The sequence below is a fragment of the Xenopus laevis genome, chromosome 4L (assembly GCF_017654675.1).
Source record: "Xenopus laevis strain J_2021 chromosome 4L, Xenopus_laevis_v10.1, whole genome shotgun sequence".
NCBI lineage: Eukaryota > Metazoa > Chordata > Amphibia > Anura > Pipidae > Xenopus > Xenopus laevis.
The window spans coordinates 109,724,455-109,796,543 of record NC_054377.1 but is presented as its reverse complement, the minus strand read 5'-3'; positions in this window follow the sequence as shown (position 1 = coordinate 109,796,543).

The window sequence follows — 72,089 nt, the reverse complement described above, 5'->3', positions numbered from 1 at the left end:
TATCTGAATAACTACCTCCCAATAGTTCCACAATGCTTGCAAGACCCTTCAATAAGAAAGAAATTGTAGAAATTGCAAAAAAGTGTACTATGCACTTTGTATACAGTGGAGATATGGTGCAGATCTCTATGCTCTGCTACGGAGCAGAGAAAGCAGTTACCCCCCCCCCCATGAATACAATGTGCCTGGGTTTGTTAGCAGTGTAATTATCATTGGTGTGCGGTGGGAAGACATCTAGGCATCCCCTAACTTGGGTGTCATTCAGATGCACGAGTGCAGAACCAGCAGAGGACACAGGCCCTGTCCTTATAGGTTTGCCGATAAACCAGGAAAGCAAGTACTGGGGCAGTATTTGCTGTTACCACATTGATAAGGATTATGTTTGTGATGCAAACACTGAAACCTAATGAAGATCTGCTAAGCTACGTAAATAATCTCTTAAATCAATAAATATGTGCTATTTCCCTAAATATTCAAAAGAAAAACCACACGAAGACTGTGTCTGGTTTTCTACTGAATCTCTGTTAATGACTTATAGAGACAGCTTTATTGATAACTGCATTAAAATAACAGCAATAAAGATAAAAAGAAGATTAAAACTCCAGAAACATACAGTATGTTGTACTGAGCCCAATAAACTAAATAAATGGAATGTTAACACAAGCAGAATGGGCACATTGTGGCAAAGTGAGTGTACAGAACAAAGGGGACAATGTGACGAAATAAACAAGTGGGATACAAGACCCTCACAAAGCAATAGAGCAACCACACAAATTGATTTTAGATCAACTGCATAATAAATGAAACATATGTAGAAATACCCGGAAAAAACTGTTATATATAAATCACCTTCTGAAACTAATAGATAGTGATCAGTGAATCTGTCCCGTTTGCGAAATGGCGAAAAATTTATGAAATGCATTGAAGTCTATGGGTGTCAAAAAAATTTGACTTGCAACAATTTTTGATGCAAGCAACAATTTTTATACAGTACATGTGACTATTTTGTCTAAATGCATTAAAGTCAATGGGCATCCGAATAATTTTGACGCTGCCAATTTTGACGAGCGACAATTTATTTTTGTCGAGGCGGATTTTTCGCCAGGTGAATTTATGAATTTTGCGAAAACATTCACGGGCGGCAAAACGTGGAAATTCACCGCAAATCCATGCCTGCCGAATTTATTCGCTCATCACTACTAATAGACAGCTTTATTAATGATTGATATTTTTGGAGAGATAACTGCAAATAAAGTACAGATCCTTTCTGATTTATCAAGATCTTTTCCACACAGGAATGATTTGTACCAGTGCAAAAAAAGAGATTTTGGGAATGATTACCCTCCCATTAACTAACAATTGATTTGAATGCAAAACTTAGGGAATAACCATTTCTGATTAGATTTTATTTATTCACATAGGGTACAATTTAGATCAAGTAAATGGCAAATGAATATTAAAGACAGATGAGCATTAATACTTAATTTGATACTGTGGAATGGGGTACTGTGCCACCTCTCATGGCTAGCTTCCCTAAACAGTACGTTTCAGATCATATTCTCCCCACAATTAAGTTACTGATCCCTTTGCTGAGCCACCTTCTCTTCTTTACCCAAGTAATACACGGAGCACCATGTGAATGGTTTTTTTTCACTGACAATGTTCACATTCCAAGATTTATAAAAAGTGCAGTACAATGTTGAGGGTGTAGAAGAGTAAATGTCATGGTCGGCACCCAACACCAGAACAAACACCAGGCACCCTGGTCTAGGCTCGTGCTTCACGAGTAGTGTGACCTCCTTTGGACCTCGGGAGGAGCCCTCGGCTTACTTGGATGCCACCTGGACTTAAACGAGAGGTGCAAGATGAGGGTTCTGGATAGGCAGAGGGGCACGACTGTAGATAGAGTCTTAAAGGCCAAAGGTCACGGTACAAGCAGGAATAGGCGAATTTGTGGTCAGACAGGCAGGATCGAGGCAGGTAGATAGCAGGATTGTTAGGCAGGCAAGGGTCAAAACCGGGTAATCAATCAGATGGGGTGAGGCAGAATCGGAATCAAACAACAGGCAGAAGTCAAACCAGGAAGTCAATCAGGAGGGACAGACGGAATCAGAGTTGGTTTCAGGCAAGGGTCAGGTTACGGAGGTCAGAGAAGTCAAAAGCCAGGCCGGGTCAAAACACAGAAGTTCAAAACAGAATTCAGGCAAAACAGGTACTAGCACGAGGCTCAGGAACCACCAGGAAACTAATCCTATCACGGGCAAAGAATATAGTGTAATGGCCCTTTAAATACCCATAAGGCCTCACGCCATTGCACACTGACGTTACGTAAGTAGATTTACTTCTACTAGATATACAATGACCTGTTCACTTCCATATCCAATTCCTTTACTCAAACTCTCTCAAGATTTTATTTTTGCGTGTAAACCAAATGATACAGTATGTTATCCCTGAAGTGCTTTTTCTTTACTTTTTTTTTACTGATCAGGGGATGTGAATCCAGTCCTACTGATTGCACACAGGAGAGAGGGGAAAGGAAAGGACAGTGCCTATATATAGCATTTTTTCAATGATACACAAAGTACTTTAAGTTTTTACAGCAATTAAACTAGATATCACTGTTGTACCAGTTACACTAGGACACAAGGAGATTCGAGGACTTTGGGTCCATGGTTAAAATAAATTGCCACAGGGATTCAAACAAAGGGTCTGTAGTAGTCTAAAGCAAAATATCTACTGCCAAACACAAACTTGATCAGGACATGCTTTTTATTTATTTGTTTGACCTGTCAATAAGGCAGCCATTGTTTGGTTACATAATTTGCATGCAATAGTAATTGAAGAAAACCCAAAACAGTAAAAATTTGCCACATTAATATACTCTATTAAAGAGGTTAAATGTCCATTTGAAATCAAACTCCAGCTGTACAGAGCAATGCACTAGAAACAGTGTTAACATACTGTATCAAACAGAATAGAATGCAACCGAATATTATAAGATCAACTAGAAAGATAAAGAACCAAGTATTACTTTCATAAACTTAAGTTTTACAGGTTTTTTTATTAAGCTATTATGAATGTAATAAACCATGAAGCTGTTTTATTAGCTTGAATTTTCTTCAAGCAGTTGGGGGTAAAGTTTTATGTTCTCTCCTGATATAATTGGATTCACATTGAGTTCCAAGTTTTGAACTCTCCAAATTTGTGCTGTTAATAAGTGTTTTTATTTCTTGGTTTATTTAGAAAAACATTGGCACTTGCATATCGACCTGCTCTGTAAAATATATTGAACAACTGTTCTATAACAAATTTCAGAACAATAACACAGAAGTCATTTCAAATATCCCAAAGGACATTTTAAAGTACTGTCACAATTATGGGAAAGGCTGCCAAACATTTAGTAATTGTATTGAAACATATTGATCTTCATTATACAAGGGATGACATACAGAAAAATACAAATTATTTACACAGAGCAATGTCATAAACTGTCCTACAATGTGAGTGACCTTCTGCGAGTATTATGATCAGAGCAGTATTTAGATGTTACTATAACTGTAACACAATTCCACAGTACTGTATGATAAATTGAGGAGAACAAAGGCAGTGTGATATAAGCCACACACTTATGAAGGGTGGAAGAAGCATAAATAAAGTAGTCCCTGCCCATGAGAAGATGAAATCCAGGGACAATCTGGCTCATTGTTGTCACAATTCAGTTGACTGCTCTTGAAATAACCCCCACTTACTGAATCTTCTGCCTCAAATCCTCTTTAAGGCACTACTCCTAATGGAGTCAAATTAATATTTAAAAAACTATTGAATATACTGGGAGTTAATTAGTATCCCATAATGGTTAATTGTTGTCACAGATTTTTCATTATGGCTCATTGTTGTCACAGATTTTTCCACATACTTAGGAAATGCTAACTTTTTTGCTGCTTAATTCCTGCCAAAGTCCTGTGCTTTTCTACTGATCTGTTCCCATTCCTGTTCCAATACCCACCTAAGCTTCCTGCTCCAGCCTCCAGGTTGCTTCCTTTCCAGCACCTTTCTCTACAATTTTAGTTTCTGGCTTGCCCTGCTGCCTGTTTGACATTGTTTGAATGATGTCTATCCTTACACTTGTCTTCTCATGACTTCTATTGATTTTAATTGGATGATTTGTTGCTTTTTCCTGCTCAGACTTTCTTGACATTCTGACATTTTTTTCTTGACATTCTGTTTTTGACTTACAATCATGCTTGCCTTTTTGGAGGTCCAGAGAACCATACATATTAAGTACTAGTTGCAGTTATGTATCTAAGGGCTCTTTCAAAAGGGTCAGCGGATATTTGTAGACAGAATAATGTGCTTTCACTTGGTTCTCTGGATTATCTTCTTTTGGGTTATAGGTCTTGACAATTGTATCTTTACAAATGATGTTTTAACTTGTGGTTGCTTTCTCAAAACAATATAACCTTTTATCCCGACTGTCTAGGTCACCTCTTGCAATATTATACTTTACCATAAAACAACTGACAAATTACAGGTATTGGATCTGATATGCAGAATGCCTGGGACCTGGTGCTTTCCAAATAAGGGATCTTTCTGTAATTTGGATCACTATACTTTGTCTACTATAAAATCATTTAAACATAAATTACACTCCGTAGGCTTGTTTTGCCTCCATTAAGGATTAATTATTTCTCAGTTGGGATCAAATACAGGGTATGTTTTTATTACTACAGAGAAAAAGGAAATCATTTTAAATAAATTGAATTACTAATAGGGATGGGCACATTTTTTTGCCGCAAAAATGACGCCCATAAACTTGTATGGCGTTGTGTGTCAAAAAAAAAAGGCGCACGTCAACAAGATTTTTAGATGCCCATAGACTTGAATGGGCATCAGCGACATTTCGCCGGCGGCAGATTTTTGGCGAAACGAGACAGGTCGAATTCGCCCATCCGTGATTACCAACAGCAGTAAAAGTATTTACCAACCAACCACAACATTTTCTGTAGTAGATCTGCTGCTCTCATGGATTTTTAAAGCTGTTTACATTTTATGCAGTAACAACGAGAACAATGAGCAAGGTTATTCTGCTAACCATTATTCCCAATCTTATGATCTCTCTTTCCTTATTCTGTACATGTGCTCTATGAGTTTCTTTCCTAATTTGAAATTCACTACCATCTTAAACAAGAGCATGCTTTATTACATTATTTGTATAATTAATTAATATGCATTAAAATTAATTCCAGTCATAAATAAATGATGTGCTTGTGCTCCACATCAGCTAGATGAGATAATTCATTCTGCTCTTCCCTGTGCTCCATCCATATCAGTCTATCAAAGCTAAAGCTACTGTATAGACCTCAGTGAACTGATGTAAAACTTGAAATTTACCAAACTACACATTCCGGTTGAGCAGGCTTTTAGCTAAGTTCAGCAAAATTTAACATTAATGTCATCTCAAAAGTTTTCTTTGGTTCCAGAATATAAATTTATTTTCTCATAAAATCTATAAAATGGTCAACCTTCATCTCTTCTATTAAGAAAAAGCATAGCACTCTATACCTATTTCATCTGTTTGAATTTGTATGTACAGAGGCATTACTAGAGTATCATTGAACCCAACCTAAAAAAAATGGGTGCAGGGCCCTTTAATATTTACAAATATGTATGTCCTACAAATATTTATGTCCCAAAAGACCACTAGTATGTTTACCCTACTAACTTTGGCCAACTATATCTCTCTTTTCTCATGTATAAAACATACTTTTTCAACTGCTTTATTTTTCCTTTCCCTGAAAGCCAACTGTGCCTCTTTAGTTCTACTGTGTAGTTGGGGTTGCAGTTTCTGTAACAATGTTCCAACATGTATAAACCCTACTTTTGTTGTATACTAAGTAGTTTTTTTTACAATGACACAATGCTATATGTGAGCACAATTCTGGTAGAAAAGTAACATAAGTAGTTCCATATTGGTAAATTAGTCCAGTCACTATACTTTCCAGCAAAAGAGCTAAAAGTGTGGTAACCATATGATTGGGGTTAAACAGAACACATTTAATCACTATAGTACAAGGCACATAAAAAAAACTGTAGGAAAACATGGAGCATGCTGAGTACACTAGATTGTAACATCCTTTTTTTTGCAAAGAATACATACAAAAGAATATAAGGAGCTCCAACATTTAAGCAAATGTAAAATATATATGTACAGTATCTATACATGTATCCATATACATATATTACAAAGAACAACATTTAGAACATGTGCTTTTTCTTACAGCATTAATGTAAGAATACTGTGGTCCAATTCCCTTGATAAGCAGTAGTAATATAAAGATTTAACTTCTTGTCTGAAATAAACATAAACTTTAAAAAATAAAATAAAGAAAATCAAAGTCAGTTTACAAGAATACAGTGTAGCAGTGACTATAATTATGGAAAGCCTGTATTACATGTAGGTAAAGGGAGTTCACTTTTTCCATGTTATTATTTAAATAAAGACAATTGCAATTTTTCTCTGGGGTTGTTAGCATGTTTTTGTCACAAACCATTTTCGATGTAACAGTTCAAACAAAATTGTTGTGAGGAAAGCAATGGTTATCATAGTTTCAACAAAGTGTAGTAAGTGCTATTACAATATTTTATTGCCAACTTGTAAGGAGCCAGATTGTACATAAGCTCTTCCAGCAGGCAACCAGAATGTTGAGGGCTTTTGCAGATTCTGACAAAGGAACATATTCCTTTTCACATGTGAGCACAGATGATGTCTGGAAATGAAAAGTACTTAATCGGAACCAATAACTTAAACTTTACTTTGCAAACATTTTGTATAGCTTGTACAGTACTATTTAAATGTGTATTAAACAGAAAAAAACTGGTACGTCTGCTAAAAGGCTTACAAGAGATAAGGACTACACATTTTTTAAAAAGGTTTTGTAACATATTTTCAGTTTATCATCACATTCCTGTATGGTAAAATTTAACAACTATGTGAATATGTTCTTCAAAATGTATTAATATAAACCTTGATATTTTCTTGGTAAAATGCTAAACTGTGAAAAGCTTTAAGTTCCACACAGGATACTGCCACTTTGCAGAAACCTTTGACTATGCTGGAGAACCGGGCAACAAACTGGCATCATTTGTTCATTGTTGGTACAGTAGGGGGCACATTTACTAAGGGTCGAAGTGAATTCAAAGTGATTATTCGAATTGGAAAACTTCGAATTAATTTTTGGGTACTTCGATCATCGAATAGGCCATCTTCGATTCAAGGTGAAAATACTTTGACTATTTGACCATTCGATGATCGAAGTACTGTCTCTTTAAAAAACTTCGACACTTTGCCACCTTAAACCTGCTGAATTGCTATGTTAGCCTAGGGGGACCTCCTAGAACATATAGCCAAGATTTGGCTAAGTTTTGAGAAGTCGAAGTGAAATCTTACGACTGTACGATTAAATCGTTCGAATCGTTCGATTCAATGTCCGATCGTAGTACGATCATGGTACGATCGTAGTACGATTGTACAATCTTAAAAATCCTATGAATTCGACTTCGAATGTCGAACTAGCCTATTCGATGGTCCAATTTCGAAGTTTTTTGCACTTCGAAATTCGACCCTTGATAAATCTGCCCTCAGATGCAAGGTTATGCACTTTGGTAGAAAAAACATAAATGTTAGTGATACACTAAGGGGCAGAATTATTAAGGGTCGAATAGTAAATTTGAATTTGAACGTGTTTTTGGTGCTAAAATTCATACATTCGAATTTTAATCCACCAATTCGAATGCAAATTTGAATGTGAGATTTATCACACTGCAAAACAGTTCTGATTCGAATATTCACCACTTAAACCTTTTCATTTACAAGTCAATTACAAAGGACCGTTGAACCATTTGAAAATGTTAATTGCCTTCTTGAAATTCAAGTTTTTTGGAGGCAAAACTATATTTGATTTCAATTAAAATTTTTGGGTCGGGACTATTCGATACAATATTAGACATTCATTTTTTTTCTTAAATAACCTCCCATTCGAATTGTGAGTATATTCGAATTTATTACAGTAAAAAAAAAAAATTTGAAATTCAACCATTGATAAATATGCCCATTAGTTGTAGTGTGTTAGGCCCTACTTAACTCTAAAGGATTCGGGAATTTTGTGGATAACAAGCTGTGTAACTGTAGGCAGTATCCGTATGTGGCTTCTAAAAAAGATACAGTTCTATCTTGCATAAAAAGGTCATCAACTCAAGGGATGAAAACAGAATTGTGCCTCTTTAAAGATCCCTAGTAAGGCTTTTCCATAAGTATGCAGTGCAGTTTTGGGTCCCACTCCTTAAAAATGATATTAACAAGCTGGAGTTGTTTTAATAAATATTTCTGGCATTGAAAATGCCCTTTTGAAACTTAAATTGTTTATTGAACTTTAATAAATACAATAGATTCCCTAGATGCTCCAAAGAGGAAGATGTTGTACTGTTGTCAACATTTGCTGTGTATGATTAAGAAAGTAGCTGCCACATTTTTTATGTGATTTATGACATCAGTAAAGTCATGGGCAAAAAAATGGAACAATTGAATTGTGAATATTCACCATCACAGGATAGTATACAACAAACAGGTGGATTTAAAGAAAATGTGTATTTGCCAGTGGTTTTGTCAGGTTTAAATGACAAGCTTTAAAGATATCTGTCAGATAGTCTGTGTAATGGCTCTCCAGGGTATCTGAAACCTTATCATTGTCATTCTGCCATGTCCTTTTTAAATTATTCCAATATATCAGAGAAATGATGCCGTCCACCTGTTCTTTTTTATTTAAATAAAACAACATCAACTCCTTTCTTTACCCTGATGGCAGCCTGTTTGTGTGCTAAGAACTGTAATCTACTTCATAGATCCATTGTCTACTTCCTTCCAGTATGCCAAAAGACTGGTGCAGGTGGAAATCCATCTGTTCTTGTCCCTTGTGGAATAACCGTTTTGGTCTCTGCTGTTTCTGATGAGATTTCACAGAACTAGAACGGTACATCTTTCACGTATTTAATTGCTTAACTTTGTTACTGCTAGAAGCTCATGTGTGCCAGGGTGCTGCCTGAATTCTTACAATATGCTGTATATATTTTAGGTATATCACAGCAAGGAGGTGAAAGAAGTTCCAGAATGTAAAATAGTCTGCTTTGCACATATTGAAGTATTTCAATAACATTAGCAAACAGATTTATATAATACTGAACCTTTGCTTTCATGTACTAATCATGTTTAAAAACTGAATTTGTAGTGTTCTTACAATTGAACCTGATATAACAGAGCATAGATTGTTTTAAATTAACAAAAGCCTTTTAGTCAAAGCATTAAAGAAAAGAAATAGACTATTTCAAATAGTCATTGTTTATTATCAGGACATAGTCTGCCATAGAAAGCTATGAAAAAATAATGATTTAACTCTTTGAATAAGCAATGTCAATAGGTTAAATCTAATAATCCTAACACAGTAATTTCCACAGTTTGGTCTGGGAATTTGCTCATGTACCATGCCTTTGAAAGAACCTATTGAGTGTTTTTTATTTAAATATTATGCAACTTTAATCCCCTTCCAGTGTATTTATAACATAACCAGATTTTTTGAAGCACTTTTAATATATAGTAATAAGCAGGAGTTAGTTAAATTATTTTTTATTTTTAACCATATTGCTAGTTATTATTGGGACATAATAATAATTGATAATGCATGCATATCAAATAGAGCACTGCATATTTTTCCTAATCTAATTATTGCAAACTGCACACTTTATCATATATCCATAAACATCTTGCTTACAATGCAATACTTGGAATGTGCTGCTTGTGTGAAAAAGACACAGCGTACTGCACTCATTATATCACTTTTGTGCTCTATTCATAAATAAAAACCCTTTTTAATTGCTAAGAATGGCTTCAGAATTTTTCTTCCCTGGCGATTTTGTTTACCCTTTTGGAACAATTTTAAAAATGTTCATTGCTTAGACATATTTCAATAGGAATTCACCCTTCATTTCAGCTACCTATACTTGCAAGAATTTGTAACTTGGCAGTGTACTCCAAGAACAATTTTCAAAAGAGAACAAGCCGACGAGATAGTGAATCTCCACCATGCATTTAAATTCCTAAAGAGAGAGTACCACCATGACGACTATATTGGTTGAAAGTCCAGGGGAAAATAGAGTGACAATATACAGTAGGGGGCACATTTACTTAGCTCCAGTTAAGGGATAGTTTGAATTTCAAAGTATTTTTTTGGCTACTTCAACCATCAAATTGGCTACTTTGACCTTTGACTACGACTTCGAATTGAACGATTCGAACTAAAAATCGCTCGACTATTCGACCATTCGATAGTCGAAGAACTGTCTCTTTGATAAAAACTTCGACCCCCTACTTCGCCATCTAAAACCTACTGAGCATCAATGTTAGCCTATGGGGAAGGTTTTTCACATATATATATAATATATAAAGCTCTGTAATGATTTAATTATTTGTAAATTATTATATATGTTACTGTGTTCAAAAACAAATTTGGTAAGGTTTTGGTTCTGGCTGTAACATTTTTCTGTGGAGGCATTTTTTGGGGGGTACTAGCTAAGGCCTGACTGTTGACTGGCATAAGAAACCCCTGCACTATACATTCTAGCTTGTAGCTCCTAGCACTTCACTATTTGTGCTGTTATTTTTTTTTTTATATATATATATATTTCTTTTTATATTTTAATTTTTTTTATATTTTAAATGTTTTATACAATCTTCACTTACTGTCACTTCTGTAAATAACATGGTTCATCTTGCACTACATTGGCTCTGCTGCTATACTTAATTTAACAATTTTTTTAGGATTCTTTCTTTTTTTGGTAATCCTTTTGTACTTAGTTGTAGTATTTAACTAGTATGTTTAATTTTGCAGTTTAAAAAGTGGATCAGGATGCATTTCACTGCATGTTGTACCTGTATAACTATTCATGTGATAAATAAAGAATCTTATCTTAATCTTATCTTATTTTTATAACTAGATTGAACAAACTTTTAGAGGCCAATTAATCCAAAATCATATAAATTTGATTTTGCAGTGAAATAATATTCTACAAATCATTTTCACCAGCTTAAGTTTAAAAATAGCTTAAATTTTGCTAATGCAACTCCTATTTACTTCTACATGAACTCACTAGCTTTTAGATATATTTTTTATATTTGAATGTAATGTGCTTGATAAATCGCTTCTAAAAAAAACGAAGCCTGTTGTGTAGGGCAACATTTTTCATACAAAATACTTTGGGGGTCTGTGGATATTTTGTCTCTATGTTTCTTTGTGGTGAAATTTCGCAGTGGTGTTTTGCCACAAAGCCAGACCAGCCGAAAAATTCCACTAATCACTATTCATAATTATGAGAGTTCTGCGATTTATTTAAAATGATTTTATAGAAAGACTGATAATGTCGCAGAAGTAAAAGAACAAATTAAAGGCATAATATATACACTAATTAATAAGCCATCTTCGTTTTATTTATAGCAAATATCCAAATCGGTTGATTAATATATAATAACAATTATAACTAAAAACCATAACTAATTTAAAAATTAGCAAATTCTGGTTACCCTTTGTACAAACGTTTCATTAAAATGGTTTAAAGGTTAATATCTCCTCCAATAATAAAATAGAGGTTACACTGCATATGTTGTATTTCAGTTGTGTGCACCGAGTAATAAAGCTATGGCAAACAAAGTATTTTATAAATCTGTACAGATGGTTCGTGGGTTAAGAATATTTTCACTCCATCTGGTGCTTTATGTTAGAAGGGAAGAGAGCTTGATATCTGTAATTGGTCTGAACTAAACAGTGTAATGCAATAACACTTCTATAATGAGAACCTTCGTGTCATGGACTGTTTATGGCAAAGCCACATTAAATGTATACAAATAATCAGTGTGAATTGATTTGAGTGTTTTTCTAAAGTGAAAAAATGTTATAACCAAATGTTAAAGGTAAACCCCTGAACCAGCCCTTAAGCAAAGCATTCTGTAACATTACCAACCCATGACTTTGAAGTTATCTCTATGAGACAGATTTGCAACTAGCAACTTTTCACCAGTATTGCCACCCGCTAGGACAACGCCAATTCACTAAGAGGCACAGGCGCTAATTCGCAAACGAATAGGACTGTCTCTAGCGTTCATTAGCCCTCTGTCACCAGGAGACTTTTCGTTCTGGCCAATGGTCGTTACTCCGGAAATTCACTAAAGTGCGGACTTTACTGAACGTTACCTCTTTCGCCAAAGCTGACTTCGTCACCACAGACCAGACGAAGTGCTATAAAACAGCTAGATCTTTCTCAAACTTCGGTCACTTACATCATATCCTGTGTGCTAAAAATGCATTAAAGTTCCAAAAACACTGGTGACTTCTCCTTTTTTGAAGTGGGCTTGCCTGCAAAAGTCCTGACAAACTTTTTTGGCTGACTTGAAATTTTTTTGGGTAAATGTTTTTTTTCCCACACATTTCATAACATATGGAACATTCATTTTACAGTGGCCTCATGTGTAGGGCATTATATTAACTCTCTTGGATATGTATAAGAAAAAGTGGTAACTTCAAGCATTTGCACCAACATTTATAATAAAGACCTCCATACAACTTTAAAGGAATAGTTCAGTATGAAAATAAAAATTGTGTAAATAGATAGCCTGTGCAAAATAAAAAATGTTTCTAATATAGTTAGCCAAAAATGTAATGTATAAAGGCTGGAGTGAACAGATGTCTAATAAAACAACCAGAATCCAACTTCCTGCTTTTCAGCTCTATAACTCTGAGTTAGTCAGCGACTTGAAGGGGGGCCACATGGTACATTTCTGTTCAGTGAGTTTGTAATTGATCCTCAGCATTCAGCTCAGATTCAAAAGCAACAGATATGATTCATGTGGCCCCCCTCAAGTCTCTGATTGGTTACTGCCTGGTAACCAGGGTAACCAGTCAGTGTAAACCAAGAGAAAAGCAGGAAGTAGTGCTCTGACTGACATGTTATACATCAAATCACTCCAGCATTTATACATTATATTTTTGGCTAACTAACTATATTAGAAACATTTTTTATTTTTACCCAGTTTTTATTTTTACACTGAACAATTCCTTTAAATTACCCGCCATATGCAAATTGACCTAAGCACAAGATCACTAGCAATTTTCGCAAATGAACGCTAGCACATCTTCGTTATGAAATGCTCACACTGCCAAAGTAACGCTAGCGAAAAGACGCCAGCGCCAGGGCACAACTGTGCATATTAGTGAATTAGAGTAGTGATAGTAAATTTGCGACTGGCAAAGTAGTGTGATGTGTACGAAGTGGTCACAACAACTTGCTTTACGTGTTTTGATGCCTGAAGCAGCCAACATGCTGTATCTAATATAATCACTGGGAACATTATACAACATTGACAGAAATTTTGAAAATATCTGCCAAATAAATGTCCCATATACTGTATAAACTAAAAATGTTAAAACCTGATCCTCATCAAAACATTTTGATGCATACTGGAGAAATTATTGCATTCTGTGCAGCCAGATTATTCTTTTAAACCTGCACTCTCTAAGGTACTGTACTATGTATGTATACTTGCTGTGTGGATGATTATACAAACATCAGTTCAATGCTATTCTGCATAATTGAATAGAAACATAAAAACTTGTTAGCAAACAGAAAAAAAGAATTTGAGTTTCATGTTTCATTTGATAAGGACTTTTATTATTAAGCTATTTATGTCAGGGTGACAGGTCCCCTTCAAGGCCATGCAATACAAGCTGCTTCCATCTCCATTTAGAAGGCTAAGGACTATTATAGGACTTTTTGCAGTGGATCATATGTTCCATTGCAAGGAACTGCATGAAAAAATGCAGCCTAATTTCTTCAATGCGTTTGTAATCACTCTTCCACAGAAAAGTGATGAAGACAAGTGGAATGCACATTAATGCATTCCACCTACATCAGAGAGAGTACATACCTGATGTACAAAACTGCATCTCGTATATCAGGTATAATTTAGCAGATCCCTATGCATCCTTGGTTAAAGGCATGTGCTGTCTAAGAAGGATTAGTTACTGTAGGTATATAAAACAGCTGGGATGTAAAAGCCTGTATTTTAGCATTCTACTTCACACCTTATAAAACAAATCTTTAAAACAATCTGGCAATATTTAAATAGGGCAAAAGTGATATGAATACATCCCTAGAACAGTTTTTTTTGTAGACACGTGCATAATAGACAAAAAAGCGGGGTCGAATGCTCAAAAGTACAACAAATTGAAGCTGCAGTAAAAAATTGTGTTTTAGTTAAATTGGAGTTGAGAGAAAGTCAGATTTACAAAAGTCTTACTTAGTTTTGTGAATAAGGCATGTGTGTACAATTTGGAATTAAATTGTTGTCCCAAACTGCCACTATAGTGAATTTGGATAGACAAATTTCTTTATACAGTTCCGGAGAAGAAATTAGTTTGAAGTTGGTGAGAGTTTTTTGGAGTTCTCATCACCATGTTGCTGGAGTTAATAACAGTAATAAGGATGGAGTTAAACTGGTAAAACTACTTTAGTCTAACTTTTTGCCCTAAAAATGTAGTAGAGAATAAAAAATGTCTGTTTTAATGATTTTCTGGCATAAATAAATATTTCACTTCAATCTAACTTCAAGTTCATCTTAATTAAACAAATTCATCTTAAGTAACAATGCATAAAAATAGACATACTGTCATTACTATCCTACAAAAGGAAATTACTACAGGTCAATATTCATGGGTACAAGTGCAAATGCCCTATGCATAACATGTGGCTTGTGTCCCCTATGCTCCTGCTGTATGGATCCTGAATATCATGCAAGGTAGGGCATTTCCAGGGGATGCTTATATAATGCCCATGCTATGCCCTCTAGCATGCAGATGCCAGTGCTGCCAACATAAATTGGTGCAACTTTTGGTACTAATTCTACAATTATAACCAGTTGTTCCTATGGGAGCAAAATGCAACACCAGGGGCAAGGTGTAAAGTGCAACAGACATCCTGCTTTAAAAACTTAAAATTCAGCATACATAGCAGTTACTCTGTTGCATGCCATATTAATTATACATTATATGTGCTCCATTATAAATCTGATTGCTATAGTTTTAATTACTGGTATGAATACTTTATAGGAATCGATGGATGCATAGAAATCAGTGCATTCAGCAAAATGCAGTATAGTTGTGTGACTTGTCCTGACCGTAGACCTGTAACAAGGTACAATACCGATTTTTTTTTTTTTAAATATTTGAGCTCTAAGAAGAGATTGCAACTGTTTGATCTATCTTCTTGCAGTTGGTCAACTCTGCAACTTTAAGTATATGAATTGCTGGATATATTAAGTTGTGTTTCCTCTAAATGTGACCCTAAATTATGCAGTGTTTAATAACTTCTCTGTCTTTCCAATCAGACATCCTTTGGTAAAAGATAAATGTAACATGCTTAACTGAATATTATTTATTGTATATTGTTGCAGGTCGGTTACATAGTTACATAGTTAAATTGGGTTGAAAAAAGACAAAGTCCATCAAGTTCAACCCCTCCAAATGAAAACCCAGCATCCATACATACACCCATCCCTACTTTTATTAAATTCTATATACCCATATCTATACTAACTATAGAGCTTAGTATCACAATAGCCTTTGATATTCTGTCTGTCCAAAAAATCATCCAAGCCATTCTTAAAGGCATTAACTGAATCAGCCATCACAACATCTACCGGCAGTGCATTCCACAACCTCTCTGTCCTGACTGTGAAGAACCCCCTACGTTGCTTCAAATGAAAGTTCTTTTCTTCTAGTCTAAAGGGGTGGCCTCTGGTACGGTGATCCACTTTATGGGTAAAAAGGTCCCCTGCCATTTGTCTATAATGTCCTCTAATGTACTTGTAAAGTGTAATCATGTCCCCTCGCAAGTGCCTTTTTTCCAGAGAAAACAACCCCAACCTTGACAGTCTACCCTCATAATTTAAGTCTTCCATCCCTCTAACCAGTTTAGTTGCACTTAGTCTCTGCACTCTCTCCAGCTCATTTATATCCCTCTTAAGGACTGGAGTCCAAAACTGAACTGCATACTCCAGATGATTATAAATGCATTGCAGCATTTAGCGCTCCAACAGGCTAGTGACTCATGTATAATGAGGGGGCTTGACATAGCATAGGAATTTATGGTTTGGCAAAATATGCTACTAACGCCTCATTCCCAGTATTAAATTCATCCATTTCAAGAGGTGCTACTCTTGAGTTTCCTGCGTGCAGATAAAGGTCAAATGCAGTAAAACAGCCAGTTCCGCCATGGCCTTATATGTGGCCTAGATCAAGGCTAACCTGTTAATAAGCCCTATGCTGTGTTTAAAATTCCTAACACTGCCATCTGTCAGCTGTTACAAATGTGCATATGGTTTTAGAGTGTAACTACCAGATTGTGCCTTTGTAATAATAACTTTTCTCATAGGAAATCACATTTGCTTGTATCTCAGAGAAAGCATTTCTTCAAGGCATTTAAAGAACAGGTCCAAGGATTAAAAAGTAAATAAACCATATTTATAAACAAAAATAATCAGTACAGTACATCTTAATCAGTACAGTACAGTACATCTTATTGTTTGTACCTACATTTACTGTAGACAAGTCTTTGCCTATGATTGCCTTTGCAAGGGTATTTTACTGAACAGAACTATAAATATGTAGGACACACCCCTTCTAGGACTTGCCAATGTTAAAGGGGCAGATGTATGAAGGGTTGAATATCGAGGGTTATTTAACCCTCGATATTCGACTAGGAACTAAAATCGTTCGACTTCGAATATCGAAGTCGAACGATTTAGCCCAAATCCTGCGATCGAACGATCGAAGGATTATTCGTTCGATCGAACGATTAAATCCTTCAAATCGAACGATTCGAAGGATTTTAATACAACGATCGAAGGAATATCCTTCGATCAAAAAATCTCAGGCAAGCCTATGGGGACCTTCCCCATAGGCTAACATTGACTTTGGTAGCTTTTAGCTGCCGAAGTAGGGGGTCGAAGTTTTTCTTAAAGAGACAGTACTTCGACTATCGAATGGTCGAATAGTCGAACGATTTTTAGTTTGAATCGTTCGATTCGAAGTCGAAGTAGTAGTCGAAGGTCGAAGTAGCCCATTCGATGGTCGAAGTAGCCCAAAAAACACTTCGAAATTCGAAGTTTTTTTAATTTGAATCCTTCACTCGAGCTTTGTAAATGTGCCCCATAGTGTTTTTCTGATCTCATTTTGATTTTGTAGTGTAGGCTATTATCTTCAAAAAACACATAAACAATGGTGTATGGCTCTGTTCTTTAAACAAAAAAATCATAACTAAAAATAAAGAAGAAAAAAGTTATAAAGTGGTCTCTCCCACTGGAAAGGGTTACCAATTGTTTTTTGAATATATGGAAGAGACCCACTACTAGTGAAGCAGTAGCCCAAGTATTTATAAAATTAAAAAGACTTTATTAGGACACAATCCCGGGAATGTAAAGGAAAAAATAAAAAAAGTTATGCCTTTGCGCAAAAAGATATTGCTTTGTGCGAATTTAATATAGCTTTTGCGAACACGGAAACTGTTTAGCGACCACTTCTGACAATTTTATAGTTTGCGCCAATGCGCAGTAAATGTAATAAAACTTCTTGCTGAAAAAGTTGTTATGTTTGCTTCAAAAGATTACGACACCTTCAAGCACTTAAGAGTGCACAATTACAATTTGCAATGCACAATTACAATTTGCAATGCAATACCAGTTTAAGGAACAATATTACATTGCAAGACGTGGGTTTTTATTCTTATTGGTGTGAATTGCTTTGCTCTTTGCAACTTTAATTACATCCCCCCCCAATGTATGTCCTAATACGTAAGCAAAAATTGAAATTTAGAAACCCTTGTTTATATATTAAGGACTTTTTTAAGCAGCTGTTGGCTAGGGTCTGACTACGTCAGATACAATAACAAAATTAAGAAAAAGAAACCCCGCCAATAGCTGTTACTAATAAATTACCAGTTTACAAAGACTAAAGGTCTCGTTCAATGCCTAATAAAATGCAAAATTAAAGTGCTGTGCAGATTCAATACGTGCTATGCCAACTATTGTTTTAATTCATTAATACCGAGTTCTATAAATTAATCCACCAATTCAGGATAATTCAATTAATTACATATATGAGTTCATTTATATATCCCAACTGAAAAAAATAGAAAAAAACTCAATTGATATTTCAACACTTAGGGGCAGATTTATCAAGGGTCGAATTTCGAACCCTCGATATTCGACCCTCTAAGTAAAATCCTTTGAATTCAAAATCGAATTCGAAGGATTTTAGCGCAAAACGTTAGATCGAACGATCGAATAAAAATCGTTCGATTGGATGATAAAATCCTTCTAATCGAACGATTCAAACGATTTTAATAGATCGATCGAATGATTTTTATTCAATCAAAAAAAACTTACAAAAGTGCTCTGGAAGGTCCCCATAGGCTAACATTGTACTTCAGTAGCTTTAATGTGGCGAAGTATGAAGTCAAAGTTTTTTTTAAAGAGACAGTATTTAGTTTATCGAATGGTCGATTAGTCGAACGATTTTTACTTCGAATCGTTCAAATCATTCAATTTGATTGAATTCGAGTGAATTTGACCAATTCAATGGTCAAAGTACCCAAAAAATACTTCGAAATTCGAATATTTTTGCATTCAAACTATTCACTCGAGCTTAGTAAATCTGCCCCTTATTATACAGTTAATATGCCATAAAGTGCATTGCAATAAATTAATGTGATTAAAACTAGGTAATTTGTTGACTAATTAAAAAGGAGTATAAGAATAAATAAATGGCCCAGGTTACTAGAGGTTTAAAAGGTCATGCAGTCATAATCCATAAAAAAGTTAGGAGAAATTGGAAAGAATAGATGGTGGAGTAGTCCCATAAACTAACTACCTGTTATTTTCTAAAGCCTGGGACACCACAAAGTTAAGGCAGGACAGGGTATTAATGAATTAAAATAATAGTTGCAATAGCACGTATTGAATCTGCACAGTACTTTCATTTTGCACTTTATTAGGCATTGAACAAGACCTTTAGTCTTTGTAAACTGGTAATTTATTAGTAACAGCTATTGGCGGGTTTCTTTTTCTTAATTTTTTTTTTTGAAACAAGATATACTCTTATTAAAGTCAATTACAGAGATGTCTATGAAGAGTGATGTAATATGAGATTGAACAGAAGGCTAAAAGCTTTAATGTGCCTTCATGGGGTAGACATGTTCTAGGCATCGCTGTGAGGCATTGCTCAAACAATTGCCGAGCCAAGCAACTTAAAGCAGTACTGGCCCATTCCTATGAAAATCAGCAGGAACATGCTAATAGTATTCAAAAGACTGAGCATGATATTTTTCTTTTTAAAAATCCCTTCCATACAACTCTAAGCCTACACGCAGAGAGCCTACTACAGACGAAATACAGAGAGCCAGCTGTGCCAGTCAAGCTGGACTGGAGGCAGTATGATCCTTCAGCAGACCAAAGAACTGTTTTTTTTGTAAACATTGAAAGGAAAAGCAACTCAGCAGATTGACTGCAGAACATTTATTCCAGGTAGTGGCAACGCAACATGTTTCGAGTCAGAGCCCTTTATCAAGGGTTTATAAAGGGTTCCCACCCAAATCATGTTGTGTTGCCACTACCTGGAATAAATGTTTTGCAGTCAATCTGCTGGAGTTCCTTTTCCTCTTTTCAATCTTTGATATTTTGTTTATTCAACCGAGCTGCTGCACAGAGCAACTAGAAAGAATTGGACATACACCTTTCATTGTTTTGTACAGACCACCAACCCCATTTTTTTGCTTTACTTTTTTTCTTGTATTATAGCCTATGAACTGAACACTGTGTCCCTAGCCCATCTTGACAGAAGGCAGAATGCCTGCTGCTTTCTGAGCTGATCATTTCAAAAATACCACTTTTGCGCATTGATGGACCTTTGAGGGAAAAATGTAGTGAATACATTTTCTAGTAGTATTAGCACATTGTTTAAAAGTAAATGTTCTGATGCAAGCCCAATGTTATGGTGAACTATTTCAAAGAATAAGAAAAGGGTAGGGCCTTCTGACATATAGAAGATACTAACCCACTACTCAGTATTTCATATTTATACTTATTTAAAATGCAAATATACAGATTCAGTACAGAAACAATTATCTCATTAATATGATCTTTGCACCTATGGATAGCAGTACAAAATGATCATAGAGTTTTACTGTCATGTTCTCTGTGCCCAGCAATTACCTTATATTCCACTTTGCCTGCTCCGCGTTTATACCATTATAATGACAAAAGCTTTGTATGGTGCAAATCCCTCTTGAATATAAGCTGTCTTAAAAGGTTTGCTGATGGTTTCTTACTGTATATCAGAAAGGCTGCATAACAGAATTGAAAGGAAGTAATTACTGCAGAAACCACAAAGCCACACTGAAACAGAACCTACGCCTTAAGAATAAATGAAATTCTTAGGAAATCAAATCAATTATACCTATACGCCTGTTCGCTACAATATTTCTTTATGGTCCTGATTAGTCTCATATTTACATAACATGATAGTCATTCTTCTTCTACAACTTACTTTTTCAGTTCTTCCTACCTTCTTCTGATCCTTAACCCTTTGTGTACCAAACACATAAGGGCATCTAATTTATATCCATATTTTGTATGACATACTGACATCATTTTTGTCAAATGCCTAACACTTCTTACTAACTGTTAAAACTATGTAGATTGTACTGGAAATGGGAAGTTAAGTGCAATACTTAAGGAACCCCACAGAACCAATGACCCTGTACAGAAGAGATTACGCTTTTTCCTTATAAAATATTTCATTAAATGGAGGCATACCTTAGGTTAATGTAGTACAAATACATACTTTATTTATAACAATTGTACAAATTTTGCAGACAATAACATTTATACCTGTTAGTAAATTGGTGATATCCCTGCGGAAGGGATATCTGGCGAATTTTAACTAGTGGCGGCTATGTTGCCTTTTAGTAAATCTGCCCTATTGACTTCTACAAGCTATTATATGATGAGATTTTACATTCAAGCTTTTAAAATATCAAACATTCAAATTTTTCAAAACATGAGCTTTAGAGCAAAAAAAATAAAAAAATATTGCAGCAAAATTTCGAATTCATGTGTTGATAAATCACCCCGGATACTCATGTAATTTAAAATATTACCAACATGGTAACCTGCATCAAATAGCATATTGATAAGCCCCATGTAATTGAATGACACTTGCCTGCTATATAAATATGTGTATGTGTAGGAGTCAGCTGATTTGCTAGGTCATGAAAAAGCCAATGTGATGCTGTAACCAAATGTGCTTCTTTGTGGGTCTGGTGATGAACAGTGTTGGCTTTCTAAAACAGTTAAAATCTGTGCAAAGGACAAGATGCACAAAATGTACAGTCAGGTCAGAAATTGTTTGCTCATTGCATAGTGTGTCTCCCACAAGCCCTTTAGCAAACTCCAAATGGGTGTTTAGGTTGTGGATTTCCTTCAGAGTTACCCAGGCCCGGATTTGCAGCGAGGAAACAAAAACGCGGGCAAAAGGATGCACATGATGCTAAAGGAGGGAGGGGCACCAGAGGATGCTGGCATCTGGGCGCCCTCAGCAGAAATCCGCACCTTTTGGCGGTGTTGCTAATTATTGTCCTCTTTACCCAGTCTCTGAACTTTGGTGTATGGCATTCTCTAGACTGAGTTGTTGCTGTCATATATTTTCCATTAATGATGGATTTATTGATGTACCTGGGGACTTTAGAATTTTTTTTTAACCCAACTCTGATTGGCTCTGCTCCAGAACATTATCCTTGTTTTGATAGCTCCTTGATCTATACAGTACTTTCTGTTTAGCTGTATTCTACAATAAATTTTGGGCCTCCCAGACACAGGTACATTTTTATAATTTTGAGATTGTGTGACACTTTAATTGCACACACGTTAACTTAATTCAACTAATATTATTACTTATCTAAAGGCGGTGGGTTGCACCAAAACTTATTTAGGGGTTTTGCCCTTAAAGGAGATGAATACTTTTATTCCCAAGGTAATTCAGTCTTAAATATTTTGAAAAATATTTAGATTTCTCCAATTTGACATTACAAAGTATTTTGCTTGGATTAGTGATACCAAAGTCCAATGAAATGCATTTCATTCGAGGTTGTAACACAACATAATGTGGAAAAATCCAAGGGGGGTATGCAAAATACTGTCTATCACAATCTTTAATGTTAGAAATGCATGTGAAAAAAACTGGTATGCCAAGCTCTTATTATGTTTCAATAAAATTCAAATGTAATTAATAAGAAATCATTCCATTACAATATAAGTTGATGGCAAACATGTCAAGGGAAATATTATTAATCATCCAACCTTTCTTATTCAATGAAACATCTCAAAGCAAAACTGAAAGATCAATAATCGTTTTTACCTTTTGTAGCATCACTACATAATAGTTATTCCACCAAAGCTTTTTTTCGCATAAAATTCAATATGCTGATTTATGTAAAACTGTCTGACATATTTAAAGCAAATTGAAATTGTTAAAAGGAAAAAGTCTTTAATCTATCTAGCTACATAAAAAAGCAAATCTGCCATGAAATTGGGTTACTCTGTGTGAAATTACATTATTGCATACAAAAGTTTGTCTTTAGAGAAGAATATTAAATAGCCACAGTAAAGAAATATGAGAATTTAACTTCCTTGCCTTTATTATGGCTTGTAATTATTCTATGCAGTAGAATATTAAGTATCCTCAATGGATAGGTCACTTTTGTGTGCTTAGATATGATTTGAAATATTACTACTTGTATACCAAGTATAAACATCCTTCCAAATAAAACAATGTGTTCTATAATTCTTACCAGAGACATGAATAAAGGAAAGCTGCAGACCTGTGGTGAATCAGTACAGTGGAGAAGACTAGAAAGTGGTTTACAGAAAAGAAAAAGTAGACAGAAGACACCAGCTACTCAATGAATGAGCTGTAGTAATGCATCAACATTTACAATCAGTAGTTTAGTACTGAAAGACATTTTCGGTCACATATTTGGCTTTAATGTATCAATCCAAGATGCAGCCTAATCAGAAACTGAACAAACATATGGTGGTCAAAATTTATGTTTAAAATACTATACAATATTCTAGCAACTTGCAATCTGATGTATGGAGTGGTTACTAACAGAATTTAATCACAGTGCATTGGCAGGAAAAAGTCAAGGACTGTTTTAGTACTACTACTACATCTTTGTAGGCACCAATCTTCACTGCTGTGGTTGGGCTGTGCTTGCAATAGCTTACTAAAGAATCATTTGGGGTCATTTACCAAGTGCTGCCACAGTTGGCTGCAGTAGTAGTGTGAAAAAATGCCATTCATTAAAGAGTATTTAGATGTTCCTTGCACCTCTACAAAGTTGCCCTTTGCATTGCGTGTTGCTCTTGAAAATCACATGCAGTGCACCTGTTGAAGGCTTTGAAGGTGGTGGTAGCTCCTATGTTTCCATAGTGGCGTATGTCAAAGTTGCACCTTAAGAACTGGGCACAGTTGTCATTTTGACACCAAGCCTGGAAGTCGTGACACTGAAGACTGAAAATTTTAATCATAATTGCATTGAATACTTGATTGGGCACATTGTCACCTCACCTGCAATTACATTAGAATTGTAGGTAAGAACACTGCATTGTGGGTAAAGAAATGGCGTATTGCATAGCAAATTACACGGCACACTGCTCTTGTACTTGTACACAAGCCCTTAAATTTTTAGTGTTCAGCCTACTCATTTGTTAAGCTTTAGTTCATCATGATGAACACAAGCAAGTCCCGCAGTTAACTCTTACACGGCAAACATTTTCATTTGTTTTTTTAAATGTAATGTTATAATAGTAAATGAAGAAACCACATCATAAACAGCCTCCTAAATAAAATACATTTATGAAATAAGATAAAAGATTGGTAAGTAATGTGTATAAATAATGCAAAATAGCTAAAAAATTAGTTTTGGCTACATTCATATGCACATGATAGGATGGAGCTGGCATCATGGAAACCTATTAGGGCAGAAGCTGTGTGAAATTGCTTTGGAGCTTTATTTAGTATGAAAAGATGCCAGTAGTCAAAGGAACTGGCATGTTGCTGGATTTTGCAAGGCTAGGAACTTTGGATACATGTCATGCCAGTAAAAAATGAATATAAGAGATCTGTAGCCATTCTCCTGCTCAGGAAAATGTCTATAAAGTACTATATACAATAAAAATGCTGAAAGGGGATTTTACTTACATTTGAGATACTGATAATGTAAATGTTAACTTGGTTCTTGTAAAGTGTAGAATTGTATTGCATATATTGACATAGATAGAAAAGTGTAATATTAGATGAATGTAGATTAATCAAATGCAAATAATTTACCAGATTCGTTATAATGAAATGATGGTCACATTCTTATATTGATGTCGAAATCTAGAAACGCCATTTCTTGTCCTTTCCTACCTCATGAGTGGGGGAGGTAATGATCTGTAAGGTAATTCACTCTCACATAATTACTGCCAGCTGCTCCCGTTAATTAAATGTTGATCTGATGATTTGGAAATTGGTTGTCAAGGCAAACGCAGCAGCATCAGAAATGACTTGCTTACACTTTCAGTTGGTCTATCTCATCGATATGTTTATAGTAATGGGTTCAAAGGAATATACTTATGCAACATATAGAATTGCTGAAGTTATTTTTTCTGGCGTTCTCTGTGACAGAAACAACTACAAACTCCCGAGATTCTCAATTATTTATTTAATTTTTTTGAAAGGGTCAGCAAACCCTTGCAACTAGGTAACTTTTTGCAGACAGGACAAATTTAGAGAAAATGGTAGCAAAGAGTTAAAATAAATTCAGGAAACACAGAAATTATCTGTAAATTGTATAAACTACTATTCTCTACACATGGTAAAAGATCATTTTAAGGTAAACTTAGACATTTTAGTCACATAAGGAAAGGTGTTCTATAAATTGAAACTACTGCACAATACCCTCATCTGTAAATATTGCTTGTCCCTATATTACAATATATTTAAGCTGCCCGATGATACCAGAGCCACTAAAGCAAATAAAAACAACAGGCAGTGTTTTTAATATGTTGTGAATTACACAACAATTTTTAATTCAGTTCAGCTTGGAAATGGAACTACTAGCTGATAGTTAGGGGCCAATTTACCTTAAATTAAGAATTAATGTTTATAGACACAAGCAATCAGATAGCATTTTGAAAATCTATTCTCCAAAACATGCTAATAAAACAGTTAACATGCATTCCCTCTTTAATGCATTAGATAGACTCCTTTATTAATTTGTTCATTGTATTAATATACATTTATACTGGCACAATAGATGGGTAAATTATAATTGAGAGGTGTATCTCTCCCAATATACTCTATAAGAAAGAATACATCTGTAGAAAAGCAGGGGCTGTGTTCACTTAGGCTGAAAAATCCAGTACAGGAGTTGGGATTGATGAGTAATTACCTGTGAAAAAGGAGATGGGTTGAGAGTGAGCTCTTTCCAGGAAGCCAGAAAATGTTAAGTGGATGCAGCAGAGAGAGAGGAGAAGAACTAAAAGACTGAGTTAAAAATTGATAATTGGTCATAATTAATTTTTCTCTAACATAACTGTGGCACTATTTAAGTGCAGGTTTCTTATATATTCAGACTGGACTAGAATGCTCTGGTTTCAGGAGAATTCTATTCAATTTGTTTGTTGCATATGCTGTGTAAAATTTAAATGTGCCTTATTTTCTGGAAAAATCCTCTGTGAATAATACCTAGGTAAATATCTACTTGAAGTCACCCTCTGTTTTGCAGTCTTGTATTTTTTATTTTTTTTATACAGTATATATATTCTTTATTTTTCGTACAACAAACATTTCACATATGTACGACCAGCATGATTCCTAAATAGGCAATGTTTATCTAGTCTACCATATGCAAATTAAGAGGGAAAAAAGTTAATATTGCTTCATCATACTAAAATAAGACATTTTCTAAATATAATCAATTAGAAATGCTGACCTGTTTCTGAAATAATCAAGTTACTCTTTACACTCCTCCTCTCAGCATCGGTTTCTTTTCTGCCTTCATTCAGGAGTTGGAAGTCTGGTTTTGTATGAATTAATGAAGTTAAATCTAATACAGCCTTTGGGGGGCTCATTTTGCCTAGAAGATGTATTAGAACTCACTCTTTTAAAATCACCATAAATTGTATTTCCCCACATGCAGCTTTTGTGCAGTTAATTAGTTAAATTTTGTTTGTTCTAGCATTGGTTATTTGAGTGAGCTCCAATATATCTGCTAGAAAAAGGAGCCCCCTAAAATATATATTGGATGTAGCTGTCAATGAAAATCTGATACCCAACTCCTGCATAAATACAGAATGAAGAGAAACAGATGCCAAGAGAGGGATTTTGAAGATAAACTTGATTATTTCAGAAACGGTACATCATTTTTAATTGGTTATATTTAGAAAGTATCTTATTTCAGTGTTATGAAGCTTTTATTACATTTTCATTTCTTTAACTGGCATAAAATCCATTTATAACTTTAGGCCGGCAATGTTTCACCCATTAGAGATGTGTATATCGATGGTAACAAATATGAACATCTTGCATTGTCCACAGTTTCAGATCCTCGTCACATTTTATACAACATACAGTATGTGGGGTGGAAGATAATATTTTTTTAATTTTAAAAAGATGTGGATTTCTTTTCAGTGTTGCTTAATCTTTTGCTATTCACCTAAATCATGTTTGACCATGAGGCCCCTTTGGGGCAGGTCAAAAATGTAATGTAAACAGCTCCTCAGCCTATCTTTACCATGTTCCCAAGAATGTAGCAGCGATACTGTAGCTAATGAGCTATTGCTAGCTCACACATGTAAGTGGCAGAAGGACTGACAGGAGGCAAGGTTTTTTAACACATGACATGATTTAACAGAAAGGCAATCATTTAGTTTGGTAAAAAAAAATGTTAATATAACGCTTTCAAGTTGGCTAAGACAGCTGAAACTTTTATTAGGTAAAAAAAGGCCTGTAAAGCATGCAAAAACAAAGATATACAAGCTAAAATAGAGACTGAAAAGGCATTGTAGCAGTGTAGAGAGGTAAATTGTTGGATGAGACCAGGGAAAAAGCAGAAACTGTTTTTGTTTGTTCACACAAATGAGGAAACAATTAATGGAATGTTTTATAAAACCAGTTCTATTTATGTAACTGCTTGGTTGACTCTGAAAAGTTCAAAAGAGACTAGAGCATGTGAAATTAAACAAAAATCCAAGATTGGATGGTATTCATCCCATGACATAAAAAGAGCTCTTTGTGATTCACTTAGATTTTGCTTACACCTTTGATACAGTACCGCACAAAACAATGCTGATCAAATTTAGAAATATTGTCCTTTAACAGAATATTTGTACTTGGAAAGATAACTGGCTAAAGGATAGATTATAATGTTATGTTGGGTTACAATGCAGGTTGGTAAATTGGTAATTTTTTTTGTTTTGTTCTGTTATGTTGGGTATATTTTGTAATAGTATTGTTAGTGCATGTGTTTTGCACAAAATTTTTTGCAGCACAAATTCACTCCACTACAAATGAGGTTCAATGTTCATAAAGGAAAGTTTATACATTTCAATAGAAATTACATAAATGTTAGTTAGAAATGAACTGATGGGTAGAAGGATTTGGAGACTATTGTGGATAACTACCGTATATACTCGAGTATAAGCCGAGTTTTTCAGCAGCCAAAATAAGCTGAAAAAGTCTACCTCGGCTTATACTAGAGTCATTATGGTACCTAGTTGATCAACGCAACGTTCCCCCGGCAGCTCGCACACTTCATGATTATGCCCATCTCCTAGCACAGCAGCCTCCTATAGCACCGCCCTCTACTCGAAGAGCCGCTCCTTAGCGACCCGTGATTGACTGCCTAGCAGCTACGACCATGAGGGTGACGACGTCTGTCATCACTCAGTCCCACCGTCAGCCGCACATCAGGGAAGGGTGGATTGTTTCGCTTGTGCGATTGCGCTGTGTTTTGGCTCGTACCCCTGCAGGGCGAATAATAACAGCAAGCCCCATCATGTTGCTGTGCAGTGTCAATGCAGCTGCAAGGAACACTTTATGCTGCGCAATGAGGGAGCTGCCTTATTAGAAAGGGAATGACAGGCAACAAAAGTGTATCTACTAAGGAACGTATAAGCCAATGATTTTCTGCTGGATTCATTGCAGTCATCTCCTGGAAAGCCTACACCGTGCCCTCACCTCCCTCCCTTTCCTCTACTGCATGGATGTAAGTTATTCACCTACTGTATTCTCCCTTGCTGTGAACTGCTGGAGCAGGCATCCTCATCCTATGGCCTACTGTATATGTACTACAACTCCCAGCAATAGTCTATTTTCAATCAAAATTAACTTTGGTCAAGGGCTCAGTCTCAAACATGTAGTGTGCTATCACTGCTAAAATAAATTCACATGGCAGTTGAAAAATACTGCTTTATGCTGTCTGATTACTTCCTTTTTCAATGTATTAAAGGGCGGCAGGAATCAGCAACCTGAATTCTAAGGATTCAATTTTTTTTTTGCACCCTTTCTAAAATTTCTTATTGCAACATGCCACATGATGATAGCTAATAACCTGCAATGCTGTAGATTGTAACATGGGGCAATAAAGTAAACTTGTGTCACTAACACATCTGACTACATCATTCTCTAATGTTTTAGATATGATTGCAAAATGAATTTGGAGGTCTCTAAATAAAACAAATAGCCATAACACAACACTTTTATTACTGATTAAATTTAGTAAAATAATAAAAGTGTACTAAAACAACAGTTTGGAGAAAATAAGTTAATTACCCTGTAAATAGCCCAGGCGGACTTCTTGCAGATGGATGCCTTTAATTATCATCATTTACTGCCTGTAATAATTACAACAGTTTTATGTTTTTGTTTCTATGAATATCGAAAGCTAATTTTGATGTTCATTAGACAGTTATCCTCTCAGTGGCTTCAGAACTCACTGGATGATGTTTTGTGCTACTGGAGTTGCCAGAAGCAACATTAACTGAATGAGAATTCATCAGTGCGAGAATCAGTTTCACATGATTGGTGGATGCCGATTAATGAAATTACTGAACACGCTGTTGTTGTTGGTGTATGTTTTTATATCTGGTGATAATGAAAGTGCAGTGATTCATGGAAGTGAGATTCTGCTCTTACTAAGCACAGCATATTGTATCAAAATAAAACAGGGCTTTATTACTTTTTTAAGACATCTAGCAGGAGGCTTGCCAGACTAATCTGAATTTGAGTCAGTATCAAAAATTTTTAATCTTAATGGTGTCAAAATAAAACTAATTCATTGGTGTACAGTGTTGCAGTTGTTCTGGTTTGTATCATACCTTCCTAGGATTGCTCTCAACTGCAGTTAATGAGAGATTGTAATGATTTTTATGTGGTAAGGCTTTACAATTTTCAGCTCTGCGTATGAGTGATAGAATGCCACAGTTTGTGCTTATAATTGTATGTATGGGCATTGTACTGTATATGTGCTTTATTTTATGCGAGAGCCAGTATGCCTGCTAATTTTGTGTGTATGTAAGCAACAGTGCACTAAAAGCTGGTGAATTAAATGTGTTTATTCATCCAAGTGCCACATGCTGGCAATAGGTTGCATTAAGTCAAGTGCCATGGCTCATTCTGGAGCACTCTGTAGTTGTTCACCAAGATGACTGTACCATGAACAGCAGCAGGTATCCTGGCTATTCTAGTTAAAAATACCTGCAATGGACTTTTAATAGATGAAACAAAAATAGCTAAAAGTCTCCAAACTTTTTACCTTCTGTCTTTTAAGTAAAAAAAGTCTGACAAAACTAGAATCCCACGGTTTGACCTTATTGACCTTATGGTGAATTAAATGTGTTTATTCATCCAAGTGCCACATGCTGGCAATAGGTTGCATTAAAGTGGACCTGTCACCCAGACACAAAAATCTGTGTAATAAAAGTCCTTTTCAAATTAAACATGAAATCCAATTTCTATTTTTTATTAAAGCATTCATAGCTGTTGTAAGCTCATTTAAAAATCTCAGCTGTCAATCAAATATTGTCTGCCCCTCCTCTATGCCCTGGGCATAGAGGCAGGGCAGACAATTACTTTCACTTTCCATTCAGCACTTCCTAGATGTCACTGCTCTCCCCACATTCCCCCGTTCTCTTCACCATTTAATTGTGTAACCAGGGCATGGGGATGGACATCAGGTCCCCCATTCTGGTGCACAAACAAGATTCTGAGATGATGCAAGGCTTTCCTTAAAAGCAGTGTCCACAAAATGGCTGCTGCCTGCTTGCTATCATTTTGAATTCCCAGACTGAAGGAAACAAGATTCAAATAATTTATATACTGTAATTAAAGGTAATTTTGCTTGACTAATGTGATAAAATAGGATTTGGAATAATTTTTTTGGGTGACGGGTCCACTTTAAGTCAATTGCCATGGCTCATTCTGGAGCACTCTGTAGTTGTTCACTAAGATGACTGTACCATGAACAGCAGCAGGTATCCTGGCTATTCTAGTTAAAAATACCTGCAATGGACTTTTAATAGATGAAACAAAAATAGCTAAAAGTCTCCAAACTTTTTACCTTCTGTCTTTTAAGTAAAAAAAGTCTGACAAAACTAGAATCCCACGGTTTGACCTTATTTATCAATGAATAAACTTGATGAAATTGGTTTGGAAAAAAACTCGAAAGATTTGAGTTTATGTGAAAAAACAGATTTTTTTTGGGGGGATTATGCCCAAAATGCTAGAATTTTTTTCCTGAAATCGCTCTAAACTCCTGATTTTTTCAGGTGCAGACCAAGATATCTAGGAGACAGCTGGAAGATGGAGTATTTTCAGATTCAGACTGAAAATTCTGATTAATGACCCTGACATTCAAAGCCCTTCATAACTCTGCCCCCCTACATCTCTGAACTCATCTCTATATACTCACCCAACCACTTACTATGCTCCTCTACTGACCTGCTCCTCAACTCTTCTCTCATTAATGCCTCACATTCTCTCATTCAAGACTTTGTAAGGGCTGCACCCCTCCTCTGGAATTCTCTTTCTCCCAACCTTTCTGCCTTCAAAAGATCTCTTAAAACCTACTTATTTAGAGAAGCCTACCCTCACTCTGCTTAACTACCAAATGCAATACCACATACAGTAATACATTTTTCACCCACTTAAATTCTGACCTTGCCCACTTCCACCCCTTGTGTCTTATTCCCTTCCCTTAAGATTGTAAGCTCCTTTTGCACAGGGCCTTCCTTAACTTTTATACCAGTATTGGTTGTGATGTATGTAACTCCATGTTCTATGTATGTAATTCATATGACTTATAAACACATTTACTTTACAGCGCTACAAAATATGCTGGTGCTATATAAATACATGTTAATAATAATAAAATATAAAGTAGGAGTCCAGCTGCACAGACTGAATATCTGGAAGTACAGTGTGGGGCATGCCATAGTATTGTGGCTTTTTAGTAAATATTCTGCCTGAAGTTTCTTTCCTTTATATTGTATGTAATCTGTTTAATTGTATAACCTAAGCATTGCCACACCTGCTAATCAAACAACAAGTATAATAAAGCAAAATTGTTTTTAGAATATGCTGAATTTTTCCCATACTCCTACGTCCGTTATATATTGCAGTGGACTATATTTCTTGTGTGATTTGAAAGTCAGATTACATTTTCACAATAAAAGACTTTGACATTTACATGGAAATTTGCACATAAATCCATTTCCAAATTACATTTCTATCCTTAGCATTTAAAACAGGTCTGAAAACAGATGTCTGTGTCGCTCTCAAAGACCTAATAATACTGATGGGATAATGCTTGTAATATTTTACTTATTCAAATGGGTTTCATTATAAGACCATTGCATTATTATACAGGGCTCTTTGCTATGTTTTTAGAAATCCAATAACAATGATGAAAAATGTAAGCCTTTAAAAAAAAAATCATTGTTTATAATGCATTTTGAAAGAATGCCCTCACATGTGGGAAGCCAATGTCATGCCTTCTTCACAGCCTAAAGGCCAAATGGGCACCCAAGCTGGCAACATGCACACTATGGGTGGATTCCTTACAAGTAGCACAAATAAATATAAATATTAAAAGAGATTAAAAAAGAAATAATAATTGAAAATGGGTCCTTATCACACTGGGTTATAGCTTAGGGTAGCCTGTGCATTAATCTGCCCCTGCTCTTAAGAACCAATCCTCTGACATGTGGGGTGAGACAAGATTCTGTTTTGTCTCCTAAACAGTTCCTAATCTACATTACCACTGGTTGATATGGTCTTTTTTTTCGATCTCAGAATATACAGTAGCCAGAATTGACCATCTTACTCAGCCTTACAAATCTTGATGCATTCTTTTATGCCAGACATGCATTAATTACAAGCAATACAAAGTTCTGTCATTAAGATTGTTCAGCACTGCACATTATATCCGATCTGGTCTCTACTGACTCCAGTTGCTCCCTGTAAATTATTTAATTTATTACAAAATTGACCCTTTAACATCTTGACATAAACAATGGCAACTTATTTAGGTAACATACCCCCCTTGAAACCCGCATGCTCTTGATGCTCCTAGCACAATTTGTAGATATGCTAAAGAGGGGAACCTAACAGTGCCCCAGCAGCAGAAATCTTCTTATATCATGTGCCAAACCCCTGCATCTCTTTTTCTTATTTTGATGTGTAGCATTAATGAAATATTAACAAATGTTTTAGGAGTGTAAGCAAAACTCTCATTTGGTATTGAGACGTATGTTGTATAAAGTGGGACATCCGCCTGTTGCCATTGTCTTGGGCTTTTAGAGATTAGTTGTATGCTGTTGTAATTTGCCTTACCTTAACCTCCTTGACTTGCTTCTACATTTCCACTACTCCAAGTTGACAATCTCCTGGTAATCTCCTCTGATAAGACAATTCATTTTCTCTGCCCTAGTGCTGTCCTACTTATGTGGTACCGAGGACTGGAATTGTTCTAGGCTACGTGGTGGAGGGCCGATTATGGAAGCCATTGTTGACCACTTTTTAAAACCCACACCCACTTTAAACTACACCCATGTTATCACAAGAAATGTTAAGACCATATTAATGGTTGTAGCACACCAAAAAAACAAATGGTTGGTGCTCACTGCAGGGATATCAACCATCACTCTTGTGAATAACATTTGTCATACTGAGACATACCCTTAAATGCAGCTCATTATAGGTGTTAACAATACAGGTCCTTACAGGTGTGAACAATGCAGGGCTTTTATAGTCTGAATCTGAAATGTGAACAATGCAAGGACCAGTTCATTTCAGGTCCAAAAGCTTTTAAATCCTACACAAAGGTAAACAGTCACCACAGCCAGACTTTAATGAAGGGCTGCACAAGGGGAAGCCACGGGATGGATGCTCTATCCCTATTCCGCTGGTTAAAAAAAGAGATACATCCACGTTTATTTCAGACTTAATTTCTTCCTTTTTGTCAGAAAGCATTGTTTCTGTTCATTGAAGAGAATTTGGGGCACAAAGATCTTGATATGTAGCAGTCATTTTACAAACCACCAGCAGATATCTAGGAACTCTACTACTAAACTGGCTGGAGTTGAACATTCAGCCCTACAGAATGGCTGCAGCTATACTTTAATACCTTAACACAAACAAGTTCAGGCATTTCACCACATTTTATCATACAGACTCTTTTTTGTCCTTGATGTATTTCAAATGATGGTCAGCTCCCAAGAGGAGTAGCCACTCACTTCAATGGTATAACTACCAGCAGATCAGGGGGTGCAACTGCACAGTGGCCTCCAAATCAATTGAGCCTAAAAGGATGCCAGCAGTGTAGTAGTGGGTAACCAATTGTAATCAGCTAAATTTTGCCAGAATCACTAGCTTACCGAAAAAAGTCATGTAATCTATGTTTGGTCCTTTCTACTCATTTATTTTCTATAGGTATGATTATAATACTCCTTTGACTGGTTAACACCCCTACAAAAATCATTGATTATTATTTTAGCCCTAATATTTTAGTAGAAAATCTGCAAATTAAAATGTATTATAATTCAGCACCCAACCCTTGCTTTATTAATAGGGGAATTTAGACGACCTCTTAATGGCACAAGGCAAGAAAAGGCAGCATACAAACAGAACCTGATAGTTGGACAGTTCAAAATTATCTGTAGAAAATACTTTCAGCCTTTTAATAAACATTTCTTTTGACATAGCTGGGTGACTTATATAGTATCAGTTACTTATATAGTAACAGTATCAACAGTAACAGTTTCAAAATCAAACACAAAAGCGCAAAAAAAAATTGTGGTAAAAATGTATTTCAAAAGTTGATAAATCAACCCCATAGGCTCTTAACTTGGCACTCAATGCAGCATATTGATGCAGAGAACCTATGAGCTGCTTTCTGTCTCCATGGAAACCTCTAATTTTGAGTTTCTGGTCCCACCTTTCCTCCATTATTAGCATTGCATCAACTCATCATTTTGTATAGAAGCTCACTGGCTTCTTCATCACACACTGATTATACTATAAATACTACACAATCATTTGCTCTATTATTATATTTATACTATTTGGTTCTCTTCTTGTATATGCACGCATGCATGATAATCATATTTGGACTTACCTTGTTTTGCAGGAAATATACGGGTTTATTTAGACAATACGTTGGAGTCTTTGCTGAAAACATTCACTGCAAACACAGCAAAATTCATCCCTGTATTTATACACTTGTAGGGATGTGAAAATTTAGACACCCTTACACTTTATTGACAGGCACATCCCTATTGATATGGGCGCCTAAGTGGGTCCTTATGGGGACCTTGTGTTTATGTAACCCCTGTAGTTCTCACAGTGTACACCAGATGGCACTGTGTCAGAGTATAAAGGTCTTGGAAACCATGGGGTCTAGGTCCATTGCTTTAGCCCATCCAAACAGGCTGGAAGGGAATGGGTATTGTGACCCTAGGCGCATTGGCCCTAGTAAAGTGATAGCATATAGATCACTCTAGGAGTGATAGAGGGTTATATAGTTGAGCAGCTCAAGGCTCCGATGAGGATATTAGAGGGATTAAGATACCAGGGTATTACTGACCCAGAGTAGGGACTAAAGTGTTGAGAATTCCCCTAGACTGCCACTCAAAGAGATCCTGAAAACTGGGCAATACCCCTCACAAGCTGCAACTCTGCAGGGATTCAGCCTATACTGGTACTGTGAGTATATGGTACCTTTATGCTCTCTGATTGTTTGAAGCTCCATTGTGGATATGTGTTATTGTTAAATAAAGAATGTTCGTTTGGTTAAGCATTAAAGAACTACCGGCGCCCATCATTTGTACTATTCCACCTGGTTACAGTTGCACTACACCCTGCACCCATCCCGCTGCGAGGGCTTACCCCTGGGAGAGAGGGTCTCATTTGTGGTATTATTCCCACACAGAAAGTAGCTAGAACTGACTAAAGCAAAGTCAGTTTAGTGTAGCGCTACACACTATATGCACTGTTATTAACCCTTTAAATACCATAGATTATGCAATCAGATGCTGACACACAAGTACAAGAGAAAGCACTGTAGATTTTGTTTCTTCATTCATCTGTGATGTGGTTAAAAACCTTGTTGCTAGGCAACACAAGATAACATTACAAGGGCTAAAATACATTTACACAAATGATGCTTTAATAAATAATTATTTTCAATTCCACTTGTCATTGTAACCACCTTGACTGTGCAGTGCAGTTTTATGCCTTAGCCCATAGGTTTTAAAAAAAAATTGTGCATTTATTTTAGAATATTACAGCATTATTGCTAACATTATTATATTTAATTAAGCATGGCATTTTATGATTACTCTAATGCTACTTTGCTTTGCAATCTAAAGGGGATTCAATTGTGCGTTCATCTATAAAACACCAATATCCATATTATTCCCATTACAAATAACTGAAGAGAATGTTTTCACCGACTTAAACTACAGTAAAATATATTGAATTGTGTATAGTTCCATTGCAGAATACCAAATATGTTTGTATCAAATGAAACTTGATATGGCGGTTGCGGACTTGTGGATGTGATGTGAATCAAAGGGAAGATATATCAAACATAATGCAGTAGGAAACAGACTCTTTACTCAACAAATTGTGTGTAATAGAGTGAAACAGGCTTGTCACAAAAAGGCATGTTTCTTTCCATTATATGTAATCTAGGAGAATTGTGAATGTGCAGCATTCAGGGGAAGTACCATTTTCTATATACACTAAGGGGCCGATTCACCTAGGGTCGAATATCGAGGGTTAATTAACCCTCGATATTCGACTGGGAATTAAAATCCTTTGACTTCGAATATCAAAGTCGAAGGATTTTAGCGCAAATAGTGCGATCAAATGATCGAAGGATTATTCCTTCGATCGAACGATAAAATCCTTCGAATCGAACGATTCGAAGGATTTAAATCCAACGATCGAAGGAATATCCAAAAAAATTTAGGCAAGCCTATGGGGACCTTCCCCATAGGCTAACATTGAATTCGGTAGCTTTTAGATGGCGAACTAGGGGGTCGAAGTTTTTTCTTAAAGAGACAGTACTTCGACTATCGAATGGTCGAATAGTCGAACGATTTTTAGAAGTCGAAGTCATAGTCGAAGGTCGTAGTAGCCCATTCGATGGTCGAAGTAGCCCAAAAAACACTTCGAAATTCGAAGTATTTTTACTTCGAATCCTTCACTCGAAGTTAGTGAATTGGCCCCCTAATGTACCTTGATATTAGAGGACTAGAGGAAAAATGAAGGGAAACACGGCACAGAAAAATATAAAGATGTACTATGTGAGGAATTTTTATGCATGATGCAGGCTGTGCATTTTAAAGGAAAATATCACTTTTTACTTCAATATTGTAACCCTTTCGACACCCCTTTGTCGGTGTTACACTACTCGTGTGGTACTTACCTGTTGGCACTTGGCACGTGACAAACCTGAGCCACTCTGCTGTGGTGTCGGGAGAGACTGGGTATCTGGTACTCACTATCCCAATGCCTCCACCTAGTGGGATCCGGGAATGCACCTACGGGTGCATAGGTTTGTCCCTATTACAAACCTTCTCTCCTTTCCACCCTAACCCTGTTTTAGTTCCTAATATCTTTTTGCTTCTGAAACTTTTATACATCGTGAAGGATTATGATTATACAGAGCAGTAACAGAGGGAAATTTAAACCTGTTTAATAAACAGGTCAGAAATCTATTTCTGTTTTTTTTTTTTTCATTTCTCATTTTTTGAGAAGATTTGCTGTCTTTTAGCTGGAGTTTTTTGGTGAATATAAGTCATGTCACATAAATTGTGAGCGCTTTCATTTTTTTAAATATATATGATGGATTACATATGTTCTGGGCTAGGAAATACAATGTCAGCTGAATAAATACTGATAGCATGCAAACAGGCAAAAGAGATCTGCCGCACTAACTTGAGGTTCATATGGTCCCTAGACCTTTTAACTTTGAGCTGTGAAGCCCTAGCTATAAAACCCTTTGCATGTTCTTTAAATTTATCTTACAAATATAAATCACTGTATTTAAGGGCTGAAATCTGTACATTCTTATTTAGCAGGCTATAGGCTCAGGAACTGTAAAATTATATTATATTTTATCATAAAATGACAAGTATGCGGGGAAATCCGTGTATAATAGAGTTTTTTGGCTCTGTGTGATACATTATGTTATGTTGAGTTCTATATTATATTGTCATTTCTTTTGCTGAAGATTTTCCCAGGGCACTATCACAATGTGCTGTTTGCCATTGTCCAATTTATCTCTAATCTAAGTGAATATGGAAACATTCATTTGTACTTGGACGTGTTCTTATGAATTCACCACAAGGGCACACTGACATTTCTGCTCCCACAGCTGCCCTCTTCACATAGTCACCACATTCATAATGGATTTTACTAGCACACATATTGGTATTTAATGTAGCTGCATGGGCCATAATACAAGCGTGGGCTATCCATATGAATTTCATATTTCCCATAGTGATTCCAGTGTTTTTTTCAATTAAATGGTTGCATCCAGCTGCCTAATGTTCTGTTGATTAGCAGTCGTAATGTCACGGAGGTGAGCATTTCAGATCACACCATATGGTACACCCTTCTGGAAACATTTAAGGGCAGAATATTTGTATTTTGTTTCATTAATCTTTGATAGTTTGCAAAGCAGATTTATCAAACTGTGAAATTAGAGCTCACCACAGTAAAGTTCCTCCACTCCTTATTCATTTCTATTTGATTTTTATAGGCATATTTGCGTTTACCATTTGATAAATATGGCTTCCTTTTGTACAAAAGCACAGAGCACTTTTTTTGTGATATTGACATTGTATTATATTGATAGAAATATTTTGGTGTATTAGGTGCTATAAGAAACAATACATTAAAATTTGTGATTATTTTCCATAGGCAAAATCTAGTATATGGTCTAAACAAAATTGTGTGACAGAAAAACAATCAATAACAAAAGAAATATATAGTACATATACTGTAGGGTTGTTACCTGTCCGGTTTTAACCAGGATAGCCCAGTTTTGGAAGAGCTGTCTGGGTCAAAATGCCTGACCTGTTATCTAAATTATGACCAGCCAAACGTCGATCGCCATGTCATACCCCCATCTTGTTACACCATAAGGGCTCTTACAGACGAGCGTTTTTACCTGCGCTCCCCTGCGTTCCGTTTTTCTGTGTTCAGCCGCAGGGGAGCGCAGGAATAGACGCAATACATTTTTTCCAATGGGGCTGTACTCACACAGGCGCATGTAGGCGCCGAACGCAGGAAAAATGCAGCATGTTGCGTCTCAACCTGCGTTCGGCGCCTACACGCGCCTGTGTGAGTACAGCCCCATTGGAAAAAATGTAATGCGTCTATTCCTGCGCTCCCCTGTGGCTGAACGCAGAAAAACGGAACGCAGGGGAGCGCAGGTAAAAACGCTCGTCTCTCCCCACCACCTGTTCCATCGTCACCCCACCCGTGACTCCGCCTGCCAGGAGTAAGGAGCCGGGAAAGGTGGTAACCCTATGTACATAGAACTAACACACCCACATCCAAGCACACTCATGTTCACACGAATGATTTTGAGTTACATAGACTATGTAACTATGTAACTATGAATAGGTTTTGTTTACTTTCACTGCTTGCATGCTGACAATCCCTGGCTTACATTTTACTGTACAATGTTCCTTTTCTGATGCTGAAACATTACGAGCAAGAAGTACTGCCATGGCAGACACTGACTGGGCTTCATTCCAGTACATATCACTTTTTCCTAAAAGTTTTACCTAAAGATTTTTGGTGTCTTATGTTGTCTTAAAACCTGAAAAGAAATTATACTACAGACAAGAAAATAACTAGTTAAACTTAGCCTTTTCGTACACTGCATCCATTGTATAGAATCACATCCTTGGAGAAGGATGCTGTATTCAGAGAGAAATCATGAAAGATTTGAAATCATGTATTTTTTAGACAGCTCCATTGATTCAAAGATAGATAGATAGATAGATAGATAGATAGATAGATAGATAGATAGATAGATAGATAGATAGATAGATAGATAGATAGATACTCTTTAGCAAATGAATACAGTGTGCCATCAATACACCTGCTGAAAAAATAGAAAGTAGCATGCCTTATACAGAGATTGGTGTTAAAGAGGCTAAAGAATAACTTAACCAATACGGTTTAATGCACATTTGTCAAGAGAATGGCAAAACTGAAGGAGGAATTGTCAAGAATAGAGGATGATGTGAGTTATTTATAGCTATTTTTAATCTAGTATGTGCCACCTTAGGTGGGGAAATTACAAATGCTTCCCTGTAAAACAGTAAGAACCTCCCTTTCTTGACCCTCATACCAAATTGTTGTACTTTCTTTCTACTTACTCCCAGGTTATTTGAAAAAGATGTCCAATTATATAATACATAGGGTTGTATGATTTTCCTGATCTCCTGGTTTCCATTATGAGCACACACACAGCACACATCTGTCCTAGACACAGTCCAACCAATCCTCTCTCTTGCTAATCTTTATTGCATTGTGCTCAAAGCTTTCTACTAACCACCAAAACCCTTTTCTTTTATTCCTAGATTAAAGGAGAAGGAAAGGCTAACATTAAGTAAGCTTGATTAGAAAGGTCTATATAAATACACAAGTAAACCCTCAAAGTAATGCTGCTCTGAGTCCTCTGTCAAAAGAAACACCACATTTCATTCCTTCAATTGTGTACACATGGGCTTCTATATCAGACTTCCTTCATTCATCTTAAACCTCTAGGGCTAGGGCTTGAGCATGCTCAGTTTGCTCCTCTCTCCCTCTCCCCCTCCCTTGTCCCTCCTCCTTTCTCCCCTCCCTGCTGTAATCTGAACCCAGACCTATGAGTGAGCAGGGAGAAATGTCACACTTAGCTAATATGACAGCTGCTATCCTAAACAAACAGAGAGAGAGAGAATCTAAAGCTGTTTACTCAGGTATGGTAAAACATTCTACAGACTAAATATAGCATTCTAGCTTGCACTTGTGGATAATCTATTGGCAATAAACGGCCTTGGTAGCTTTCCTTCTCCTTTAAAGTGGAGACTTATCAGAAGTTGAACTGGCTGCTCCTGTGATTAAAAGGTTAAAATATTGTTTTAAATTATAATTTAGGCATCTACAGTACCTAATGCTTCCAATCACTGTTTCGGTATATTTTGACATACCGAGTATAAGCCGAGTTTTTCAGCATCCAAAATGTGCTGAAAAAGTCTACCTCGGCTTATACTCGGGTCAGCAGGCGGTAGCCAAGATTGCAGTCACTTTTAATCATTCCTATACCAACAGTTAACTTGGGGAGAGACTGCAATATCCCACAATGCCCTCTGTTGGTTTTATGAAAGAATAACAGTGCGCCCTCTGTTGGTTATATCAAAGAATAACAGTGACTGCAATATCACACAGCGCCATCTGTTGGTTGTATCAAAGAATAACAGTGACTGCAATATCACACAGCGCCATCTGTTGGTTATATCAAAGAATAACAGTAACTGCAATATCACACAGCGCCATCTGTTGGTTGTATCAAAGAATAACAGTGACTGCAATATCACACAGCGCCATCTGTTGGTTATATCAAAGAATAACAGTGACTGCAATATCACACAGCGCCATCTGTTGGTTATATCAAAGAATAACAGTAACTGCAATATCACACAGCACCATCTGTTGGTTGTATCAAAGAATAACAGTGACTGCAATATCACACAGCGCCATCTGTTGGTTATATCAAAGAATAAAAGTAACTGCAATATCACACAGCGCCATCTGTTGGTTGAATAAAGGATTAACAGTGATGGCAATATCACACAGCGCCATCTGTTGGTTATACGAAAGATCAGTGATGGTTTTATGACACACAGCACTCTCTGCACAATTCTCTGTCACCATCAACTTTGCAAAGAAGTCCGGTCGATCGCTGGGGGAGTCTCTTTGGCGGAAGGTGCGCTGCTGGGAGACAGAGCTGTAGTTGTGTCTAGGCTTATACTAGAGTCAATAAGTTTTCCCAGTTTTCGTAGGTAAAATAAGGTACCTCGGCTTATACTCGGATCGGCTTATACTCGAGTATATACGGTATTTCCTTTTCTACCTATCCCTTACTCCTAGGCTCACTTTGCCCTCATCTGCCTCTTCTTATCCAGCATAATGGCATTTACAATAGTCCTATACAATAAAAGTAATAAGTATAACTTGCTATAAAGTAAACTAGCATAAACCTAGCATAAAGATAAAACAATCTTATGAACTTTTTAATAGTTCAAGGAATGTTGCTCAGAACTACAGTAAGACCCCTCATGCAGCATTATGGTTAAAGGGGTGGTTCACCTTTAACTTTTAGCATGTTATAGAATGGCCAATTCTTCAATTGGTCTTCAATATTTATATTTTATAGTTTTTAAATTCTTAGCCTTCTTCTTCTGATTCTTTCCAACTTTCAGATGGGGGTCACATTTACTGTAATTGCTACTTTATCATCTTTCTATTCAGGTCTTCTCCCATTCATATTCCAGTCTCTTATTCAAATCAATGCATGGTTGCTACGGTAATTTGGACCCTAGCAACCAGATTGCTGAAATTGCCAAATTGCTATAATAACTCAAAAAACAAACTTTTAATTAACAAAAAGGATAAAATAAAATGTGCAATATTATATTTTTATAGAGAGAACTAAACTCAGAAAACAGATCCTGACTTCATGTAGCCCAGAGTACTGTGCCACCATAGGTTTACATTTATCACAATATCCATCTATGAAAAATCTATTTAGACACTTCATAGAGATCTGCAGTTCTCAAATGAAACACTGTGGTTTGAGATGTAATTAAAGTGAGAAGTAAAGCAGTAATTCAGCATAAAATGTGTATAGCCTATAGCCCACATATCCTGTAACTTTAAATTACAGATTCAGTTCAGTGTTTTCCATGTGCCAGGAAAGCAACCATACATTATAGGCATTAAATTACCGGGTTGAGAGATACATTTCAGTATTGTTTCCCCAAACACAATCATTATTTTTTTCTAGTCTTGTGAACATGAACATAGTTTTCTTCCCTTAGTACTGCTATTTTAGTACTGTGAAAATATTGAGATGCCATAGGGTTCATAAATAATCCCACATTATAAAAGAGAATAAAAAAAGGCATATGTTGATCAAGTCTGTCTCTGTGCCTAGTACTGAAGGCATGCCCATTGGGGGGGGGGGGGTTGATGCCACTAAATTCCTCAGTGGGTCTCAAGCTGCTTGGCTGACTGGCCTATTTCTGACTCACACCCACAAAGGAGATTGCCACAAAATCTGTCCTAACGCTAGCCTAGTTTGAGTAAAAGTTTTTTCCCCCATCTGGGCACTCCCTCTACGGTTAATTTGCTTATTCAGGAAGATGTTTGCAGCCATGCATGCTTCCAGGAATTATTATTACTTGAAGTCTGGGGGAAAACACTTCATTGTGGATTAAAACCATGATAGAACCAAAAATAGCACATTGCACTTTAATAGTAAATACATTTTCTTGGCTTTTATTTCATTTCTAGGGTAATCCCCTCTCCCTGACTGACAGTGGAGGGAGCTCTTCCTGCTAGAACCCTTCTCACTAAAGGATTTACAACAGCCCTCTGACATATAGTGACCATGTGCAAGAATAAACAAAATTTATTTTAGTAATAAAACAGTATGTTCTGTTTACCCCTTACACTCCCTACTGCTTTAGGGGCACATTTATTTAGCTCGAGTGAAGGATTAGAAGGAAATGTACTTCGAATTTCTAAGTATTTTTTTGGCTACTTTGACCTTCGGCTACGACTTCGAATCGAACAATTCAAACTAAAAATCGTTCGACTATTCGACCATTCGATAGTCGAAGTACTGTCTCTTTAAAAAAAACTTTGACCACCTACTTCACCACCTAAAACCTACCGAGCACCAATGTTAGCCTATGAGGAAGGTCCCCATAGGCTTTCCTAGCAATTTGCGATCGAAGGAAAATCGTTTGATCGATGGAATAAAATCCTTCGAATCATTAGATTCAAAGTATTTAATCGTTCGATCGAACGATTTTTCCTTCAATCGTTTGATCGAATGAATTGCGGTAAATCCTTCGACTTCGATATTCGAAATTAATTAACCCTCAATATTCGACCCATAGTAAATGTGCCCCTTAATATACTGTAGCACAGTCCTTGTTGCTGATCTTAGACAAAGAACTGGCTTGTAAGAGGGGTCAATGCCATATATAATTTAATGTACATATAGTACAGCCAACAGACCTTAGTTTAGAAAGTGAATGCTTACATGGCATTGTATCAAAAGCCTTGGCAAGATATATGTAAACAGACCACATCTACCATCTTCAGATAAGAATATATGAATATAGTCCAAAGCAGACTAATACAGGGGAAAATGTGAAGCTCTCCTTAGTGGTTGAGAGTCAGGAACAGGCAGCACCCCAATGGGCACTCCATCGGTACAAGGACAGGGTAAGAGAATTTGATCAGCACATCTTTTTTATTTTTTACTAGGCTGGTAGGACACCAGGAAAAAACCCCGCCGACATAGACCCACTCTCTGCTCTGCCCCTTGACCTCATCTACTGGCCCCGATCATGTCTAGTCAAGCAGAAAAAACAAGATGTGCATGGGAGGTTGTTTCTTGAGGGGGGGGCTGCAGCTGGTTCAGGGGCTGTAAGGGGTGTGTGGGGCCCCCTGAAGCGGCAACCTGGTGGGCCCTGGACTATTTCATAGCTACACATATTATTGAAAATCTCTTCAGCCAAAAATGAAAAAGCTGCTGCATTAACTGAATGACACAGATGTATGAATAATTCCTCCTTTATCAGTATTTACATTTTAGAAGTTCTGTAAAAAAAAAAAATACAATAGTTTTGCTATAGGGTTTTTTTTTTGGTCACAGAAATAAGTTTGGGGAATTTTTAATGGAACTGACCATATCTCCAGGAGCTAAAGAGAGATTCACAGCTAAGAAACCTTCAACCCGCATCTTCATTTTATCTTTCTACACTGAGCCAACTTGTTACTTAGAAAAAGTCAGAAGCTACAGGAAAGCTGCAGTTTATTGCTTTGTGCCAATACAGGCTCTTCACGTGAACTCAGAATGGAAATGGATAAATCTTCTGAGCATCAATATTTTTCAATAGAAACATAATATTTGATTGGAAATAAAATGTTACATAGAAATTGGCTTCAAGATGATATAAGCAGTGAGAGTTACTTCTTTATCAGCATGCATAACCTTCTTGTTGATCATGAAAATTCTAGTACTGCTTATTATTAGAAATTGTTATGCAAAAGCACAGTGTCTACCAATGTGTGAAAATTCTTGTGACCTTTTTATTCTCTTTTCCTTTAGCCGAAGATGAAAGGAAGCTTAATGCACATCATTCTGTACTGTAAAAAGCCGATAGGGAGGGAGAGTGGGAAGGATCACAATATCATCTAAATGCTAAACAGTAAGTAAATCTTATCTCAATACAATAATGTTCATAGCTGTCAGATTTTAATTCATAAATGTTGCCTGTATATATCTGTGAAAAGAGCATCTTCTAAATCAGAAGTATTAAAATATTTATCTTTTTGCATTGCCTCAATAGCAAAAGCATTAAATTTAACTCATATAATGAATGTACATATCTATCGAATTCCGTTTTATAAAGAAAGCAAATCACAAACAAAACATTCCGTTTTATGTTTTATGTGTCAAAAACAAATGTGAGTGATGTGACGCTCTCAGGGAATTAATTGCTGATTAGAAAACGGTGAATGGTGGTAAAACTGACTGGTATGTGCTAAGCTTTTCTATTCAGTAATTGTATTATGACTTAAGACCCCCATACATGGCCGATAAAAGCAGACCAAGTTGGCAACTCATCGGCCGTGTGTAGAGCCCCCAACGAGCTTTCCCGATCTGTATCTGGCCGAAAGTCCGGCAGATGATGAACGGGCAGGTTAAAAAATCCCATTGGATCGCGGGCGCATCTTTTCGTTGATGCGGTCCCACGATCCGACCACCCATTTGGCCTCCGTTCTGATCCGATTGTTGGGCCCTAGGGCTGACAATCGGATCAGCCCGATATCGCCCACTTCAATGTGGGCATATCGGGGAGAGATCTTCTCGTTTGGCAACATTGCTAAACGAGTGGATCTCCCTGTGTATGGGCCACCTTAGTCTTACATCTTGTACAGGCTGATACATTAGATAGCTTTAAGAAGGGCTTGGATGGCTTTTTAGCAAGTGAGGGAATACAGGATTATGGGAAATAGCTCATAGTACAAGTTGATCCAGGGACTAGTCCGATTGCCATTTTGGAGTCAGGAAAGAATTTTTCCCCATCTGAGGCAAATTGGAGAGGCTTCAGATGGGTTTTTGCCTTCCTCTGGATCAACTAAAATTAGGCAGTTAAAAAATCAAAAACTTAAAGGTTGAACTTGATGGACGTGTGTCTTTTTTCAACCTTACTTACTATGTTACTATGTTACTATCTAAAAGCAGCACCACTGGGACTAACAGCATGCAAAGCAAAGGGAATGCTCCCTCTGTACATTTTCTCTCAGGGATATAGCTTTGTATGTGATATACTAGGGGTTAAGTAAGCAAAGCAAATATTTCACATTTTAAAAAATTATTTTCTTTTTCTCTGTAATAATAAAACAGTACCTTGTACTTGATCCAAATTAATATATAATTAATCCTTATTAGAGGCAAAATAATCCTATTGGGTGTTTTTATTGTTTAAAATATTTTTAGCCGACAAAGTATAGAGATCGAAATTATGGAAAGGTCCCTTATCTTGAGGTTCAGAGCATTCTGGATAATAGATCCCATACCTGTAGCAGTATATCAAAGAAGCCTCACAAACTAGCTAAATATACTGTACTTCTATTGAAACTTCAGTCGTGGTATACTGCTTTTTTCAGGAGACAGGTGCCAGACTAAGGAAGATACATTTATGACATAACCTCTTGGCAGTGTTGGGTAGTGATGGGCGAATAAATTTGGCAGACAAGAATTTGTCAAATTTCCTCATTTTGCCGCAAGTGAATTCATTTACGAAACGGCAGTGACAATATGCCGGCAAAAAATCTGCCGCATTAAAAAAATTGTTGCACGCATAAAAATTGTCGAGCATCAAAATTATTTGGGCGCCATTCGACTTTAATGCACTTGGACCAAATAGTCGCACGTTTAAAAATTGACGCTTGCTTCAAAATTGACGAGCGTCCAAATTATTTTGACTCCCATTGACTTTGATGCGGTTCGCAAATTTTCCGCCATTTCACGAATTACGCTGTGAATTCGAGAATTTTTTGGCAAAGCAAAACTGCACAAATTCGCCCATCACTAGTGTTGGCCATTCTTGGCTACTGTATATTTCAATATGTTTGTGAAGATTCTCATTCATCCAGGCCGTGGTAGGTTTCTCCCTCTTGCTATCAACATGAAGCACAGTAACAAATGATCTATAGTATGGCTCTAATTGCACATTTATAGGACATTGTAAGGTATGTACTGTTAATTGGATCACCTAGAGATTGCTACATAATTCATTCACTTAAATACAGTATAAGGCTCTGTATTCAGTTCTTTACAGAAAGGTATAATTTCTCACAGTGTCCCATTCGTGGTGAAGTCCACTATCAAATATTCACTATAACAAACTAACAGTGACATAACTGTTTTGTGAGGGCCTGGCACACAGCAATCTCTAACCACAACATGATAAATAGGCCCCCAAGTGTAATTACTGGATATAAACCCCAAGGACTTCAGTATTGTGAAGCGACAATTCTACAGACTGAGAGAGCCCTACTACAGGTATAGGATCTATTATCCAAAATGCTTCGGTTTTCTGGATAAGGGATCTTTCTTTAATTTGGATCTCCCTAAATTAATATATTAATATTTAAAAATCATTTAAATATTTAACAAACCCAACAGGATTGTTTTGCAAGCAATATGGATTTGTGCAGTGTATTTGGATCATGCATAAGGTACTGTTTTATTATAACAGAGAAAAATTAGAACTACAAATTAGAATTATTTGCTTATAATGGATTCCATGAGAGATGGCCTTCCTGTAATTAAGAGCTTTACGGATAAGCGGTCTCATACCTTTATCCGATGTTATACCTGTATGTGTCATACAGGCTTTTTTTATCCCTTCTCACAACTTAATTTCACATTATAGTGCTAATTTTAAAGAAGAACATATTAATTAAAATCTAGAAGTAAATAAAATGCATTACAGTTGTGCTATAGCTGATTTGCAAATTGGAAAGCATTTTCACCAACGGCATCCAAAGGAGGTTAACTTGATTATATCAAACGTCACATGCAATGAATTACTTCACATACTGACACTTTCCACTTTCCAGTCAGTCTTTGTTACAAGGTTATTGAAATTTGCAACAGCTCATTCTAGAATTTAGCAAGGAGCTCTGCTGCACTGACATTTTCATTGTCTGTTAGATTGATTTTTTACTCATTACTCTTGCCACCTGTTTTTACGTCCAAGTGTGAAGGCTTTAACAACAAATCAATTCAACAGAAATATTGAGTTGTCTCTTATTATTCCTAAGTTATTATCAGTGTCTTTGTCAAATAACACAGGCTGTTTGTGTTTTATTGTGCAACGTCAAGATTATTTAAGTAATTATTAACTTTCAACTGCAATGACTTACTGTATGTAAGTAAAGGTTTACTTAACCCTTGGCCAAGTTGTTTCATATATTGTCATGTAAACATATTCAGAGCCGAATTCCATGTTATATTTGCAGAGTGAAAGTTATTCAATCAACAATGAATCTCAATGCTCACAAATATACAGATTCAGGATTTCAAATTTTGTTGCACCTTTTCAACTTTTAGGATCAAGTCCTGCCTCTAGATGGTGCTAGAGTGCATTAACCGCTTCCATCAGAAGCAATGTACTGAAACAATTGCACTCTACTACCATCTAGAGGCAGGATTTAGCATGAAAAAATGGTTTCTGGACATGGTGCGATAAAATGTGAAATCCTGGTGACTTCATCTGTTGCTTAAGACTTTATAAGTCCCATGTCTGGGAGTACTACCATCATAAAAGTACAATTCACAATATGAAATTACTACTTGTCTGTATCCTCATGCTATGTTTGCAGTTGCACAAAGATGGCCGCAGTCGTTAGCGAGAATCAGTACCATTCATTGTGTTTAAAGTCGATTCTTGCACGTAAACATAGTTGTGCTGAACATATAATTGTTTGCTCTTTGTCTTATGAAGAAGTGCACCCAATGATATCAGGAATACCTGGAGCTGCCACCACCCTGAATGTGGCAGTAGCCTTCAGCACATTGACTGAATGATTGAAGCCAGTACTTTTCAACAGTTGTACTGTATGTCTTTAATTTCCCAGGAACATCTGAGTACTGGGGTGTTTTCTGAACAAATATTTTTAGTGAAGCAGTATTCAGTTGTAGAAAATTAAATCAAATGTGAAAAAATGGCAGTGCAAAAATGTGGGTACCCTTGTAATTTTGCTAATTTGAATGCATGTAACTGCTCAATACTGATTACTGACAACACCAAATTGGTTGGATTAGCTCATTAAGCCTTAAGCCTTATTGCGAAAGAAGAACCCCACATTCCAAGTTCAGGGACTGGGGCCCGTGTTAAAGTCAAGGGTCAGATGAATTCAACCCAATATCAACTAATTCTTCAGGATAATGTTCCAGCATCAGTCACAAAGTTTAAGTTTGCAGGGCTTGGATATTCCAACAAAACAATGACCCTAACACACACTCTGAAATCTACTAAGACATTTATGCAGAGGGAGAAGTACAATATTCTGGAATGGCCGTCACAGTCACCGACTTGAATATCATCAAAAATCTATGGGATGATTTGAAGCAGACTGTCCATGCTCGGCAGCCATCAAATTTAACTGAACTGGAGAGATTTTTTATGGACGAATGGTCAAAAATACCACCATCCAGAATCCAGACACTCATCAAAGTCTATAGGAGGCGTCTAGAGGTACATATACAAAAGGAGGCTCAAATAAGTATTGATGTAATATCTGTTGGGGTGCCCAAATTTATGCACCTGTCTAATTTTGTTATGATGCATATTGCATATTTTCTGTTAATCCAATGAACTTTATGTCACTGCTGAAATACTACTGTTTCCATACGGCATGTTATATACTAAAAGGAAGTTGCTACTTTGAAAGCTCAGCCAATGATAAACAAAACTCCAAAGAATTAAGAGGTGTTCCCAAATTTTTTCATATACAGTATATATATATATATATATATATATATATATATATATATATATATATATATATATATATAGATATATATAGATATATATATAGTTAGTTAGTTAGTTATGTTGGTACTATACAGCCCATTTTAAACTTAAAAGAAAATGATTTGCTTATACTTGAAAGGATGATTGATTATAAGAGAAAGAGTCTCATGGTCATATAAAGGATTACTGATCATTATTTAACCATGTTCCTCTTCAATATGACTGTCATCTTTCATTTGTCGCAGAACTGATTGTTTTGGGTAAAGTTTTTCAGGCGATGGTCTTAATCTTTTTATACTAAGTGACAGCTGAAACATGGCTTTCCTGCAGTTAAATCCTTGTTTACATTGGTTTTAAGTGACAATAGTGAACATTTCCACTGCACCTTTAGCTTGTGTAATTATATAACTTTGGCTTTTCTGGAAGTAGAGACAATCTGATGAGACATTAGAAGCATATTTTTATTGGACAACTCTGTAGAACAGTGGTTAGCATTGCCCCCTTGCAGTCATGGGGTTCAGTTCCAACTAGGACATTACCTGTAAACGGTTTGTATATTCACCCTTTGTCTGCATGGATTTCTTCAGTCTAATCCCCTTTCCTCCCATACTCCAAGAACATACAGGTGCGTTATTTGGCCATACGTTGTGTGAATGGGAGGGAGATTAATTTACAAGCTCCACTAGGAGAGGGACTTAAGTGAATGTGAACAATCTCTGTAAATGCTTATCTGTGGCGCTAATGATTAGTCTAGAGACCCTATAATAAACATTGTTTTTGTGACAATGAAGATTTTCATTCATCTAGGTCCTGGTATATCTAGTATAGGTAATTCTCAAACAACTGGACTTGCTGAGTAATCATTGAAGACGTTTCACTACTCATCAAAGCAGCTTTTTCAGTTCAACTGACTGGTATGTAAAGTACTCAGCATATAAACTCTTCCACTAATCCAATCACAATGGCAATTGTAACTTTTCAGACAGGTGACATCGGAAACTCACAGTGGTTGTTATTGCTTTGTAGTTACTGTGATAGGATTACCAATGTGTCATGCAACTCCTAGATACAGGTGTCACTTGTGAGAGTTGCATGAATGGATGTGTGAAGTGTTCTGAAACTGCCAGGGTACAGATTTCAGAACAGCATTTTATGTAGTAGAAAAGTGGTTTCTCCACCTTGACATGGATCGCCTCTTTCATGCCCATGCCTCTTTCAAACCAGCAGTCTTCTTTATCCAAGACTTGGACATTGTTATCTTTAAAGTAAGTTGCCTTGCTTTTTAGATGTAGAAAGACAGCTGAGTCTTGCCCTGTAGAGTTCACCCTCCTATGCTGAGCCATTTGCTTGGTGAGCAGTTGTTTTGTCTCCCCAATGTATAGATCTGTGCACTCCTCGCTACACTGGACTCCGTATACCACATTGCTTTGTTTTTCTTTCGGTGTTGGATCCTTTGGCTGTACCAGTTTTTGTCTGGGATTCTCTGACACTCCAGCTATATGGGATTACTATGTTTCTCTGGGCAGTTTTTGTGTTTGTGATTTCTAAAATGTTGCTATGTTAAGTTGTCCCATACATGATTACCTGTAGAACAAAAGTGTAATAATCAGTCATATAAGGCCATTGTGAAACTAAACAACTTAAACCTGCAAAGAGAGACAAAACCATTTCACTGATTTTTAAATATAGCTGTAGAAATAGCTAAATCCAACTATAAACCACATGAATACATTCATATTTATATATAGAATCCAGTAGTGCAAAAAAAAGACACAAATCCATCATACTTAACATTACATAGATCCTATCTTTACTAATATTGATCTTGGAAAAAAAGAAGACTTCCATAGCCTTAATTATCTTATTGCATAGCACCATTTCCCTTGCTAGTTTTTTTATAAATATTTTCCATTCTCAAGAAGACCATTCATCCCTTTCATTGTTCTCTAGGAGACCCTTGGACAGACCTTCATTGGATGAGCACATTAATCATATAGTCTCTAAGGTGCCTTTAAACTTGTGCACAACCCTAATTTGCAAACCTTTCTTTAAAGTCTTTCACCACTTTTATAAAATTAGTTGTTGTTGCCATTCTGCTTAAAGGAGAAGTAAATGCTAAAATTATGTAAGCTTTATCAGACAGGTCTATATAAATACACCAGTAACCCCAGGGTCGGACTGGGGGGCCCGGGGCCCACCGGGACTACTGTCCAGGGCCCCTTCCGACCCGCCCCCCGACCCCTGCTGCAACGCGCTGAGCGCGCGCACACAAAGGCACCGCTTGGCGCACCAGCGTGAAGGCGCCTGGCGCATGCGCAGAAGGCGCTGCGCTGATCGGCGCTGCGGGAGGGAAACTTTTTTAAAGATATCTGGAGAGGTGTCTGGCCCGGCGGGGGCCCATTAAGGGTCGGGGCCCACCGGGTATTTTCCCGGTGTCCCGCCGGGCCAGTCCGACACTGAGTAACCCCTCAAAGTAATGCTGCTCTGAGTCCTCTGTCAAAAGAACACACAGCATTTCTTTTCTTCTATTGTGTATACATGGACTTCTGAACCAGACTTCCTGTTTTCATCATAAACCTCCAGGGCAGGGCTTGAGCATGCTCAGTTTGCTCCTCTCCCCCTCCCTCCTCTCCTCTCTGCTGTAATCTGAGCCCAGAGCTATGTCTGAGCAGGGAAACTCAGGCAGGAAGTGATGTCACACCAAGTGAATATGGCAGCTGCTATCCTAAACAAACATAGAGAGTGTCTAGAGCCGTTTAATCAGATATGGTAAAGCATTCCACAGAATAACTAGTGTTATAGCTTGCACTATTGTGACTAATCTATTAACAATAAACTGCTTTGGTACCTTTCCTTCTCCTTTAAAAGATGGGATAACCAGTAGCTCAATCTCACGTGAGCCTGCAGCTTTCTTTTAGACAGAGGACAAACTGCACACAGACACCATGCTTCTCTTGCTTCAAGAAGCCAAAACTTTATTAACACTTCTGCATTAGCAGACAAAGATACGTGTTACATGACACTGTATCAGTATCAGATTAGTATAGTATCTGTATGAGAGCACACACACATTAATAAACACCTTAAAAGTTGTATTGTGGCCTGCATACACAGTAGATCCCTCACAGTCATGAGACTTACTCAGAAAGCTAGCAATTATATTCACTGAGGGTTGTCTAACAAATTAGAAACCCCAGGTGATTTAAAAATTTAATACATTTTAATACATTTTAAATATTAAATAAGTATCTTTTGCACCCCTTAAAATATAGCATATGCATTTACATAGTAGGATAGTGTAGGGGATTCAGACAGGTCTCCCCCTGCTCTTCCTGTGATATCATCAAGCACAGTTACAGGCATGGTAGTGACAGATTGGCTGGAAGCCCCAGAGGATGTCTGAGAAAAGAGGAGGAGGATCCAGGAAGTGCCTGGGTTTGGAGCCAAATCCACAGGGTTGACAGGGAAAGCTTATTAAAGAGCCCCTGCTGCAGCATCCAGTCAGAGCCAGAGAGAGACAGCAGAGTGGGTGAAAGTGCTGCTTTGGAATACTAACCAAGGAGAGTTTGAAGAGGGCTGCAGCTTGCTCTGCTTTGGATAAGCATTGGGCTCCAACCATAAAGAGAGCCTGTCTCCTGCATGTGGATTGGAAAAATGCATACAAGTTCAACTGTTACTACTTTTCGAAATAGTTGTGGTTTTTATGGTTTTCAACTTGCAATATAAACGTGGCAAGCTCCCTATCTAATTGTAAATGTTGTGGGGTCTCTTTATTATTCTCAAAATTAGTGCTAAGAATACATTTGTAGAAGGAGGTTTTTCATAATTCAGGCTGACTTTTGTACCATTTATGGATAAAAAAAAACAAAAAAACAGTCAAGGTAATTGTTCAAAAAGTTAAAGTCACATCACTTTTTCTAGTAGAAAATTACCCCTTAATATCTGGTTTAGGAAACTTAACCACACTTCTTCTACCACTATATTCAAAGAATATTCAAATCCAAATGTAATATGACAATTAAAGTTCTAACTGATCACCGCAAATTTTTCATTTAATCATTTTTATTAAATTGACTTCCTGCTCAACTACTCTTTATATGTAGATATGAGGAATCAGGGCTCATTGGCACAATGTGATTTCTCACAGCAAGCTCCCATCTGGTAAGATGAAACATTTGCAATTAGCGGGTCAAGTACTTTATTTTTATCAAATAGACTGCAGTGAGTGGAACACATTAAGAAAGTATCTAGGAAGAAGTACAGTATAATGACCTTTATTCTGTAATTCATTATCCAATATCCTTAAGTCTTAACTTTTTTGTTATTTATTTCCTGCATATAAAAATCAAGGATTTTTGCTGGAGATTTTCCATTGTTCTGTATATAAAAAAAAGGTAGAACTCTATGCTGTTATTATATCCTAACATGTATTGAGCCAGAAATATTTTATGTGTCCATATTCCTGAATGGGAAATTAAGAATTTCATATGGGTTGAACCATTCATGATTAATTTTAGCAAAAAATAAATTCAACTTACAGTATATTCTTACTGTAAGAATAGTAGTCCATAACTACATTTGTTAACGGCCTGTTCCAAGTTATTTTTAAGTAAAAGCTTTGAAAGCTCACTGGTGGGTTAGTATAATACTTGCCATATTAAAAAAAAACAGTTGTTACAGTCTTATTGTGGATATTTAAAGGCCCATTTATCAACATTCTCATTTTATTGGTATTAGAGCTTCTTGAAACTAATTTTCTCTAAAACCACAAATATCTTGACGTGTATTTAAAGATCTTAAAAAAAAAACAGTAAGAATGGAAAAAAAAACTAATGATGGTCTAAAAATGATGAAAACCTTAAAAAAATCCTAGTGGAAAAAAAATCTGAAAACCTTTTAAAGTCTGAATGGCTAAAAAAAGGTCCAATAGGATCCACGCAGGTCCCATTGACATCTATTGGACCTTGACTGCTTTTACTTGCTGAAGTTTTGTATAAGTATGTATTGAATTTTTTGAGATTTAGAGAATTTTTTTAAAAAAAAACGAATTTTTAAAGAAAAAATATTATTTGTGAGAATAAAAGAAATCTGGATGTTAGAAAGTTAATCTGTAACACCTTCACCCCTCAGTGGGAAAAAGAGTGCACATGTTAGAGTTTGAGGCAGTGCAGTGTATATCATAACATTTCTTCATAAAAGCTTCTTTCCACCACAGACAGGTACGTCTTAACAAATGCACTATGTGCAATACAAATTTGCAGTATAATAACCATGTAATGAAAAAACAAAATATGCAATTCTTTCTTTTTTCACTTATTTGTAAAGTAGATATGGTACCCTTTAAAAAAAAGTTTTTTTTACTATGAAATCCGAATTTTTACTGGAAAAAAACCCAAATATTTTATTTTACCCCGAGGATGGAAAAAGTCCAAATTCGAAAATCTGCATCACAGAACTGCCAAGGTTGCTTATAAGTCAGTTGGAGAAGTTCCAGATATCTTGATTTGCACTGGGTTTTGCGCAATAATCAGAAGATTTCATGGGTTTCAGCAAAAATCTGAAAAAAATCCAGAGTATTCCTGGAGGAAAATCCGAAAAAATAGGTGCGATTATTTTTTTTCAAAATTTTTTCAGTTTTTTTCCCGCACAGAAATTTTTCAGGAAAATGTATTCATAAATAAGGGGAAAAAAACGTGTGGATTTGGTCGGAGTATTTTTCAGAAATTAATGAGATAAATTCAGACTTTGATGTGGGCCTCCCCATGTGTGATCCATGTGGTGTTTTTACAAAGGGCCTGTAGGTGTCACTGTGCACAAGAGTTATGCTGTTTACATAGTACTTTCTATACTGCTTAAAAGTATTAGAGTTAAAAGTATTTGAGTTGTTATACTCTACTCATCCTCGGCTATCAAAACATAAATTGGCGACGAGATGTCTCTTCTATCTCTGCAGCAGCCTGCACTTTTTCTTCCTGGTGAGCCTACCATACCTTTTACTGCTTGGATCCGTATGTTTAAAAGTTACATTATTGCTGCTGACCAAGGGGAGATTTCTACTGTTAGAAAGCGTGCTTTACTTATTCACTGCCTGGGAGCAGAGGGACAGCGTATATTCTATACATTACCATTACCTGCCTGATGCTTTATACATGTTCAGCTGTTTCTATACTACCAAAGAATGTTTTCTTGAAATACTTTGCAAAAGATCTGCTTTATAAGAGAGACTGTCTCACACTGGTAAAGCAAGATGTGATTGAAAAATCAGAATCCTCTGAATGGGTTTCACCAATTGTAACAGTGAAGAAAACTGGAGGTATTCAATTGTGTGTTGATCTCCAGTAACCTAATAAAGCAGTTGTTATATAAAATCATCCCTTGCCACACAAAGAGGAAATATTTTCAGAAATCTGAGAAGAAAAATTATTTTCTACCCTGGATCTTCAGAGTGCTTATCATCAAGTATTACTGCACGAGGAAAGCAGAGACCTCACTGCATTTATCACCCATGAAGGTTTGTTTTGGTTCAAGCGTGTACCTTATGGACTGGCTTCAGCACCTAGTTGATTTCAAAGACTGATGTCTTCCATACTCCATGACATACCTGGTGTACAATGCTACTTGGATGATATAATTGTTTATGCTCCAAATATGGATCTTCATGACAAGTACCTAAAAAATGTTCTGAAATGCATTTATTCTGCAGGACTGAAACTGAGCCTTTCTAAATACTACTTCAGACAAACTCAGCTGCCATTTCTGGGTCATATAATTTCACAAGATGGATTACTGCCTGACCCTGACCATGTCAATGCTGTTATACAAGCACCTACTCCATCTGATTTCCAGACCTTCCGAGCTTTCTTAGGTCTTACTTCATGGTATTCTAAGTTTATTCCCAACTATGCTTCAGTTGTGGAGCCACTTAGAGCACTACTACGTGGAACTTTAAGTCTGGTTTGGTCAGAGTCTGCTCAACATAGCTTTGAAATAGTGAAACCGCTAATTGTGAACAGTCCAGCGCTAGCTTTATTTTATCCTGCAGTACCCACTATAGTTACTACTAGTGATGGATGAATTTGTCCATTGGAAATGGAAATTCGTGGAACAGGCGAAAAATGAAACTGGATTTTTGATGCCGACAATTTCGGCGCTGGCAACAATTGATGCACATTAAAGTCAATGGGCGTCAAATTTTTGAGGCAAATTTGCGAATTTATTCACCGGCGGTGAAATGAGCAAATTAGCCACGGATTTGCGCCTGGGAATACATTCTCCCATCACTAGTTACTACAGATGCTTCAGACTATGGCGTTGGTGCACTTCTCACACAGATTCATGCTGAGCATACTGAGAAAATTTGCATGAAAAATGCATTTGCATCCAGAACACTTACAGATGCAGAGCGTAAGTATTCCACTGTTGAAAAAGAAGCTCTAGCATGTGTTTGGGGAACAGAAAAATGGAGAACCTACCTATGGGGTAGAGAATTTACCTTATGCACTGATCATAGCCCTTTAACTACACTGCTTACAACAAAGAGACTAGGAAGAGCTGGAATGCGTATAGCTAGATGGTCAGCAAGGCTACTGAATTTCAACTACAAAATGCAATACAAACCAGGTTTGAAAAATGTTACTGCTGATTATTTGTCTCGTTTACCTTTACCTGCAGCTTCTGATACACTGGATGAGGACATATAAGTTGTAGCATTGACTGATTACTATCTTCTACAGTTACAGCTGCAGATTTTAAGCAAGCTTGCCTCACATGTCCAATTCAAGTAAAACTAGGGGACATCTTACAAAGGTTGTGCATTCCCAATAAAAGTTTTTGCAGTTAAGAATACTGCTGTGGATTTGTCCTGCATTCGAATTCTACTGATTGACTCTATTGGGGGATCAACACAGGATACCCCGCAGGATAACCTATCAAGCAAACAAACGGTGAGCTGCAGTCCATTTCTTTATATAATAGACATCTTACAAAGCAAATGGCCAATGCTGAGAAGAAACTCAGTCCTGATCTTCAACCTTACTACAGGATTAGACATGAACTGTCCTTAGTAGATGGCTATGTTGTCCGTGGAGCTCATCACTTACTGGTACCAGAGACCTTGCGAGAAAAGCTCATACAACTTGCATATGAGAGTCATCAAGGAATTGTACGTACAAAACAAAGACTACGAGAACTATACTGGTGGCCAGCAATGGAACACTAGTTCGCATAGTCTTTGCGTCAATTCTGACGCCCATTAAAGTCAATGGGTGGCTAGAATTGTCGCCGGCGTTGGAATTGTCAACAGCGTCAGAATTGTCGCTGGCGTCAAAAATACTTTGATGCAGCGTCAAAATTCTCGTTTCGCAAATTTTTCGCTGTTTCGCAATTTTGTGGGAAATTCGCAAATTTTTCAGCGGAGCGAAACAGGAGAAATTTGCAGAAATTTCGCAAATGTATTCACAGGTGGCGAAACACTGTGAATCCGCGCCTGGCAAATAAATTTGCCCATCACTAGTAACTGCCATTCATTCTTGTGTTACTTGTCAGAATCATGACAAAACAGCTATCACACATACCACTTCATCCAGTACCATTCCCTGATTCAGCATGAGAAAAACTTGCTATTGATATTGTGGGTCCTTTTACAGATGCTCCTATAGACTGTAGATTTGCTATAACCTTGATAGACTATTACAGTAAATGGCCTGAAATTGCATTTTTTTCTCATCTAACATCAGCTACAGTAATAAAATTTCTGTCTAAAGTCTGCAACAGAGAAGGTAATCCAAAGAAGTTAATGTCAGACAATGGACCACAGTTTGTCTCATATGAGTTTGAAGTCTTTCCGAGAGAGAGAGAGAAATATTGTGCATAGGAAATCTTCAGTGTATTACCCACAAGCCAATGGAGAAATTGAGCCACTACAGACAGCAAATCTTACTGGGAAATATTGGAAAGTATTTAGAAGAGTTCTTACATAACTACAGAGTAATGCGCCATGCAACAACCCAATCATCTCCAGCTTTTATTACATGGCAGACAGATGCGCACTAAGTTACATGTTGCAGACATCAAACTTACACAAAATACTGTGCCTACAAATTGTCTACTGTTGACATTGTCAAACGTCAACAAGCCAAATGCAAGGCTTATACGGTCAGAAAACGCGGTGCAAGAGTAGTACACTTTCAGCCTGGATCTTTAGTCAGAATTAAAAAAAACAGGAATACTGAAACAAGGACAATCTAAATTTACTACACCACTTAAAGTGAGACGCCAGCGAGGACCATACACATATAAACTGTCCGATGAACGCATATGGAATGCAAGTCGCCTTGCTCCTGTTAGATATGACTTTGGAGAAGCTCCATTTGACAAAGGACATTTTCCTACTCCTGGTGCCAATTACAATAGACATGAAGAAAGTAAACCTATAAGGCATACTGAGAGAAACCTACCTGCATGGACCAAGGCCTATGTTATGTGAATAATGCATAATGTTGCTGTAAGATGCATACTGTTTAATTGTTGCTGTTTATTACAGTTGCCCAAATGCTTTCCTACTATTGGTGGAATATGTGGTGTTTATACAACAGGCCTGTAGGTGTCCCTGTGCACAAGAGTTATGCTGTGTACATAGTACTTTTATACTGCTTAAAAGTATTAGAGATGAAGTTACTGTTAAGTGTAATGGCTGCATGAACCTGCTAATAAAGCACTGTCATACTCTACTTATCCTCGGCTACCAAAACATAACAATCCACGTATTTAACTTTTTAGATATTAGAATCGATTATTTGTGGATAAAGGGAGTGAAAAGTCACAGATCATAGATCCTGTGGTTTGAATCACTTTTGGTAGCGGAGTTTATGAATTGCTTTTTAAAGCCGCTTTTTTTTCCTCCTTTGATCTAGACAATGAGACTGAGTGACTCCTGAATGTCTCCTGATGTCTCAGCTTCCAGCTACCCCCAGAGGCACACCACCTAGATCTGCACATTAATCACAGTCTTTGTTTTTAACCTGTGGCCATCCATCAACTACAGATCAATTGCCTGCCATAATGCACACTCTTCATTCATTTCTATGGGATTTTTTAAAGAGTAATTATCAATGGGTAAAAGTGAAAGTTCATCCTTTGATAAATACGCCTTTCAAAATCCCATTTAAATGAATGGATAGTGGCGGAATTTCACTCTAGCCGACTGTGGCGATCTTCAACTTCACTCTTTAATAAATATACCCCATAGACTCCTCCTTACTAGTTTTGCCATTTCCCCATCTGGCTGCTAATTGTCAGCAAATTTATGCTGGTTGTGGCCTGTCAAGCTATTAATAATGTTGCTGCTACTACTGCCGCATTGTTGGCAAATTTATTCTGGTTGAGGCCTGTCAAGACTACTAAAAATATTGCTGCTGCTACTGCCGCATTGTTGGCAATTTTTTCCTGTGGGGTCTGTCAAGGGTCCTACTACTGTTACTGCTGCTGCTACTACTGCCACATTGCCGGACAATGTTTTTCTGGTGGGGGGTTTATCAATTCTGTCTGTCATTTACTGTCGGTAATATGTAATTTTCATCTTGATGGGACCTAGTTGTCACTAAAGTTGGGTCCTACTATCTACTCTCCAGTTTTTAGACACTTGCATTTATACCAATAACAGTCTCTTAAAGAAATGCTCAAATCTTTCAAAGCTATTGTCACATACCAAGTGGTAATACTTATAAGTTCTGTTGCCTCTAAGTGCTTTCTAGACATCTGGAATCATATTGGCATTCTCTTCAATGTGCGCTTACGTTTAAAATCACATCCCTAGGGCTGCTGCTGATGCTGTAGCCTATTGAGATATGAGACTACTAGTCAAGTCCTGCTTAGTGCTTATCTGGAGTGACGTGAAGAGAAGGCATCCAGATTTAATGAGCTACAGGCAGAAGTGGAAGATAGATTTTTTTAATATAAGTAATTTTATTTTTTTTAAATAATTAATAAAATAAATAATTTTTCTTCTTAATTACAATAAAGTCACTATTTGGTTAGTACTTTCAAATCAGGAAAAGTTGTATAATTGCAGAGAACAAATAAATCAGATATCAAATGGAGATTATCTGATGCAAAAAAACTCTTAATGGTGTTGCCCACCCCATACTTGCCATCCTTATAGATGATGGGCTTCCTTTAGTTACATTACACAACTCTGCCTGTCTAATTTGCACTGTACAAATGCAAGTGTTGTATTACTAAAACTAAAATTCTTTCATTGCCAGCTGAATGGCTCCAAGTGGATCCGGCTGCAGATGGCGAAGTACCACCAAAAGTAGCAGAACCACCGGCAGCACCACCACCATCACCTGCAGATGATCTCGAGCTGGCAGAACTTGCACCTGCTGATGATCTCCAGCAGGCAAAACCAGTGGTGGCAGCAGCACCAAATCTTTCTCATGATGCTGGCATGCAGACTGAGGAGCAACATAAATACGAGAACCACACTGACCTGCTAATGACACTCATCCAGCAAGTCAATGCAAAGAAGTAGGGGCTAGAGGAAATGAAAAATATCCTCCTCACTTTGAGAGACAACCCTCCTCCTCCTCCTCCTGTTTAATACATTTGTATTATGAAAAGCATTAGCACCATTGTGCTATTCTTTTATTTTTATATTAAAAAAAGTTTCTGACTTCTATATTTGGAGTTGTTTTTAATTTAACTATTACTAAAATGCTACTTGAAGTTGTTTGGATTATATAACACAACTACGGGGCAGATTAACGAAAGGGCTAAGTGGCCATTGCTAGCGAAAATTCGCTAGAAATCTCATCCGCAGGTACACAATTCGCTAGCAAAAGAGACCGTCGCTAGAGCAGTTATCAACAGGTGAATTTTCGTTTAGATGAACAATCAATACTCCACAAATTCATTGAAGTGCGAATTTTACAGAATGCTACCTCTTTCGCCAGAGTTTCCTTCGCCACCTTAGACCAAGCGAACTGATAAGCTAAAGCTTCATCCTCCTCAATCTTATGTAAGTGACATCAAATTTTGTATGCCGGAAAAGTTCTAAAAATGTTTTTTAAAGCAGGATTGCCTTCAAAAGTCCTAACTATAAAAGATTTTTGAGTTAACATTTTTTTAACCAATTTGAGGGGCATTCCTAGGGCATTAGAGGATCTCTTTATTCTTTATTTTGCTTCCTTGGACATGTGTAATAATAAGTGGCCACTTCAAGCTTTTTTACCAACATCACTAATAAAGACGTCTATACGACCTATATGTACCCGCCCTATTCAAATTGACCTATGCGTAAGAGCACTAAAGAAGTTTAGCTAGGCAGAATGGAACGCTAAGAAATGCTTGCGCTGATGAATTAATGCTTGCAAAACTTTGCCAGCTTTTGGCTGCTGAGACAAAACTTCACATTTTAGTGAATTAGCGTAGTGGTAATGAATTTACACCTGGCAAAGTATGGCGGATCGTTCGCTGGTGAAAATTCACTCTTTAGTGAATATGTCCCTTTGACTATTCTTGATCTCAGACATGTAACATTACATTACATAGTATTTCAGATTCATTACAATTACACATTAATATATGGTTCATTCACATAAATATATGGTTTATTAATTGTAATATGTGATATAAAGCACCCCAATATTATCTGTTCAAATGTATTATTCGTTGTGGCTGTGTTTTTAAGCTATTAGTAATATATCAACTATATAGGTACTTTTTGGATAAACATCAACATAGTATAGTAATAGATACCATTACCTGTTGACAAGAGGTAATATCAAACATCACAGACATATTTTTTTGGGAATGGGAGTTTTTTATTTTGTAAAAGCAGTTGTAGCCTAGTGGATAAGAGATCCTCTAACAATGTAGGGAATGTGTGTAGCCTTATACTGAGCAAAAAATTCATGTGATTTGGCCTTCCCACTGATTCCCATGCATATATATCACACAATTTCCCTTTAACTGTCCTGTTGCATGGTAATTTAAAGTGGACCTGTCACCCAGACACAAAAATCTGTGTAATAAAAGTCCTTTTCAAATTAAACATGAAATCCAATTTCTATTTTTTATTAAAGCGTTCATAGCTGTTGTAAGCTCATTTAAAAATCTCAGCTGTCAATCAAATATTGTCTGCCCCTCCTCTATGCCCTGGGCATAGAGGCGGGGCAGACAATTACTTTCACTTTCCATTCAGCACTTCCTAGATGTCACTGCTCTCCCCACATTTAGCAAATAAAGCAGCAGCAGGGGGTACGGCAGGGGGTACGGCGTTCACCCGGGGCTGCAAAGAGCCTAATCTGCTTTTGAAGCACACTTTATCTACATTTACTGCTCTCCCCACATTCCCCCGTTCTCTTAACCATTTAATTGTGTAACCAGGGCATGGGGATGGACATCAGGTCCCCCATTCTGGTGCACAAACAAGATTCTGAGATGATGCAAGGCTTTCCTTAAAAGCAGTGTCCACAAAATGGCTGCTGCCTGCTTGCTATCATTTTGAATTCCCAGACTGAAGGAAACAAGATTCAAATAATTTATATACTGTAATTAAAGTTAATTTTGCTTGACTAATGTGATAAAATAGGATTTGGAATAATTTTTTTGGGTGACGGGTCCACTTTAATTCATATGAGACAAAAATGACTAGCAAACAGCGATGGGCGAATTTGTCCCGCAAAATTTGCGAAAGGGGCAAAAAATTCGCAAACTTCGGATTTTGACGCTTGTGATGATATATATATATAAATAACAAATAAAAAAACAAAGAAATACAAAAAGTATTGTAGAAGTGATACCTATATTGGCTAACAATACAAATACATTACAAGCTTTTGGAGAACCAAGGCCCCTTCCTCAGGCAAAATACAAATGAAAGCTAGAAAGGCACAGCATATATACTGTTAGATCAGTGAAAGGTATTCATGGGCAATAAATTAGGAAGTTACAGATAGATAGAGATCAATTGTAGAGATAATAAAATGAATTAGGGTGGGTTGTAAATAGCCCAGGAGTCTGGATTCAGTCAGGTCACATAGTGTGACATAAAACCTGACCCTAAATTAAGGCCCTGTCTTAAAGTGTTAAATATCTTCATACATTTGAATTCATAAATCTTCCTTTCCCTGTTCAGTTTTAAAGTTCCCTTTTAGAATTAAGACCTGCATGTCCTGAAGATGTGATTTTGACTGCAGAAGTGTTGCCCCACTGGTGTATCACCAGATTTATGTTGATTTTATGTCTGTGATGGTTCATCAATTTTTATCCTGTTTCACCAATGTATATGCCTCCTGTAGAGCACCTAGTACATATAATAATGTATACCACATCGGATGAAGCACACGAGTAGTGGTCCAGAATGGTGTATACTTTTTGTGCATTCGGAATAGCAACTTGATCTTTGCACAAGATGATTTGAAACCTGCAAATACATCCTGTTCGCAGATCAAGTTGCTATTCCGAAAAAAAAAATGGTTACTTCTACTCAGATTTTTTGGAAACCAATATGACAAGCAAAACACATACAAACACATAAAATATACACACATTGTTTCTGATTATACTTTCTTTCTGCTCTCTCTTGGGAATAATACAGCTTTTTGGAGCTGTTGCCAAAGGAATTCCAAAGATTCTAACAATTCTGTGCAGCAGCAATAATTTAATGGCACACACCGAGAAGGTATTTGATTTGCCTGCAGTTTTCAGGCATTCAAACCCTGGATATGAATCCAAATATTGCATAAAACAATATAAATGTGACCGCTCATGAGAAGGAGAAGAAGAAGAATACAGCTCAGTAGTTTATTGCCTTCATACTATTTTTCTCTGTCACACAGTTTGAGCCCAAACCTGTGTATGGCTGGATATTATGTCACATCTTTTTCATTTGCTGTTTTATATATTCTGCCTGCTATTATATTTCTCATTTACAGTACACATTAGTCCGCACTGTGTCACTGATAAATTCTGTGCAGTAAAAATGAAGATTATAGTGGTCATAGAATGTTATTTTGATGTGCAGGACACTACTGTGCAGTGTAGTTTATTGCACTGATTTGTAGACTCTGACAACTGACCATGATCATATCTACAGGGTTTTAATCAAAATTGTGAGCACTAGGCAGATGGTCGGCAAAATAAATTGCAGATCAATAATGTATGGATTGTAGGATTTCCTGATGGTATAAAACTAGCTTTCTGAAGTGCATAGTCTGGGGAAATTGTTTTATGAGGATATCAGTGGTTTGCAGAGCAAAGCAATCTTCACTACCTGCTCCATGGATCATACTGTCAGGTACTTTAAGACCAGGCACATGAACTTCTATCTGCCTAGACTAAAGTACAATAAACTGATATAAGGGAATAATAAACATCAAAATATTTTTGGATGATCATTAACACAATTTATCTTAAAGAAAAAAGTATGCACATGTTTTTGTGTGTTCAAGAAAGATCTATCAATCTCTTCAGGTGTGTTATTGATGTTCCTGTCAACTGCCTCATAGATTCCTGTGGTTCGCAATCTATATGATTTGCTTTAGTGCTTAAATCACTTAGGTTAAATTGACCATGTGAATATTAATCTAATCTAGTCACAATCTAAATAATTACTGCAGGAAAACAGATATTTGTTTAAGATAATTTATTTTAGGCTAAACTCAGCCAAATAGGTTGTCCAGCGTGTCCCTATCTGTAAATACCTATAATAATATTCTATGTTCTACTTCCTCCACAGCAGCCCATCAGCAGAACAATAAGAAGGTAACCAGATAACAGCTCCCTTACCCCTGCATTGCTGAAAATGCTCCCATGTCCCACCCAGTGGTAGCTATGAGAACAGCATTCAATAGTAAAAATGGAATTCTGGCAAACCAAAGTCGCGACTCCTTCAGTTAAATTGAGTAGAAGAAACATTAGCCTATCTAAAATTAGATTTCATGGTGAAGTGCAGGCTCTTTCTAAAAGCACATAACCAGGCACAATGGCCTGAGATGGCTGCCTATAGGATAATCTTCCTTACCATACTAGAGTCCAGGGTTTAATTTCAACAAAAACACCATCAGGAGTAGGCCTACTGCCTGTCTCCCCAAAACAAAGAACATTCAGAAACCAAACAAATTCCCAAACCTTGTGATGAGTTCAATCCTCCCATTGAGCTCATACGGGCAGCTTTCCTGTGTCTTTTTCCAGACCAAAGCTCAACACTCTGGCTTGAGCTGCCTTCTTAATTATCCACCTGAGGTGCCTCGGGAAAACACAAAACACCCTGAACCACTCAGTTAGGAACCTGGGATATAAATAAGCTCCATTCTGGACTTTCCCAGGTATCCTAGTGGTGACCTGACCACAATACATATTAAGAGTCATTTACTATTCCCCAGAATGCAAGAGGGGCACAGAATCTTGCCTATTAAAAGCACTTATGGCTGGGAAATGCCTCGCTCTGCTCTTTATGCCATATTTCCAATCCAGTGTGAGGGAAGAGCATAGCACCAGGAGGCAAAGGTGTCCTTGCCACCAGCTATCATCTATGGAATTTAAAAAAACCTTGAGTACTTTATTTTATTATTACATATATTACATGATTACATCAGCTTACAAGAATTTCCAATCTCCAATCTCACATCAGTAGTCCTAAAATATGAAAACATTTTGTAATGCAGATATATGTTTATAAACCATAAAACAATTTCCCTTTTGTTGATCAATTAATAAATATTGAACATAAATATTGAACATTCGCTCCTTTGCATAAAATGCCAAGACATTATTCTGCTGTAGCATGTGCTTTTCAGCAAATTGATGACAAAAAGCTTAATTTAACTTGATTAATTACAGATTTATTATGCCACAAAGAGTTCATACAATATGACATTGAAATAATGGACCTGTCTTGAAAGGCACATACTTTTTTGACAAAAAATAAAAAATAGATCCTCACCTAAACACCTGGCTTGTTTGGAGAGAAATAGCCTCAAAATTGGTATACTATATATTAAACATTTCCATCTCGTCATATAAAAGGTGGTTTGTAGCCTATACCAACCTAACTTTTTTTTGTAACCCCAGTCGAAATTTCCACCCAGAGAGATTTCACACCATATCTCGGTGACACTAATTATATTATAATATTTAGAGCATGCAGGTAACTCTAGCTCTCCCATTTTACCCTACAAAGTCATACAGCAGAGGTTACTACTTTTCCCATTAAAGTTTATATTACTTAAGGGAGAATTAGACCTTACGTCAGTATTAACCTGTTTTTCTTGTCAGTATAAACCTGTTTTCCTTGTAACAGAGGGATCTCCTTAGCTGGTAAACTGTATGCCCAATATTAGAAAAAAAGGAAAAGAAATTACCCCATAAATTGTACCTTCCCATCCACCATAGTCCAGAGACTCAGTTATGTGTATATACACGGCGTGTATTAAAATGTAACTTTTAATAAATACAGATAAAAATTAGTAGAATTAGTAAAATTAGTAGAAGTCCAGTGTGTCACCATTAAAAATAGGTTAGGTACAGGGAGGCGGAATACCAATTGCGGTAATGGATGCGCGGTAAACAGGCACGGTTTTCCAACCCTTGCCAAACCAACCCCTTCACCCACAATGAACAACCCTCCCAATCCCTGGTATGAGCAAGATTCCATCAAGTGGAAAAGCCACTGAAAGCGCCGTAGATTACAAGAGCCACCAAATCCCCAGCACCACAGCCACACCAACCCCTTCACCCACAGCGTATCACACTCCCGGTGGTGGGGATCACCCCAGGTTTTTAGGTATCCTCCGATGCCCTGCCTAACCAAGTTAAAAAGTGTGAGCAATGTGCGCCTGACGCACATTTTGTTCACAACACGTGAACTTTGTCAAAGGCATTTGACAAAGTTCACGTGTTGTGAACGAAACGCGCGTCAGAAGAGAAAGTGGGTAAATTTTTCTGTGTTTAGCTCTAATCTGACATTTTGATAAATTTGCCCCCCCCCAAGTGTCCATAGAAGTTGAATGTATTTGTTAATTTGTTAATAAGAACTGACTAATCAAAAGCAACTATTTTTTAACAAACATTTAGGAATAATCACAATGGCCTTATACTTTGAAAGAGTAGCTGCTCAAATACTACTGTTCATATGCAGAAAGACAGATCAAAAGTAATATAAAGCCTACAGTATAACAGATTATTTTTTAGATTTACTCAGGGAATACAGTTGACACACAAAATGGTAAGATACAATTTGATTAGCAAGAATAGTGTAAAAAGGGTTCTCAAAATATATTAAATACTTTAATGATTGAGGGACTGCTATTTATCACATTTTTCAGTTGAATGTTTCCAGGAATTTGTATAATTTGTATAATATTATGTTATTAATATACCATGATCCCCCAACAAGCATGAATGTATGATGTTCTGCAATAACCTTACTGCACCCTACTAGAGCTAAGGCATTTTTATAATTTAACACTAAATTATAAGTAACTGTCTTAGATAATATTTCAAATTTTTCAAATTATAAAGAGGGATATGTATGAGAAATTTTCCATCTGTAGTATGTTTTCCATATCGGGCTGCAACATGCTTAATTAAAAAAATGATGGTATTTCATTTGTTTTTTTCTGCAGCCTATGTGGAAATATTTGCTATGTATATTTGTATTCCCTTTTTTCTGACCTTTGGGTTTTTGAATGTTTTTGAATTTTTGATAGTTGTTGCTGATTTTAGCCTTAATGAATGTAGCTATAAAATTAACTTTACCATAATATTATATTAAATTATCCGAAAAAGCAAGTGGGTTCTTATATGCCATTGATTGCTTTTTATTTCTTTATACAGGATTCTTTTTACATCTGATTTCTTTAAAAAATCATGTCACCTAAAACTTGACTTTTTATTATTTGAAAAAACAAAATTACATTAAAATAAATTCCTCTTGTAGGAAAAGAAAAATCGATGTCAAGCGAAGCGAGATAAAAAGCTCACCTGAACCCGAAGATCAAATAATCATGAATAAGCCCCTTGGTTTGTGATTTTTTAATGTCTTTCCGTACAAGCTGTATTTTACAATGCCATTTTTGTACAATAATTCAAAGCACTTTCATTAAAATACCCCTGACACCTGTGAATTTTAAACAATTGTATGTAGCTCTTTAAAAGTTGCTTCTACTGTATGTTTTCTATAGGGACTCAGAATACTGCCAAAGGAAGAAAGTCGGGAGCAACAACATACTGTACAGTAGCCGATGAAAGAAATGTGTCCTGCTGTCTTTTAAGATTAAGATACAGTATGGGGCCATTTACTTGAGTGAACGAATAGAGGAAAAAAACTTCGGATTTAGAATGTTTTTTTTGGCTACTTCGACCATCGAATGGGATACTTCGACCTTCGACTTTGACCTTCGACTTCGAATCGAACGATTCTAACTAAAAATCGTTCGACTATTCAACCATTTGATAGTCGAAATACTGTCTCTTTAAAAAAAAAAAACGATACCCTAGCTTGCCACCTAAAAGCTACCGAAGTCAATGTTAGCCTATGGGGAAGGTCCCCATAGGCTTTGGTAGCTTTTTTGGTCGAACAAAAATCGTTCGATCGATGGATTAAAATCGTTCGAATCGAACGATTTAAAGGATTTAATCGTTCGATCGAATGAATAGAGCTAAATCCTTCGACTTCAATATTCAAAGTCGATGGATTTAACTTCGACAGTCGAATATCGAGGGATATTCGACCTTAAGTAAATTTGCCCCTAAATGTATTTGAAGTTTTTTAAATCTTTCATTTCTCCTCATCCTTTCCAACCTGTGGGTAATTCCAGAAAAAATACATTAAAAAGTGTTCTTTTTTTATCAGAGCTATATTATAAATAGTAATGGGTGAATTTGAAAAATTCGCAAAAGGCATTGAAGTCAATAGGTGTCAAAAAATATTTTGACGCGCGTCAATTTCGACGCCTGTGAAAATTTTTATACACGCGCCTATTTTGTCCAAATGCATTAAAGTCAATGGGCGTCCAAATAATTTTGACATGCAACAATTTTTATGCGCGACCAAATTTTTTTGACACAGTGGATTTTTGCTAGCAACTTTTTGCCACAAATTCACCATAGATTTGCGCCTGGTGAATTTATTCGCCCATCACTAATTATAGACGTATAATATAGGGCTGAATACAATTTTACAGATTCCACTACAAAATAGTTGTGTAAATGATAGCCTAACTCTTGCACATCCAATTATAAATAAGTGCACCGTAGCTTTTACGTAAGGAATATGGTGTGGTATTTTTCCTGCTGCTGCTTTAGAAGCATGGAATAAGTTTACTCTGTTGTAAATATTGGATGTGTATTTTTTTAATAGAAAGACCATTCTATGAATTGGCCAGTTTTGTTTCTTAAATTACTGTTACAGGGTAGAGTCTTCTCTATTATGTTCTTCCATTCTGACTCTTTTCTGTTCACAGTAGATTGTAAGTTAAAAATACTGCATTACTGACAATAGCATCAAATTTAATATGCAAACGGGAAGCATATGTTGTCCTATTTGCTTTTACAGCTCAGCACTGTTGTGTATGCTATTCCAATAAATGTTTACCATCTTAGAACACAAACCCAAATACAGCTTGCTATGAATATTTATGTTTAGAAGAAAATATATTGTCTTTAAGAATGGACAACAGATGCTATTTAAATTCTCTGAACATTCTACTTTCGGAATTTTATGGTGGTTTGCTAAGTCAAATTAAACTAAACGTATGCCCTTCTGTTACATAGTAATTACAATAATAATAAATGCCAGATACTCACTGCAGTGTGAGTAAATGATAGGCTGCATATCAACTTTTCAACAGATCTAGAACATTTCAACAGACTCAGCAAACGTATCACAATGCACCCTGAGATGAACACTGGCACCATGAAATATATATCTATGTAATGAAAAAAAACATCCCCATTATTTAAGTTTAATCACACTGCCTCAGATTATGATGGGTACCTGATAGGATCTTTATAGTAATTATTAAAGAAGGACATTTACTAGGGGTATTCACTAAGACTTATTTTTCCCATTTTTTTTTATTTATAACAAAGTCGACCTAACTCCCATCTATGAATTTGCCTAATTTATCAAAAAATCAGATTGAAAAAGTCAGTGGAGAAAAAAGTTGCGACAAAATTGTGCGTCAAATCGAATTGTGCAACTTTTTCAATTTGATGCTCAAATTGTGCAATGTTTTTGACATCCAAAAAACTTGGCTTTCTGGAACGAAAACCAGCCTGAAACCCTTTAAGATCATGAAGGCAAGAAACATCTTCAAATTGTAAAAGGGACATCTGCCATTTACATGACTTTGACAAGTTTTAACTGGATTATTTTTGGATTCTGATTTTTAGCAGCTTTGGAGCATAATTTATCTTGAAAATTTTGTATTTTTTCCTCTAAAAATGTGAATTTTCCCCCTAAAACCTTCGAACAGTAAAAAGGCTTAATTTAATTGATGTAATTTTGGCCTTGTGACCACAGAATTTAATTTCCCTTGAGGCTTCATAAATAGAACCCTTGGTTGCAACATTTGAAACCAAGTGCTAGAACTGAATCTTACATTTAGGCTTCTGGTATGACTAAGGCTGTGGATGACAAACAAAGAAGACAAGCAAATGCCTCAAAGAATAAAAGTTTCAACAATCATCCATCTACAAAAAAAAATGTTCGGGTTTAGATCCAAAATATCTTCCACAGCTTTTGCGTCTTGAAGTTCCACAGTCTAAGGGGAAAAGAGTTACTTTTGTTGTACAGTTTCTTGCTAGGCATACTGAATACTTTCCAGATGATCTGTGATGGGCCTACCTACTGTATGATAGCAATGGTAACTCTGGAAACAGTAGTAACTATGGTAGCTATGGTAACTCTGGAAACAGTAGTAACTATGGTAGCAATGGTAACTATGGAAACAATAACTATGGTAGTGATGGTAAC